Source organism: Acomys russatus, chromosome 25, assembly GCF_903995435.1.
Source record: "Acomys russatus chromosome 25, mAcoRus1.1, whole genome shotgun sequence".
In the NCBI taxonomy this organism is placed as follows: domain Eukaryota; kingdom Metazoa; phylum Chordata; class Mammalia; order Rodentia; family Muridae; genus Acomys; species Acomys russatus.
This window is the reverse complement of record NC_067161.1, coordinates 51,600,330-51,662,775: the sequence shown is the minus strand read 5'-3', so window position 1 is coordinate 51,662,775 and position 62,446 is coordinate 51,600,330. Positions and strand designations below refer to the sequence as shown.

Sequence of the window (62,446 nt, the reverse complement as noted above, 5' to 3'; positions counted from 1 at the left end):
ACCCTAGCATCATATTCAAGGGGAGGAGGTCCCCATCAATCACAGTCATAGGGAAGGGGAATGGGGTGAAGGCAGGAGGGAGGGAGGAATGGGAGGATGCATGAGATGGGATAGCAATTGAGATGTAATATGAATGATTTTATTTTTCAATAAAAAAAACAAGCTGGGTAGGTTAGTGGGAGAAAGCCAGTCAGCAGCATTCTTCTGTGGTCTCTGCTTTGTTTCCCAACTCCCAATTCCTGTCCTGGCTTTCCTGAATCATAGACTGTAACCTATAAACCAAATGAACACTTTCCTCCCCCTGAGCCTCTTTTGGTTAGTGTTTTGTCACAGCAACAGAAACTAAAGTAGTGGAAAAGGAGAAACTGTATTGGAAATCCCAGGCGGGCTTCTCTGAGGTCTGCAGGGGAAGCAGAAGTTGGCCAGGCAGAACTGGGGACAGCAGCCCAGGCAAAGGCAGTGTTGGGGAAACTCTGTAACAGAAAAGGGCTGGAGTTCTGAAAGACCAAAAGACTTCACCTCAGGATCCTTCAGTGGCATTCTGTACCTGTAAAGGTGCCGTCCCTTCTTCCCTAGATTTTCATGAAGCTAGGAAGGCTCCAAACTACAGTCCTGGGGGCCCATGTCCTCCTGCAAGCAGCCCCTTCAAGCTGTTTCTACGCTGTTCCATCTACCTCCCCAACACAAGGCCACAAACAGTTTCAAGAGAAACACTTCCCAGGGGTTGATAGCTAGCACCTACCATATTCTTAGAGAACCACTGTCTCTTGTGACAGTGCCCTCCGGTTCTTCTTTCTGAAAAGTTCAGGAAGCCTGTGCCCTAGAGTTTGACTCTGCCAGGTTTTCTACTTCAGCTATCAAAGCTACAGCAGCAGTTGGGCAGGATGTGGCAATGAAAAAGCCTGCTTTGAGCAACTGCGGTAGCTGGCACTGGCCCTGACTTTGACATGGATTTGGAGGGAGGGGTTAAAAAGTTGTCTTCTATGGTGGAAAATATGGTACTTCAGGCTTTCAGTCTTGGTTGGGTTATTTGAGGCAAGGTCTAAGGAAATAGATACATTCTGGATTGAGTATTATCTAGATATGGGTTCTATGACTGGAAATCACAACAAATCTTACTCCTAATGATGGTAGTTTTGATTAACGGATTAAGATTAATCCATTGATGAATTAACATCGAATGCATATTTAACAGGTAAGGCCTGTTGGAGGAAGTATCTCACTGTACACATGTCTCTGAAGGGTATATCTTCATACAGAACCCTTCCTTTCATAATATGTCTGACTTTTGCTTATGATGAGGTGAGCAGCTGCCCTCTGCCATGCCATTCCCACTCCATCATGGTGTCTGCCTTACCTCAATCACATAGAGAGGGGGAAAGTTGATCAGTGATGAAACCAAGAGCCAAATAAACCTTTCATCCCTTAAGTTGGTTTGCTCATGTATTTTTCAAAACATCAAGATGCTAAGCGGCACAACACCATGTCCCCACACTTACACCCCAGGGTCAGCTGCCTCTCTCTACTGAATAGTAGCATGTGTTTAAACTAGTGTTGTGAGTGTGAAAGGAGTCTGAGCCCTTTCCCATGAAAATGGAAGAAACACACGTGTCTCTGAAAGGATATATCACACACATATAATGCAGCCCATTCGAAGAGCTAGATTTATAATAGGTCTTTAAAAATAGGGTCCCCAAAGTGACAGCCTACAGACTGGGAAAATATCTTCACCAACCCTACAGCTGACAATGGTCTAATATCCAAAATATATAAAGGACTCAAGAAATTAAACACCACCAAACCAAATAGCCCAATTGTGAAATGGGGCTTGGAACTAAACAGAGAGTTCTCAACGGAGGAATATCAAATGGCTGAGAAACACTTAAGGAATGCTCAACCTCCTTAGTCATCAAGGAAATGCAAATCAAAACAACTCTGAGATTCCATCTTACACCCATCAGAATGGCTAAAATCAAAAATTCAAGTGACACCACATGCTGGTGAGGATGGGGAGAGAGAGGAACACTCCTTCATTGCTGGTGGGAATGCAAACTAGTACAACCACTTTGGAAATCTATCTGGCACTTTCTCAGAAAACTGGGAATAGGACTTCCTCAAGACCCAGCTACTCCACTCCTTTGAATACACCCAGAAAATGCTCCACCACGCAACAGGGACATATGCTCAACCATGTTTACAGCTGCCTTATTCATAATAGCCAGAACATGGAAACAGCCTAAGTGTCCCTCAGTAGAAGAATGGATAAAGAAACTGTGGTACATTTACACTATGGAATACTACTCAGCTATTAAAAACAAGGAATCCCCGAAATTTGTGAACAAATGGATTGAACTAGAAATGATAATAATGAGTGAGTTAACTCAGAAGCAGAAAGAGTCAAATGGTATATACTCACTTATATCTGGACACTAGCCCAGGGGCATGTCCCATGAAAGTCTTCACTTACCAGGAAAGTGGATCAGAGGGGGGGACATCCTATTGGGACTTTAGGTGAAAGAAGCATGGGAGAATGGGGAAATAGAAGGATCCAGAGGGTCCTAGAAACCTACAAGAAGAACATTATGATGCACAGATCTGGGTCTAGGGGCCCTGCTCAAACAATGGCACCAGCCAAGAACAGACAATACAGGCCATAAACTTTAAACCCCTACCCAGATCTAGCCGATAGACAGGACATTCTCCACCGTTGAGTAGAGAGCGAGGTCTGACTTTCATGCGAACTCTGGTGCCCCATTTTTGACCACGTCCCCTTGATGGGGAGGCCTGGTGACACTCAGAGGAAGGATAGCAGGTTGCCAAGAAGAGACTTGATACCCTATGAGCATATACAGGAGGAGGAGGTCCCCCTCAGCCACAGTCATAAGGGAGGGGAGTAGGAGGAAAGTAGAAGGAGGGAGGAATGGGAGGATACAAGGGATGGGATAACAATTTAGATGTAATATGAATAAATTAACAAAAAATAAAAATAAGTGGTTCCCATGCTATGAAACCCAGTCGTACAATACATATTCAGAATCCATTCAGGTCTGCTGAAGAAAGCCTGGATACATGCTCTTTTGGTACTATATTAGTTTTCCATCAGCGTGATGAAATAAGTGTTCTAAATCCAATTAAGTCAGCAATAAAGATTAACCATTATATCTCCCTGTCAAATTTTCCACATTGTAGCAAGTAAAATAACATAAAGTATTGCCTATGGTTGAAACTTCCCCTGTGACTAGCTACAGAGTTTTAGTGTATGAAATAGAGTGGAAGATGGTAATATAATCATCAGTTTACTTCAGAGTGGCAGCTCTGACCTTAGAAAATGATTGGGTGAATTTTAATTTCCTCTAAGTGATAGAAGGAACACATGGAGGAAGAGGAATAATAGGTTGAAAATTGGGATGATTAAGATAATGTTTATAGAGTTCAAAAAGAAGATAATATCCCGCTCAAACTAAGGCACCAGGCAAGGACAATACAGGAGGTAAACTTTAAACCCCTTCCCAGATCTAGCCAATGGTCAGAACATTCTCCACAGTTGAGTGGAGAGTGGGATATGACTTTCTCACGTACTCTGGTGCCTCACATTTGACCATGTCCCCTGGAGGGGGAGACCTGGTGGCACTCAGAGGAAGGACAGCAGGTAGCCAAGAAGAGACTTGATACCCTATGAGAATATACAGCGGGAGATAATCCCCCTCAGGAACAGCCATAGGGGAGGGGAATAATGGGAAAATGGGAGGGAGGGAAGAATGAGAGGACACAAGGGATGGGATAACCATTGAGATGTAACAAGAATAAATTAATAAAAAAAAATTTTTAAAGAGAATAATAAAGATCAGTAATGTAATGCTGTGATGGGAAGGGTGTAGAAGAATGAGAGAATCATCTTGTTCTGAGAGAATTTCATGTCTTCTGTTAGATTATTGGCCACACAGGTGAATCGGTTAAGCTTTACATGAGAGACAAGAAGCATGATAAAAATGAAGCAGACCAACAAGCCCTGTTGAGGAAGGTGTATTGTCAATATTTTTTTTTGGTGTCAGGAAATAGCCCAAAGAAGTTATGTAGCTTCAAATAGGTGGTGCAGCCACACTTTAAACTCCAATGGGTGTGTTATCCAGCTCTTCACATTGTAACAAAATAACTGAAAAACAAGGCAACATAAAAAATGGGTTTATTTTTGGTTCCTGGTCTTGGAGCTTTTAACACAGGTCAGATGCCTCCATCCCTTTGGATTAGGCGAGAGCCCAAGACGTCTGGCTAGGGACACACAGCAGTGGGCCCTGTAGAAGGGCAGGGTAAGTAGTGGGACCAACAGAGTCCACCAAACCATTTGAGTTGTGGGGATGTAAGTATTTCCTTGACTCCACTAAGACACACTGTGGAAGACATAGGGTCTGAAAGCCAGGGTCCAGGGCTCCAGGCTCTGCTTGGAGAATCTGCAGGCCAGGTCTGGTGGGTGGTAAGTTGACGGATTCACTTGTTTGTGCCATGTGCCTGCATCTGTCATAGCCTATCCTAACTGAGTCTGTTGTCTGATCTGAACCTTCAGGATTAAGGCTTCTGAATGGAATGTATCAAGTAGGAGGACTGAGGATGAGAGATAAAGAAGACAAAAGCAGTAGCTGGAACCAGGAGGATTTGCGTAAGATGATGACTTATCAAATTTATTTTAAAACAAGTTATGGAATTTGAGGCCATCAGGAAAATACCACAGACTCAATCCAATTATAATTAAATACGTTTATGGTTATTGTCAGCAGGACAACAGCCTTGAAGCCAAGTCTAAGGCTTGCTGCCCAGAAGTGGTTTAGGGAAGGGATCTTACAGGCAAAAATCAAAAGGATACCTTGAATATTTGCACAAGCAAGCAAAGAGCTTGTTCATATTACCAAAATTAAGCAGTTAGAATGACTGAAAAATAATCCTTGACTATGTAAGCAAGTTATAGATGCCAAAAAGTGGTTAGTCATATTTTTTTTGGTTTTTTGAGACAGAGTCTCTTTGTATAGCCTTGACTGTCCTGGACTAACTCTGTAGACCAGGCTGGCCTTGAACTCACAGCGATCCGCCTGCCTCTGCCTCCCGAGTGCTGGGGTTAAAGGTGTGCGCCACCACCGCCCGGCTTAGTCATATTCTTATAACATAGATGATGGTCACAACTTCTGGTTCCTGGGTGGGTGTCACTAAATCAGGGGGTTTTTGGTGGGACCTCTTCTTCCAAGAATTTGAATCGGGGACAAACAAGTTATCAGGTACTAAGATGGAGTGCCAGCCCAAGACAAAGTTTCTCTGGCCATCACAGAAGTATGGTATCTTATGTATTATTTTCAGGGGGTAAATGTGCAAGGTTAGGAGATAACTCAGACAAATTTGGCAAAAAGAATATGGGCTACCTAAGACACAGCTACCTCAATAATTATAACTATAGCCAAGGGAGAAGAGTTGTGACCCCAGGAAACACAACTTCCACTCCTCCAAAGCACTGGCTCCAGTATCAGACTGGCCTGGCCAAATCCATTCCTGAGCTTGGAAAGACCATTCTGACACTAGAGCTAAAATTATCATTGTCCTTTCATCAGGACCTCTGGAAAAGTCTTCAGCCAGTCTGGCTTGTCACATGTGTCCATGTGGCACTCTGGTTTCCCCTAGATAATTTGCCCTTCCAGCTTATTTGGCTCTGTATTGTTCCACTGTATGAAGCCCAAGGATAGGAGACCTCTAAAGATTCTGTCAAAGTGACTAGCCTGAACTCAAACTGAGCTCTTGAGTCCCCTCTATCCAGCATCTCCCTACCTCATCCTCTGTCACAGTAATGGCTGAAGTATTGGTCTCCTTAGAGTGGAGCAAAGAAAAGGAAGAAGATAAGTAACATGAAATAGTGTCATGCGCGTTCCATCACTCATCCTCGATCCCTCTTCCTACATTCTCATCCTTCTGTCCCTGTAATCCCAACACTTCTTACTTCCATCCCCCAACCTCTTACCTCTTCACTCCTTCCTCTCCATCACTTTCATTGGCTACACTGAGTCAAGTCTTTGCTGCTGCAGCTCTCCAAAGTTAAAGAGGATTAGATCTACGGTCTACTACTAGTGTGCAAACTGTGACCTCCTCCAGGAACATTGCTGCTTCCATACCAATGAACCCAAGCTAGTTGGAGAGGGCCCAAACACTTAAGGACCAGACAAAATAAAATTCCATGAAAACTCTATTCCTAAGGACAAGCTTTTGGTTCCCTCTGACTCTGGCTCCTTCCCTTGATCCCTCCCTCATGTTTGCCTTGTTCTTCAACAGTTTTACGTAAGTTCCTCCTGTATCAAACCACGGCCATCACTAGGTCTTCATCAGGACAGTAGCTGCCCTGGCTAGGAGCTTCCGGTAGCCTCCTATCTTCAGTCTCATCTTTCTCACTACAGACCTCATCTAATTGTTTCCAAAAGTTGATCCAGGAGAGAATGACAGCAATCACATGATCAATCCCACACAGCAGATCAAATTAAAATGATTTTCCTGCTACAGGAAGTAAACCCAAGCTATACTCCCTTAGATCCTAAAGACAGAGCCTAGCCCCACCCTGAAGGAAACAGTGAATGAGAGAATAAACCTCTCCCTTTCTTTTATCTGTCCTCAGGGTTGAATAAATGACCTTAATGACCTCACAGAAGAAAACTTAGTCAAGCTGAGAACAGCCCCCCAAATTATCATAAGGAGCACTCCTGCCTGACAGGAACAAGAACGTCCACCAGCACCATTTGGCTGTGAAACTATAAAAACACATCCACTAATAGACTTCATTCCCCCAGAACTCCCTCTTCTGCCCAAGCCCCTTGCACCTGAGCACTGGGCACACAGTACCCACTCCCCAGGAGAGACGGAGTCCTTCGGCTGTTCTGATCAAAGGACAATCACTTTCTGTAGAGTGTGCTCTGCTCATTTATTTCCAGGTCTCTTCCATCAGTTCTCATCAAAGCCCATTCCCTGAGCAGAAATGTCTGGCAGAAACAAGAATTCACTGACCTACTGCTTGGAGCAACAAAAGGAGACATGAAGCAGTACCAGCTTGAATTACACAGCCAAACATTATCTAAGGGCTCTACCATCATGGAAGCAGTTCAGTCAGAGAAGACAAGTGGCTCAGAGGAAGCTCAACATAAGGACCAACAGGCCTTGGACCCCACTTACCACACAAGGAAACAGATGAACCTGGAGCCCCTGCAGCCCATCGCCCAGGCAAAGAAGGATTTGATTCTAAGTAAGTACACCAAGGACCCCACCAACCACTCTGTTACCCCCATCAGCACCACTGAGCCCTCTTGCCAGAGTTTCTATGCAGACTAACCTCCTTTCAAAAGAGTTCTCAGGCTCCAGGAGAGGCTGGAACAAAAACGCTTGTAGAAGCCCGTAACTGAACCCTAGAGCCAAACACCCTCTTCTACAGTAGTGCATTCTCAGGCCTCCATGTGGTCCTTGGAGTCCCTAAGAAGGAGCACTCAGAAGGTGTAGTGGCAAGAGGCTGGCTTTTAGAAAGACTTTGAGAGATGTGAGCACAGTGGTTCAAGCCAGCTTCCAAAAGGAGAGCTTGGTGACACTAGTTTTTTTAAGCGTCACTTTGGAGCTGGGCAGAGGCAAACATCACTCCTGGCTCTATCACCATGGACAAGTCACTTTGCAGCCTTCGACCTCCATGTCTCCATCTGGGAAGTGAGAGGGTAAACCCCTGTCTTTGGGCTGTTTGTGGGGTAAACGAAGACCCCAGTCTTGCTATCACCATCGTGTACTGCTGGCTGTCTGAGGAGCCCAGGGCCACTTTCTCCTTCCCATAGCCCATTCTTCCTCATTTCAGGATCCATAAGTGCATGCAACACGGAGTCCCCCAGCCACCCCAGTATACCTGAGCTACAGAGTTTAGGCCATGAATCTTGGAAATACTCTCACGTGTTAAAGAAGATACTTGCTAAATGGAAACTTAAAATGCCTGGATGTGAAAGGAAAGGTAAGCTGGGGTGAGAGCTGTAGATGGGACTTTGAGTCCCAGTAGATGGTGGTTCTTCATAGGTGCGTCTCCACCTATATATGGGGGCCTGAGAAGGAAACTTAAATGGAAGCCAGAGGATCCACGGTTGGGTGTTAGGAGTTACAGGCTATAAATGATCCCTCTAGGATCCTTCAAGTGCTGAAGTTGAATTTGTCACGTGGGGAAACTTGAACACATGTTGGTCAGCAGTGAGTCTAACCTAACTGGCACCCACAGCTCAGCTCAGAATCTGAAGATCCTGGGGGCGGGGGTCTGGGAGGGTCTGGGAGGTCCTGAGAGAGGTACCAAGAATAGGGTAGCCTCCTGCCTCAACTTAAGTCAGTTTCTCCTACTGTCTTTCCTTATTTCAGTCTCACTTATCTGAGCTACATCTTTACCTTTTCCTCTTCTCAAATGTCAAAGTAGCTAGCTCTCCCCAGTTCTCAAGATCTAGAGAGATAGGTTTGTTGGGGTGACTTTCTTTTTTTTTTTATTTTTATTAATTTATTCTTGTTACTTCTCAGTGTTTATCCCATCCCTTGTATCCTCCCATTCTTCCCTCCACCCCCCTCCATTTTCCCATTATTCCCCTACCCTATGACTGTTCCTGAGGGAGATTACCTCCCCCTGTATATGCTCATAGGGTATCAAGTCTCTTCTTGGCAACCTGCTGTCCTTCCTTTCATATTGCGTGAAGGTATATCTCTGTATTCTTAGTAATTATTTCTCTACCAGCTAAGTAATTGTTTCTTTGGTACTGTCATTTCTATGGCCCATCACCAGCATTATTATTTTTAAATACTTGGCCTTCTACATCTGCTTATGAAGAAGTGTTAGATTCTGTCAAAGGCTTTTTACAATGTGTACTGAGATAACCATGTAATTTTTTCCTTTAAGCCCATTTATAAGATTTATTATCTTAATTAGCTTATATATGTTTGTTGAAGCATCCCTGCATCTCAGAATAAAACCAGCTTGATCAAAGTGGATAGTTTTATATATGGTATTGAGTGTATGAGCATTTTATTAAGGATGTTTGCATCTACATTCATCAGGGAAATTGGCTGGTAATTTTGAGAGACTTTTGTTGTGTGTCTGTGTCTATGTGGGGGGTGGGTGTGTGGATGGGTGTGCCTCTGTGTGTGGAGGGGGCTGGGTATTAGAGTTAAACTGGCTTCATAGGAAGGGTTTGGAAATGCTTCTGTTTCTGTGGGGGTGGTTTTGTTTGTTTGTTTGTTTGTTTTGAATAACTTAAAAAGGGAATTGTATGTCTTATTTGAGAATCTGGTAGAATTTTGTTGTAAATTCTTCTCTGCCTGGCTGATTTTAGTCAGAAAGCTTTTATTACTGCCTCAATCTTCTTATTTATTATTATTTGTCTATTTAACTTGTGGATTTCTTCTTGGTTTAACTTTTGGAGCTTGGATGAATCCAAATTTTCATCTGTTTCTTTTAGATTTTTTCCAATTCAATGGAATACAGGTTTTCAAAGTATTTCCTTCTGCTATTTTGAGTCTCTTTGGTGTCTATTGTAATGTTTCCCTTTCATTTTTGAGTCTGTTCTTTTGGGTTCTCTCTTTATTTCTTTTTGTTAGTTGTGCCAAAGAACATGATCTTAAATTATTGATTTTTTGTATTGTTTGCTCCATTTCTATTTTTATTAACTTCTGTATTGTTTTTCTTGCCATCAATAGGGTTTAAGGTTTGTTTTACTTGTTTTTTCAAGTTCCTCAGTGTCCTCATTAAGTCATTTATCTATGTTCTTTCTGATATTTAGTCTATGTACTTGTACCTATAAATTTCCCTTGTCAGACTACTTTTAACCTATCCCAGAGGTTTTTTTGTGTTATGTTTTCATTTTGACTTAGTTACAGAATTTTTCTTATATCTTTCCTGATTTCTTCACTGACTAATTCATTATTCAATAATGAGTAGTTTAATCTATGTGAGTTTGTATATTTACTACACTTTTTTGCTATAAATTTTAAGTTTTATTACATTATAGTAAGTCAGTAAACACTGAGACATTCAAATAAATTCAGGACTCCTGGCAATAAGGTGTGGAGTAGCCAGCACTGAAGCTGTGTGCGGGAGTGCAGGTCTACCATAACTTTTACTTATTTGTTGAAAAGTTTACATCTTTTCTTTAAATTTATTCAGATTACATCTCAATTGTTATCCCATCACTTGCATCCTCCTGTTCCTCCCTCCCTCCCACTTTCACCCTATTCCCCTGAAAAGTTTATATCTTTATATATTGTAGCTTGATCAATATCTCCCCCCAACTCCCCTCTTCTCATTCCCACAGGACAGCGCCTCAACACACCCACTTCCATTTTTTATGCTCTCTCCCTTTTTTCATTTTGTTCTTGTTGCTGATTTGTTTGTTGATGTTGATGATTTTTAAATCTCTCAGTCCTATTAGTGCTGCCTTATAGAATAATGAGAAATATCATACACATCTTACTATGGCTGTGGTGAGATTATCAGAACAACAGCCATGTGATTCTCAGAAACACACATCTCACAGCATTCCTTCCTGTCCTATAGCTCTTTTATTCTTTCTCCCACCTCTGTGCAGTGTTTCCAGAGCCTTGGCGACCTAACTCAGATATCTGACTTAAGGCCAAGCACACAACAGGCACTTAATCATCATTTTGACTGTGAGACTCTACATTAATTGCTGACTGTTTCAGAGAGAAGCTTCTCTAGTGAAGGTTGAGAGAAGCAGGAACCAATATGCATAAACATAAATATTCAGAAGTCAATTTTAAGGTGTGTCCATTCAGTGAAACAATAGAGCTGTTGACCCCTGAGCCAACGGCTTTAGACAATGTTTACAGTACCAGGCATGAATTTCCCCCTGTGGAATTCAAATATAATAAGAACCCCCCAAATCTAATCATAAACAGTTGGTTACCCCATAACCTTCATGCCACTATTGCACCAGAGAGCACATCTTGCCTGGAAGGCGTTGTAGGATTCAGAGTCACCTGAGTGATATTGAAGGCTCTTGTCCTCCAGTGATCTCATAGTGCCTCCTAGTACTATTAATGCTATGCAAGACGGAAGACATTTCATATGTGCTCCAACTTGGTTTCTCTACATCCTGTAGCAAAAGTATGTTGTGCCTTCAGCAATAGGGTCTTAACTCTCACTGGTAGGCCGCCAAGAACAATGGCAATGGGTTTTGTTGCTTTGAGAGTCCCTGATTCTTCCCCAATACTTAAGAAGGTACTTCGTGCTTGCTACTGGGATTTGCCTTTATTAACTCATGTCTTCTGAGGAAAGCACTGTACAACCATTACTCAGTAGTCTATGTTTATTTAAGTCATATTTTGATTAGCTTACTGTCTTAGTTAGGGTAATTGTTGCTGTGACAAACATCATGACCAGAGCAACTTGGAGAGGAAAGGCTTATTAGTCATCATCAAAGGAAATCAAGTCAAGAACTCAAACAGGGCAGGAGGCAGAGGCTGATGCAGAAGCTTGCCTTCTAATCTTATGCTGGCTCCACTCTACTGCTGTTGCTGCCATTTCTGGCCATCCCATGTTACTCTCATCTCCAAAATGCTGGGATCTTCTGCTGCTACTGGGCTGCATTTTCACCAATAGCCTCCCATAGGCTCTCCTTATTTCACAAAGCCTTAATTTCTCTGCATGACCCCTTCAATTCTGTGCATACAACTGCCACTGAAGCTGCACCTTCACCGAAGGCTTCTCTTGGCCTCTCACAGTGCCAAGCTTCAGCTTCTTTCTATGACTCCTTCGTGCCTTTAAAACAAGACCACCTGGTGACCCTTGCGCTACCAAGTTCAGCTGCCAGTGTGAGGTACAACCTTGGCCACCACTGAACACACCTTCTGTGTGCTCTCAAAAACCGCTTTCCAGAAGATTTCATCTTCAGCAATACTGGTCTCTTCTTAATCACTTTTATCTCTCAGCTCCAGCTAACCAGCAGTGAAAAGGTCTCACTTTAGTGATTCTGGTCTCTTGTTAATCATAGTTGATTTTTCATCCCCAGATAACCAGAAGCTTTACTCAAAATAGCAAATGGCCCCAATAGTGTTTAATCTTGTCTCTGAACTTCACAAGAAAGGCCTCCGTCTTCTGCATTACCCTCAACACTCTCATCCTCCATGCTCCCACAAAACAGCTCCTCAATAATTAAACACTCAATAACATTTCTTGCACAAAGGTCTGAAGCCCTTCAACAATCCTCCCCAAAATAACATGGTCAATTCTGTCACAGCAATACCCCACAATTACGTAATCAACTTGTCTTAGTTTTGGTTTCTATTGCTACAATGAAACACAAAACAAGTTGGGGAGGAAAGAATTTCTTTGACTTACACTTCCTTATTGTAGTCCATCATTGAAGGGAGCCAGTACAGAAAATCAAGCAGGGTAGGAGCCTAGAAGCAGGAACTTATGCAGAGGCCATGAAGGGATGTTGCGTATTGGTAGTTATATAAGACCTGTTCAACCTGCTTTCTTATAGATGGCACAGGATGGCCAGCTGAGGAATGCCACCACCTACAATGAATAAACTTCCCCCTCATTAATAAACAATTAAAATGCCCTATAAGCTTGCCTACATCCCAGTCTTGTGGAAACATTTTCTTAATTGAGGTTGGATGCTTTTAGTTTATGTCAAGTTGGCATAAAACCATCCAGCACACTTACAAAGCAGTGTTTCTGTCAGGATCCTTCATGCATTGTTAGATTTGGTTAACCCATCCCTCTCCCCCTCACATATTCAATATCTTCATCTAAACTTTGAACCCCATTTTCATATTACAAGTGTTCTGCTCTGTCCACACCACTTAAGACCTGTTTCTCTAGCCCTCTCTTGGGCACATCATAGCTTTATGTCCTCTACAGACTCTAATAAGCCTTATATGGTCTCACCTCTAGATGAAAAGCTACAGGAAATTAATGGTTGCTGAGAGAGGGAGAATCAGTCTTTTCTAGAGATAAGACCCTTATAGGTTATCCAGTCCCAAGTGGTCAGCATTACACACATAGACATAATGGCAGCATTAAATGGACTCAGCACAATGTATGTGTGTGTATGTATGTATGTATGTAACAATCATTAAAGAAGAAAGCATTAACTTGGGAGGGAAGGAGAGAACACAAAAGAAATTGTAAGGAAGACAGAGACCTGTGTCACCTTTCTGAGCCTGAAACTACAGAGTCCACAATGCAAACACAGTATGCACAGGGGCTCTTGGAACCCAAACTTTAGTCAGTGTTTTTTGCTCCAAGCTCTTTAACTGCTGATCCATCTTGCCACCTCAGATGCTTTTGAAGTGTAACAAATCTGAAGAGGATTTAGATATGTAACATGGTAACAGATATATTCCAACTGGAAGGCCTTGGAGAAAACAGCCTGGAGTAAGCTGGGCCATCTCTAGGAACCTTGAGCAAACATGGCCTGAGCTAGGTAGACCTTGGTCACACGCATGAGTGGCCAGCTTGCTGTACTTGGGAGATGTTAGAGGTCTTCCTATAGAAGATAAGAGCAGAAGTATACAGCCTAATTTCAGAGGCAAGTTGGCTGCTGAAGCCAGGCCCTCCAGAGATAATTATGTGGTCTGGTGCTGTACTCAGTGCTCTCACCAATTTTTTTCTAGCACCTTGCTAGGCAGGATGGACAACTGCTTTGTACTTTGGGAAACTGACAGGTTTGGGGAATGAACTTGGATTCTGGTCCGTGTAGCATCCTCCTCTCTGTCTTCTCTTGAGTTTCTTCCAAAGAAAATGCTGAGATGAGATTGATGTTCAGGTCCAAAACTGGAATGATAACACCTCATATTCACTAGTTAGGGGGAAGGGAAGTAAGCAGGAGAGGTGAATCCCAGCAAAGTGTGCAGTGGCAAACTGTGGAACAGGTTACATCAAGAGCAATTGTCTTAGTTTGTTTTCCATTGCTGGACAGAAAAACAGAGTCTGGATAACTTTTATTATTTTGATTGATTGATTGATTGATTGATTGATTGTGGAAAAGGTGGCCCTACGCTCTAATGCTTGTACCTCTTTCTATTGAGTGGTGAATTTTAAGAGTATATCACCATGCTCAATGACTTCTTTAAAACGCATATTTGATTATAGTTCTTGAGGTTAAAAATCCAAGATTGTGACTATGGCTGCTCAGCTTTAAATAAAAGAAGTGTACAACAGCTTGCCCATTCCCAGAAAAACATTAATCAGTTATTTAAGGGAGCCGCCCCACGACTCCAAACATTCACACTAAACCTGCTATATTAGCAACTAAGTTTCAGCATGTGTTTCAATGGTGATAAAATATATCCAAACAGTACCCACAAACAAGGGTTGTTTTTACCAACGATATCTGTAAGGCAGTACAAAATATGCCTGGGGTTGCCAGATCTGGGGACAGGGGACCAAACCTATGTCCTGAAACATGAATTCTACATTATCCCACCAGACCCACAGTCTCAAGACTTCAAAATGATGCTGTCAAGACTGCAATGGTAGGGGTCAATGGGATCTGTCCGGAGCAAAAGCCTGCTCAATTGTCTATAATCTCCTCCACTACCCCACAGCCTCATACTGGAAGAGACCACAGTCCCCAGACTGAAGATGGAAAAGCTGAGCTCAGTGGAGCTACTGAATCATCCGGTAGACTGAGCAAAAATTATATCTGTGACTTCTCAGCCTCAAGAACAGGTCTGACACAGGGTAACACATTGATAAATATGTGAGGTGTGAGTGAGTGTCACACAGCATTTTTATTAGCTAGTCAAGTAACTTGAACTAGAATCTTCTGCTTTAAAGTTCATGTTCTTTACACTACATTGTTGTTAATATAACAATGCCCATACCCTGTCAGTTATACAAATTAAACAGATGCCTAAATTCATCCAGTTGATGAAAAATGGAAGAAAGGAAGGAAGGGAGGAAGGGAGGAAGGAGGGAAGATTGAGTCAACAATCTACTATGTGTATTTATTCTCCATCTTTCTCTCCCCTTTTTAGGAATGATTCCAGAAATGTATCAGAATGAAGAAAAAGAGAATATTCATCCTACATCGGCCTCGAAAATGGAGGATTTGCCCCAAAATTTCATACAGCTACTACTCCTACAAAAACCTTGCCCCAGAGGCTCAGAGAATTTGGCCAAGAAAAGCTGGTATCAATATGGTTCAGAGGAGAGAGGACATCTGATTGAGATCCAAGACTTACTTGCTCCAAGCCTGGGTACCCAGGAAGAGCCTCGGTTAGTTGTACTACAGGGGGCTGCTGGGATTGGGAAGTCAGCACTGGCCAGGCAGGTGAGGAGAGCCTGGGAGGAAGGCCAGCTCTACAGGGATCGCTTCCAGCATGTCTTCTTCTTCAGCTGCAGAGAGCTGGCCCAGTGTGAGCGGCTAAGTCTGGCTGAGCTCATAGCACAAGGCCAGGCTGTGTCCACAGCTCCCATCAGGCCGATCCTGTCTCACCCTGAGAAGCTGCTCTTCATCCTGGATGGCATAGATGAGCCAGCATGGGTCTTGGAGGATCAGAATCCTGAGCTCTGTCTGCACTGGAGCCAGCCACGGCCTGTGCACACACTGCTGGGCAGTTTGCTGGGGAAATCCATCCTCCCGGGGGCTTCCTTCCTGCTCACAGCTCGGACCTCAGCTCTACATAGCTTCATTCCTTCACTGGGGCAGCCACGTTGGGTGGAAGTCCTGGGCTTCTCTGAGTCAGGACGGAAGGAATACTTCTACAAATATTTTGCAAAAGAAACTGATGCATTTGCAGCTTTTCGTTTAGTTGTCTCAAAGCCAGTGCTCTTCACCCTGTGTGAGGTTCCCTGGGTGTCCTGGCTGGTCTGCACTTGCCTGTCACAGCAGATGGAGAAGTGGGAAGTCCTCTCACTGACCTCACAGACCACCACAGCCCTCTGCCTGAAATACCTTTCCCAGAAAATCCCAAGTCAGCTCTGGGGGACTCAGCTTAGAGCTCTCTGCTCACTGGCTGCTGAGGGTATCTGCAGAAGAAGGAGCCTGTTTGGTGAAAGCGATCTCCATAAGCAAGGGTTGCCAGATGATGTCATTGCCACTCTCCTGAAGATTGGTATCCTTCAAAGGCAGCCCAGATCTCTGAGCTACAGCTTTGCCCATTTGTGTCTCCAGGAGTTCCTTGCAGCGATGTTCTGCATCTTGGGGAACAATGAGGAGAACCGTGGTGATATAGAGAACTACAGAATTGTGGAAACATTGATAGAAGTGTATGGGCAGCAAGGCCTGTTTGAGGCACCCATTATGCACTTTATATTTGGCCTTTTGAGTGAAGAGGGATTGAGAGAGATGAAGACCATCTTCAACCGCCAGTTTCCTCTGCATACACCATGGCAACTTCTGGAGAAAGCCAGGTCATTGCCCCAGCCTCAGCATCTGTATTCTCTGGGGTTGTTTCATTGCCTCTATGAGATTCAGAATGAGGAATTCCTGACACAGGTGATGCACAATCTTCAAAGAAAAAGGGTGCGTGATCAGACAGATATGATGCACACAGTGGTGCAAAGAAATGTGAGGCATCTGGTGGTCCAGACAGATGTGGAGCTCATGCTGGTTACTTTCTGCATTAAGTTCTGCCACCATGTGAAGAGGCTTCAGCTGAATGGGGAAGGACAGAAGGAAACAATGCTGGTGGCTCCAAGGACGGTCCTGTGAGTATCAAGACACAGCCCTCTCTCCAGATTCCCTGTGGATCCCATGGTCCCTCATGGTCCCTCATGGTCTGAGCATCAGCATCACTCTTGTCTGGTTCCAGGGTACAGGCCACCAGCAGCATCTAACTGTTGAATCTGACCAACCTTCTCTATTCTCTTCTGTGTGCTTAACCATGGGATGGGACTGTGAACTTCTGTCTCTCCCTATGCCTTGGTAAGAACCAGCCAGCTTCTCTGATTCAAATAATCTTCATCCTTCTCAGGGTTCAGACGTCCCACAGTTACTGATCCTCTCTCTAAGAAACTGCCCATTCCTGCAGGTTCCATCACCTACCCCCATGGCAGAGACCTTGACCATGCGATCTTCTTTCATCACCTCAGAATGCCTATATATGGCAGCCTCTATGTTTTCCCTGCTTAGATGACTTTCTGTGTGTGTCCGTGAAGTTAGTCTGCCTTGGCACTCACCTGAAAGGCTTCCTAACTTTCTGCCAATCTCATCAGCATGATAAACTTCCCTTCTCATGATCCCCTGCAGTAGTGGTCACTCAGTATGTGTCTCTCTCCCCTCTAGATGATTCACTCTATAAATACTTATTAACACTGACTTTATGACAGGTCTTACCAATCAATCAGATGAGGAAAAATAGAGTTGCTGCCAGAGGCCCTCAAAAGCTGATAAAGAGAGCCTAGTACTCTAATTATATAGAGCAAGACACTTACAATGATCAGGAACGCCGGGAAGGAATTGTTCACTCGAGTGAAGCATAAAAGGTGAAATTCTCTGGAGGAAACTGATTTTATTTGAGTCTCCTGTTTTTACAAGTCTTTTTCTCCAGATGAGCTGAGCTGGGTTTGCTGGCATAAGCTTGAAATCCCATCATTCAGGAAGCTAAAGCAGAGAGATTTCTTGAGTTCAGGACTTTGACAGCAATCTGGGCAAATCTGCAAAATCCCACATAAAGAATGAAGGACTTAAAAGTAGTAGAGTGACTATTAGAGGACAGGAATGGAACAAGAAGAAAAGGGTAAACAGCACAAATGTGGCCAAGTAGGAAGTTGTCTCAATGACTTATTTTATATGACCAGGATGGACTAGTAAATACACGTTTGTTGTAGAAAAGTGAGGAAATATCAACTACCAAAAAACAAAAACTTATTATCAACCAGAGGGTCCAAGGTTGGAGCTGGGAGCCACAGTGCCCTGAAAGTACCCAGTGTGTGGCTCTGAGAGTGGATGTCTGAGATGGGAACTGTGAAACTCCAGAAGGCATCCGCAGATGGTGAGAGTGGGCGTGTGGCCTGAGGCTGAGGCCTCACTGGTGGGAACCTGGGAGTTTTTCACATGTTTAGCCAGGTGACCTGATATTGGACCCAAAAGTTTCCCTCACCATAGGCTCTCCTCTCACCTGAAAAACCCAGACATTGGGGTTTTGGGCTCCACAGCATGGCCTGTTGATAGCTCTGCTCTCACTGTTGTCCTGCTGTTCAGATACTATGTGCACTCTAAGCCAGCATTTTGGTTTCTCCTCAACTCTGATAGACCCTGTTTTTTCATCCATTCTGTTAGCCTGTGTTTTTTTGGGGGGGGAGGGAGGGTTTTATTTCATCTTACAGGATACAGTTCAATATTGACGGAAGCCTGGACAAGAGGAGCTAGAAGCCAAAACCACTGAGGAATGCCATTTGCTGGCTCATAGCCTGTGTATTTTAATTGGGAATTGAGTCCATTAATTATGAGAGATAGTAAAGACCAATGGTCATTAATTCTTGTTATTTTATGTTGGGGGTGTTAGAGTTTGTGTGTGTGTGAGAGAGAGAGAGAGAGGGGAGAGAGAGAGAGAGAGAGAGAGAGAGAGAGAGAGAGAGAGAGAGAGAGAGAGAGAGAGAGACTTTTCTTGGGTGTACTGAACCTTCTTGCATTGGAGTTTTCCTTCTAGTATCTCTGTAGGGCTAGACTCATGGATAGACATTGTTTAAATTTGGTTTTGTTGTGGAATATCCTGTTTACTCCACTTATGATGATTAAGAGTTTTGCTGGGTATAGTAGTCTGATCTGGCATCTGTGGTCTCTTCAGGATACCTGCCCAGGCCCTTTTGGTTTTTAAAGTCTCTGTTGAGAAGTCTGGTGTATTTCTGATAGATCTCTTTTATATGTTATTGGACCTTTTTCCTTTGTGTCTTTTAATGTTCTTTGTTCTGTACATTTACTGTTGTGGTGGGAGGATTTTCTTTTTCTGATAAAATCTATTTAGTGTTCTGTAATCTTTTTTTAATCACTTTACAGCCTGATCCCAGGCCCTCCCCTCTTCTCTTCCCAGTCCCTCTCTCATGTCCCCTCTCCCCACTTCCCTCTCCTTATTGATAAAGAAGGGGAGGCCCCTAAGGGGTACCAACCTACCTTGATACTTCAAGTCACAGCAGGACTAAGCGCATCTTCTGCCGCTGAGGCCAGACAAGGCAGCCCAGCTAAGGGAAAAGGATCCCAAAGCAGACAACACAGTAGCAGATGAGCAACATGGTCTTCATGTAGGGCCCATAACAGTGGGAGCAGGGGCTATCTCTGTAATCTTTCTATACATTTATAGGCATCTCCTTCTTTATGTTAGGAAATTTTTCTTCTATGATTTTGTTGAAAATATTTTCTGGGCCTCTGAGCTGGGAATCTTCTCCTTCTTCTATTCCTGATATTCTTAGGTTTTGTCATTTCATTATATCCCATATTTCCTTGATGTTTTGTGTCAGAAACTTTTGAGATTTAACATTTTCTTTGACAGATGTCTCAGTTTCTTCTGTCACGTCTTCTACATCTGAGATTCTCTCTTCCATCTCTTGTGTTCTGTTGGCAATGCTTGCATCTGTAGTTTCTGTTCTCTTACTTAGGTTTTTCCACTTCTAGGTTTCCTTTACTTTGTGTTTTCTTTTTGCTTCTATTTCTGTTTTCAAGTCTTAAGCAGTTTTATTCATTTCTTTTGCCTGTTTGATTATACTTTCCTGTATTTCCTTAAGGGATTTACTCATTTATTATTTAAAGGCCTTTATCATCTTCATAAGATTGGATTTGATGTCATTTTCTTGTTCTTCATCTGTGTTAGGATATCCAGGACTTACAGTAAGATAGATGGGGTCTGGTAATGGCATATTACCATGGCTCTTGTTAGTTGTGTTCTTATGCTGGCCTTTAGCCATTTGATTGTCCTTGGTGTTGGAAGGCCTGGTAGTCACTGATGGCACCAGGCCTCTGGTAGTCCCTGATTGCAGCAGGCCTCTGAGAATGTATGTAGAGCTTGCAGTGTCTTTTTTTCTATGCACTTTTACATGGGAATACTGAGCAACACTGTCTATTTTCTTATACTCACATTTATTTTCTTATTGAATCAAGGCTGTCTTCTCCAGGTACTAAAAGTCTAATATAATGCTATTTTGAATAGCATTATAACATTCTCTAGGAATTCTCAAGAGAGGAATATCGAATGGCTGAGAAAAAATGCTCAACCTCCTTAGTCATCAAGGAAATGCTATCAAAACAACTCTGAGATTCCATCTTACACCCATCAGAATGGCTAAGATCAAAAATTCAAGTGACACCACATGCTGGTGAGGATGGGGAGAGAGAGGAACACTCCTTCACTGCTGGTGGGAATGCAAACTAGTACAGCCACTTTGGAAATCTATCTGGCACTTTCCCAGAAAACTGGGAATAGGGCTTCCTCAAGACCCAGCTATTCCACTCCTTGGAATATACCCAGAAGATGCTCCAGCACACAACAAGAAACTTTGCTCAACCATGTTCATAGCAGCCTTATTCATAATATCCAGAACATGGAAACAGCCTACGTGTCCCTCAGTAGAAGAATAGATAAAGAAACTGTGGTACATATACACTGTGGAATACTACTCAGCTATTAAAAACAAGGAATTCCCAAAATTTGTGGACAAATGGATTGAACTAAAAATGATCATAATGAGTGAGTTAACCCAGAAGCAGAAAGAACCAAATGGTGTATACTCACTTATATCTGCACACTAGCCCATGTCCCATGAAAGTCTTCACTTACCAGGAAAGTGGGACAGAGGGGAGGACACCCTATTGGGACTTTAGGTGAAAGAAGCACGGGAGAATGGGGAAATAGAAGGATCCAAAGGGTCCTAGAAACCTACAAGAAGAACATTATGACAGGCGGATCTGGGCCCAGGGGTCCTGCTCAAACTAGGGCACCAGCCAAGGACAAAACAGGCGGTAAACTTTGAACCTCTACCCAGATCTAGCCAATGGACAGGACATTCTCCATAGTTGAGTGGAGAGTGGGGTATGACTTTCACACAAACTCTGGTGCCCCATACTTGACCATGTCCCCTGGATGGGGAGTCCTGGTGGCACACAGAGGAAGGATAGCAGGCTACCAAGAAGAGACTTGATACCCCATGAGCATATACAGGGGGAGGAGGTCCCCCTCAGTCACAGTCAAAGGGGAGGGGACTAAGGGGAAACTGGGAGGGAGGGAGGAATGGGAGGATATAAGGGATGGGATAACATTTGAGATGTAATATGAATGAATTAAAAAGTATATTAAAGATTGAAAGAAGACATTCTCTAGGGAGAATACCTTGCTCAATTGGACCAATTTCATGTTCCTGGCCATTTTAGCTTTTTCCTAAGTGTCTTGGTTATAAACAAGTCATGCTTGAAGGGCCTTGATACAGATGTTGCAAATAGAAGTGTTATGATGTGAAGCTTCATAATAATTCTGAGTATGTACAGAGACAGAGGACATAGAGGACAAGAGAAACTAGGAACACAAGCCTATTTGAAAAGTACAGTGGCCTTAGGAGCCTGGGACAACCCCATAGGAGAGTGAGCGGCTTTAGCTTCTAGTGATAACGGAAAGCTGAGAGCAAATGTCAGATATACAAGACAGAGGATAAGCAGGAGGCCATTTCACATGCACACGTGCTTGTTTGGGCACATAAACATACACAGAGGGGGGAGGGATGGAGTTCAGAGGCAGAATTGGCAAAAGACAAGGGAAAAGAAAGGATCATCCCATGAAATTATGGCATCAAGCCTGGCAGGGTGAGCAGTTTCTCTGTGCATCTCGTGCTTTTGAATAACATACTCTGAAGTTCCATGTTCATTCAGTGCATGCATCGTAACTGCCATCCTACGAGGGCTGGGGAAGTGGCTCACCCACTAATACACTTGCTGCTCTTTCAGATGATGTGGATTTGTTCCCAGAACCCACCACCTTTGTAAAATTATAGTAAAGCATCCTACCCATTTTATTTAAAATTGAACCATGTTTTAATTGTGCTTTGGGAGTTGTGTGGGGGTTTTTTAATTCTTTTTTCTTTTTCTTTTGTGTGTGTGTGTGTGTGTGTGTGTGTGTGTGTGTGTGTGTGTGTGTTGTCTATAGTGCTGGAGATCAAATGTTACATAGACCAGGCACAGAGCTATTCCAAGTCCCTTGGTGTTTGTAGCTTAGGCTAGCCTAAAACTCACTGTTCTCCTACTTTTGTATGGTTGGTTTCTGAAACTAAAGGCATGCACTACCACTCCAGGCTCTCTTCTTTCTCCATTCTCTGTGCTCAATTCATTCTTGTAAGGGTATAGGAGCCACATAAACCAGAACAATTACAGTGCAGTGTTGTGATGATGTCCAACACCCCTCCAGTCATTCTCAGCCATCTCTCCGAAGCTCTCTTCCCACACCCTATTTCCAGTTTTCCTTTCTGGGAATCCACAATTCTTTTGAAAATGGAAGCAAGTCATTCACATCAAAATAAAGAAGGCTTTCTGGGTTGCCAAGGCCCTCCTTTGTGCCTGGACCTGTGCTAGACACTGTAGATAAAAAGGAAAAGATGCAATGCAACTGTTGATCCACAGTGGAACATCTGGACTCAGAAATAGTGAAAAAACTGAGCACACAACATGCTATGCTAAAATATGTTGACAAGGAACCACATACACAAGAGGACCCAGATGTTGGCCCAAAGGAACATGTAGAAAGCTGGTGAATTATGGGGATGGTATTTTGAGGCCTGGTGCTCAGGTAGATGAAATTTGATTAAGTGGGGCTGTGCACCTCAGACCATGCACAAACAAGTCATATTCCTTATTTCTTATGTCCATCTCTCTCTCTTTCCCTCAGGTCCAGGTGGACTCCAATCACTAATGCCAGTTGGAATATTCTCTTCTCCACTCTTAACTACTCCAAAAGCCTGGAGGAGCTGGACCTGAGTGGAAATCCCCTGAGCTACTCTGCAGTGCAGAGTCTTTGTTGCACCCTGAAACACCCTGGCTGCCACCTAAAGACACTGTGGTGAGTCTGGCCTGGGTTCTCCCCTGGAACAGAAATGGATGGCAGGAGACTAAATGCAATAGTTGAGTCCTAGTGTGAGTCTTGGTATTCATCAAATATTCACTGGACTCTTTTGACCACACCTGTAACACATGCCAGACTTGCCATGATAAACAAATGGGATTCTATTATTATGGGTCATGAGATACTGGCATTCGTCAAGGAAACACACTAGCTAATGATAACATGAGGTTCACAGGGGATCAAGTGGAATAACGTCCTGAGGAAGCGGTTGGAACTATAACTAAAAACAAATAGAGAGGAAGAGGCTAAATGAGACACAGAGGCAGACAGCTCCAGGGGATGGAATATCCCACATTTCCTCCTGCCCTCTGGCCTCATCATCAACTTTCTACTTTATTTCTTTTTTATGGACTCCATCCTTATTAAGATTTCACATGATGAGTAAGATCATGCCCTATTCAATGCCTGGCAAATTTCACATTGCAAAGCTCTTGAAATACACCAGTGAGCTGCCATGGACCTCATGGCACTCTGCCATGGCCAGTGGCAGCAGAGCAGTGGTCCCAACTTGTACTTCCTTGCTCCTGCAGCTTAGCTGTTCTAAGTATGGAATTATACAGAGAGACCAAAAATCAGTCAATCAAAACAAACAAACAAACAAAAACACTCTAGAGAGCTAAGCACTGCCATCCCAGAGCTCCAGGGCTCACAATAGGAGACCTAAGCTCAGTTCTCAGTTGCTCTGAGCCCTGAAGAAACTGACAGTGAGCATCTCCCATGCAGGCTTGTCAACTGTGGCCTCACATGCAGCCACTGCCTGCACCTGGCCTCAATGCTCAGTGCCCGCTCCAGCCTAGCTGAGCTAGACCTGCGGCTGAATGACCTGGGCAACTATGGTGTGAGGCTGCTGTGTAAGGGACTCAGGAAACCTGCCTGCAACCTCAGCATCCTGCGGTAAGTAAAACCTTGAGAAGTAATATACGTGGACATGAAAATAAGAGGGAAGATAATACATAGTCGGCCTGGTTCCTGACCAGTGTTGCCATTACACCCTGTACCTAAGCAAGTCAACGTTACCTCTAAGATTGAGTTTTTCTCATCTATTAAATGGTACTGTCATTCTGAACTCATGTAATGACATAAAATATACATTTGTAAAAACAAAGATGATACCAGGTAGGTAGCTGAGAACTGTGGAATCATATTTGCTAACCAGTCTATGTACTCTAAGGGACTCCAACGTTTGCCTTACTCCAGGCAAATCATTTACTCCAATCATTTATTCTTTCACTAATGCATGCATGCATTCATATCAGGGCCTCTATGTGGCAAGCACTGGTACAAGCTCAAGGGATACAATTACAACACATATGGTTCTGTCCTCCTTGGGTGGAAAGAGATAGGCATAAATCATCTGTCAGCCTGTGACTCTGTATTCACAAGCTCTGGTGAATGCTGAAGAGTCAGCAGTATTGTGATAATGTAATGCTATGAGAGGGGCTACTTTATTGAATGTCCCAGGAGGGCTTCTATGAGGCCTGAGAGAGATATAGGCCTTGGTTGGACCAACGAGGACCAGCAGCCCAGGCAAAGGTTAGGGTTAGGGTTAGGTGAAGAAGGCTCTGAACAGAAAGCTGATGGAGTCTTGGAAATGCATGGATTTTCCTTACAATAAATAGCCTGAGATAGTGCCCTGTCTGAGAAAGTGTGCTATTCCCCTGCTCTTGATTATAATGCAAGCTAGGAAAGCTCAAATTACAGCCTTAAAGGAAATCATGTGGGAGGGAAGAATGGCATCAAGGCTCTTTCCTTAAAGGTAAATCTTTATGAAGCCTCACATTCCAGAACTATGTGTTCACTTTGAAGAGCTTCCCAGAATCCTTTTGGGGAAATGGCCTTGACCTCCAGCCACTCTGAATACTGATAGCTACAGAGGTGCCCTTTGCCAACAAGAGTGCCCTCATCTAGGGCCATGTTCTCCTTCTTGGGAAAGTCTGCTTCCAATGACTGACCTTTGAGGAGAGGGTATAAGGAGACAGCCCTTCATCAGCTCTGGAATGTTTCAAAAGTCCATTTTATGATTAAAATTGGGGCAGTAAGATAAGAAGATATAATAAGGTAATAAGGCACCAGGTGCCAGATATTATGTTGTAGAGGAGTTTATTAAATGAGCATGGGGGGAGAAGGAAAGGTGGAAGGTACCCCCAGAGAGAGACAGAGACAGAGACCGGAAAAGTAAAAGAGTAGCGAAAGACTTGTAGAGGGTCTGTTTCTTTATATAGCCCTGGGCAGGGCCATGTCCCCATGGCATGTAAGCAGTGACATCACAGGTAGGCAGACTGAAGCAGAGCCCTAACAATCCACATTCTGGGTTCAGATCTCCCTGCACACTGATCCCCACTGAGACTGCCTCATGGACACAACACTCTTCTCTAAGCTTGCTACTCTCTCCTTTGTCTTGATCTTTGAATAAGCCAGAATAAGCCTCCTCACTGGCCCCATCAATTGGTATCAGAGTCCACGATCCTGGATCCCCGAGGTTGCAAGATCCTATAGTGGATTCCAGAAGAAACAGCCCCCTCTTGTGCTTGCAGGCTGGACCAGGCCCATCTCAATGACCAGGTGATTGCAGAGCTCAGGGCTCTGGAGGCAGAGAAGCCTCAGCTGCTCATCTCCAGCACGTGGTAAGTGGGTGGACACAGAACTCCCTGTGGCCAACACAAGCCCTATGTGGCTGCTACTGAGCTGAGAGGTGAGAAAATAGTTCTGAGGTGGTGAGGAAAGACAACCAGAATCAGGAAAAAAATTAGGAAACCACAGAAACCAAAGTAAGGTAGGTCTGCGGGGTTTGAGGTGGTTGTGATTTGCTTTTTGGTTCTTGTTTTTAGGAAAAACAGAATTACATAATATACCTACTTAAGTATGAAAAAGGTGAGTTAGTGGGGAGTCCTCTGGCACAGCAAGTGTGATGATCGTTAACAGCAGTAAACCCAGACCACTGAAACAATAAGTAGTCAGGAAAGAAAGGCACAGACAAAGACTCTTAAGAAAATAAAACACTGTATGTATCACTCTCTATTTCAGTATTCACACACACACACACACACACACACACACACACACACTGTCCTATGGAATTAAGAGATGCTTCGGGACAGGAAAGTCATCTTCTACCCCCACACACTGTGCAGAAGCCCATGTCCTCCCAGTTGGGCACATTTCAGTTCATGACCATGAATTCCATCTGATCTCAATTTCCTAAGTTGCTGTGCTTCAGGTGAAATGGAGGATCCTCTAGACTTAGGAGGGTTATCCATTCATTGAAGAAGAAGAAAAACAGTCTTGCAGATGCACTATGCAGATACACTATTTGGGGATCTGAGGGAACATCAGCAAACAAAACATGGACCAACATTCATTATCTCATTATGGCAGGAAGGGGACATTTGTTCCGTCACAGTCCACAGACTTATACCTGGGAACATCTGAGTGCAGTGGTGATCTGTCTGACCTCATTGAAAACTGCGGTGAACTGAAATAAGCTCTCAAAGATGGGAAGTGTGGGATGAAGCGAAGAGGAGAAAATCCTAGGCTGAGGTACAGGTTCTAAGGAAGCAAAACTAGCAGCTCCTTCGAGGAATGGGAAACCATGTGTGAAGACCATCAGCTCTGCCTCAGTATCACCTGGGAGATCCACAGAAATGCAGGTCCTCAGGCCCCACTCTGTCCCTGCTGACTCAGAATGTCTGGTGGGGCAGCTTCCTTCAGTGAGATTTCTGATTTTGCAGGCCATGCAGGTGACCTTTGGGCACAGTGATTTGAGAGCCACTGGTCTAGAAGTCAGAGGTCTAGAACAGAAAAGCATGACATAGGAAGGCCTTGAGGGGAGCAGGGGCCATGTCAAAAATAGTGGACCATGCTGAGAACTTACTGTTCTCCTCAGAGGCAATGAGAGGCATTCCAGGGCCTCAGTCATAAAGGTACATCTCTGCCCATATTGTACAGTCAGCTCCTATGTATGAAATGTGCTAGAAGGGACCAGATGAGAAACAGGGATACCTGTCAGAGGATGTGGCAGTAGTTCAGGACACTGTTCACTCCATCCTGGGACTGGAATGAAAGCTTTGGTGGTGGAGAGTAGGAACAGAAAGGAGAGGGGCTTAGGAGGTATTGTCAGGTGATCAGCATTCAGAGTGAGGGATTATCAGCTTGTTTCCTGCAGCTACAACACAATGTCTGACACTGGGAACTGACTGTAAAGACTAGAGATTATTTCTTACAGTTCTGGATACAGGAAGGGCAAGGACATGGGCCCCGCATCCAGAAAAATTCCTTCTTGCTCATCCATCTGATTGCACAACAGGGATGGTTAAGAGCAACAGGCCAAGCTGGCCTTTGTGACAAGTCTGATTGAGCCACAGGAAAGTATTCCTGTGATGATGGCATTTACCCATCATCATGAAGGCAGATACCTCAATGATATTGTGTCTTGCCTTCCATCCTCCTAGCACTGTGGCACCATAGATTATCTTTCCAATGAATGAACACTTGGGGAAGCATTTAAATTAGAGTAAAGGAGGGGTGGGGGATGATCCCAGTTCAGGAAGCATGAACTCTCAAAAGGATGTGCTCCTTCATAGAGTTATGGCCCAGAGAAGAAGCACGGGACTAAGTTCAGATTCAGATGAGTTGGGTTTTATGTGGGGAGATCATGTGCACAGCCCTGGTTTCCCTGGTTTCTACTGACATATGAGAGAAAGAACTTGTCTGTGTGCAGGAAACCACATGTGATGGACCCTACTAAGAACACAGATGGAGAAGGACTGGGTGATGGCCAAATCTCATTCAAGCGACAGAGACTACAGTCAGGTATGTGAAAGGGTCAGATCCAGAGCATCATGTTTGCCAGGTGAGGGTGCACCTGTAAGGTGAAGTCATCATTTCTTTCTTTTTCAAATTTTAAAAATTGTATACACAGGTACTATATTTACATTATTTCCATCCCATAACTTACCCATACCTACTCTTCCTATATCCCACCCACAAATTTGCTCTCAAATTCATGACCTCTTCTTAAATATTATTATTAAATATATGAGTGATATATGCACACGTGCATACATATGTATATAGAAATACAACCTGATGAGCCCATTTAGTATTAGTCGTGTATGTATGTTCCAGGCTGACCACTTGGGATTGGATAACCTATTAGGGAGCTCTTTCAGAGGAAGACTAGTTTTATCCCTCTCTTAGAAGATATTAATTATCAATAGCTCTTCATCTGGGGGAGGGGTCTTGTGAGATTTCCCCTATCCACTTTAGCATGTCATTGTGCTGAAGTTGAGGCAGTGATATTGTTGAGATTTCATGGGTAATACTTCCCTGCCTGATATCATATCACATAAAAGATATGATCTTGCAACAACTGTCCTGGAAGCTTTCATCACTTCTACCCTGCCTATCTCTGACAGAACAGTACCAGCTCTCCACAAACAAGAGACCCCACATCTAGATACCTTCCACATCTAGAACCAAGAGGGAGAGTTGCTTCCTTTTCTCCTAGCCTCAGAGGCTGCTGCTGTCCTCTCTTGAGACTTTGGCTTGCATCGGGCTCTGAGCAAGGGCTCCCTCTCTCTTTCTGAGCTGCCATTATATGGGAATTACCTCCCCACCCCTGATCATCTTTTGAGTTAGGTTCTTTTCTCAACATACCCGCTGGAGACATGTTAGGAAAGGCAACATTCCTGGACCAGTAGAAATGAAAACACAAAGGCTAGTTAGGAGTGTGAATTAGGGTGGCAGGGTTTCTCAGAAGGCAAGCAGTATAAATGAAACAAAGCACAATATATAAATAAAAAATATGCAGGTAGCCTCAGCAATACCAATAGAGACTGTAGACACACTTTCTGCTAAGGGTGTCTTAATCCAGTACTGGAGAAGGTTAGGGAAATTAAACTGGACAACACAGAGTGACCACTGTCTGGGCTCTTTTAGAGGAGGAGTCCTCACAACCTGCATCGCTTGAGCTCTTTCCTTCATCTCCTCCTTCCTCCCCGAGAGACAAGCAAGTGGAAACGCTGGGGATGGATGATGACTTCTGGGGCCCTACAGGACCTGTAGCTACTGAAGTGGTTGACAGAAAGAGGAGCTTGTACCGGTGAGTGAGCTCTGCCTGGAACAGGCTGGGTTTCCCCAGTTCACTTTCCATAAGGGATTCCCACAAATAGTACTAACCTAGTCTCTACTGTGTCTCCTCCTCCTTTCACCTACATAGGAGGCAAGGCCAGACTCTAACAAGAAGTGTGGTGGTTATGGAAATTGGGTCTTTATCATAAAATTTTTCAAACATTTACAAAACTGGTGGCCACAAGGATTTTCTGTCTAATTTCTCAGCCCCTATGGCCATTTTTTGACTATTCACATCCCTCCTTTGTCGTCACTGTCACAGTATTTTAAGTGTAAGATACCAGACGATTTAGTCACCAAATATTTTACTATGAATCTCCTCATGGTTAAGATAGGACCTTATCTTCCATAACCAGTACACACATCAATAGAGCTGACATGAGTCATTTATTTCATTGAAACAATCTATGTTCAACTTTGTTCAATTATCAGAAATGTGGTCTTTGTGCTAATTATTTTATTGATGGTGTAAAAATTATCCTCCCCTCATTGTATTTAGGCTCTCTTTTCTCTTAGATTTCCCTTAAGTCCATGTAGTCTCTCCTTTCTTGTTTTACTAACAACCACTGGGTAACAAGTCCCCACTAGAAACTGAGAACATGAGGATGAATACAACGGCCTTCTTCTTCAAGAGTCCTGTGATTAGTGAGTGACTCTGTCCACAATTATAGTGCCTTCCCTTACCTGTTTCTCTCCTCCAACATGGTCACAGTCACTGTCTCAGCTAGAAAAACTGTCAGTCTTAACTTCTTCCCACAGAAACTGACACTTGGCCACTCATCAGTAACCAAATGGAAATCCTTTGAGACAATCACTAAACATCGTGGTAAAGCATTGTTTCAGGGCCAAGAATTTATCACTAATATTAGCAACAAGGCTCTTATTATTGGGAAATATATGTATTAATGCCATAAACACTTAGAACTGAAGAACTAAGTGTGGCAGAGCCCTTGCCTTGTATGAACAAGGTTCTATTTGATCCCCAGAACTACACACACACACACACACACACACACACACACACACACACACACACACACACACACACAATCTATTTCAGCATTCTCATCATCAACAGCAATAGCTTACAGCTTCCTGGCATGCTTTACCTAGAGGTTTTTTCTAGATCATTCAGCACTGACAGTTGCATAAGATGCTGTTGTCATCATCCTTATGTACAAATGAGGAAATAGATTTTGGGGGCAACTTAGTCAGGGTCCCACATAAAGACAGCAGAGGAATCAGAACTCAGAGCCAATGGCTGAAGTCTGTTGTTTCTCTACCTATGCACTGTATTTGCACACAGCAGATGAGCAGAGCAGGTGTTAACTTATGTCTGCCTCTCCCTCTTCTAGAGTTAAGTTCCCTGGTGCTGGTTCTTACCACAGTCCCAACACAGGACTCCACTTTGTGGTGACAAGGGCAGTGACAATCGAGATTGGATTCTGTTCCTGGAGCCAATTCCTGGACAGGACTCCCTTGCCACACAGTTACATGGTGGCTGGGCCTCTGTTTGACATCAAGGCTGAGCAGGAAGCTGTGGCTGCTGTGCACCTCCCTCATTTTGTGTCTCTCCAAGGTAACCAAGGGAGGCATAAGGAGGAGGGTGGTGATAATGGGTGGACTGACTTGCCAGGTCATACGGTAACTGTAGGGTGGTGAAAATGGGTGGACTTGCCAGGTCATATGGTAACTGTAGGGTGGTGATAATGGGTGGACTTGCCAGGTCATACAGTAACTGTAGGGTGGTGATAATGGGTGGACTTGCCAGGTCATATGGTAACTGTAGGGTGGTGATAATGGGTGGACTTGCCAGGTCATATGGTAACTGTAGGGTGGTGATAATGGGTGGACTTGCCAGGTCATATGGTAACTGTAGGGTGGTGATAATGGGTGGACTTGCCAGGTCATACGGTAACTGTAGGGTGGTGATAATGGGTGGACTTGCCAGGTCATACGGTAACTGTAGGGTGGTGATAATGGGTGGACTTGCCAGGTCATATGGTAACTGTAGGGTGGTGATAATGGGTGGACTTGCCAGGTCATATGGTAACTGTAGGGTGGTGATAATGGGTGGACTTGCCAGGTCATATGGTAACTGTAGGATGGTAGGTGATGAGGAAATATAGATTCCTTAGCAAGGCAGAGCAGGTTATGAAAACTGAGATGTTTTCTCAGTTCCTCTTCTTTGATGTATCTTATTTGAAGCAAATGTATCAGAGACTTATGATTATATTTCTGTTTTACCTGAAGTAGCCCCTAAGTGGAAAGGGATTTACTCAACTGCAATATTAACTATCATTTATTAAATGCACTTCACATATCATATTCCTCACACCCATGGCAGGAAATAGAGAATATATTTAGATTTTGAAGAGATTTTTGCAAACTAAAGCTAAGGAAACTAATGAGAAACATTTAGTACCCAGTGTCTACCAACACTGTAAGCCAATGCACTCCTACAGGCAGGAAGACAATTATGTCACCAAATTCCATTTGATAATTGGAGCCACAGAAGAGAGGTTTCCCTAAGAGAAGAAGAGAGCTCACGAGGTGTCTCTACTTCAGTCACCTGCAAAGATTGCTTCAGAAGATATTCTAACAAATGGGAGGTTCTCAATGAAAGATCTCATAAAGAAAGGCATTACTATGTGACTATGATCCTAGCTTTCCAAAGGCTGAAGCAGGATTGTTTAGAATTCAAGATCAGCCTAGTTTACACAACCAGCCTCTTGCTAAAAGGAGAAAAAGGAGCAAAAACAAAAACAAGGGAACAAAGTATTTTACAACTAGCTAGTGAGGCCAACTCTCTCTCCTACTTCAAGGAACACAGCCATGGGCCCCCCACAGGGGACTCAGATCACTGCAGATGAATCCGGTGTGTCTTCATGGTGATAAAGATGATGAGTCATTCCAAGATGGGCCTTTAGAGAGTGGAAACTGACAGCTGAGGAATTCATAAAAAATAAGACAGAAACACAAGCTGCTTCAGATGATAGAACCATGAATAGAAAACAAATTAAGTGTCCCTAAATTTTAAAAATATACATATTTAATGTCAATCCCAAAAATAAGAAAACAAATAAAGGTGAAGAAGGATTCAGTTGAAAAGAACTCACAAAGCAAATTTAAAAAATAGTTACACTAGTAAACACATGAGGCCATGACCGCAAAACCTTGCCATGAAGTACTCCTACCCAGATGATGCCTCCAAGTGTGTCCAGTGCAGCCAGTCAAGTGGCTCCACACAAAGTTCATGGTCTCTCCAACAACAGTGCTTGTCCCAGTCACCACTCAAGTCTCTTCTCTTCAAGCCACCATCTTCCCTGCTGCTCTGATCAGACAATTACACTATTGAAAGAAGGTAACTTCTGCTACAGAGTGCAGAAGCAACAATACATGTAAGAAAGACAATCACAGGGCCAGATTGTGTCACATACCTATGATTCCAGAGTTTAGGATGTTAAAACAGAAGAATTGTGACTTCTAGCCAATGATAGAATGTGAATCACTGTATTAAAATATCCAAAGAAGAAAAGCAATGGAAAAATAAAACTTACCAAGTTATCTTAGATGCCTCATGAAATTTCTGGTCTTAATCAAAGTCCAGCACTCCATGAGCCCCTAAAGTCCTGGGAAAGTCCTGGCTAGCATTTACCATAGCAAGAAGAGAAGTTGGACCAGTAGATCATCTTCCAGGATTTGGCCAAAATTAGCACAGCAAAAAGAAGATTGGGTAAGTGCCAGGATCTGGTGCTGAGACTGAGGCTAAATTGGAGAAGGCTAGGGTCTCAAGGCCCTGAATGGGCAATTAAAGGATGTTTTACTGCTGTAGAGTGAGAAGTAAAACTACTAGCCAGAGTCACTAATGCAAATTCCAAGATGTTTCACTTCCTAGAATAGCAAGTTCATTGTCCCACCCTCGGTGTTTATTGATTCCAAAGCAATTTCTGAAGATAAACAGAAGTGCTCTCTGCTAAAAGACGTACACTGCAATACTGTTTGTTGTGGTACAAAGTTGGAAGCAAACTCAGTGCTGAAAGGACTGGCAAATGTTGAGGTGCAGTGTTCTGTATCCATTAGTGTGGATCACATCAAGTTCACAACTGAGATTCATCATCATCAAGAGTCTACCCATTCTCAACTTGACACCCAAGCACATCACTTTAAATCATAACTTTCTACCTCCTATTTCCAAAGTTTCAGCTTAGTCTCATAATACAAGCTATAATCCAATTTAAAAGGTCCCTACAATCCTTAATAATTCCAGAAGTATAAAAGCTCACAAGACCACCTCTCATCTGAGAATAAAAACAAGTTACATATTTCCCATACACAATGGCACAAAATAAACATTTCCATTCCAAAATGGAAGAATGGGGCCACACCAGGTAATAATCAGACTATAGCAAGACAGAACTCTGTCAGCATCAATGCCAACTTCTGCAGCTGCGTGTCCAGCTACGAAACTCATAACTTCACTCCCTAGAATCCGCCCCTCCAGTTCTACCACATGAAGCACACATAGCCTCTCTCTCGGGACATCTCTCTACTCCTTACCTACACTTTTCTTACTTTTTCTATCACTCTTTGTTTGAGGTTTTTTGGTTTTTGTTTTGTTTTGTTTTTTTGCTTTGTTTTGATTGAGACAGGCATTCTGTGTAACCCTGGCCTCAATTTAGAGGTTCACCAGCCGCTGCCCCCCAAAGGATTAAAGGCATGTTGCCACACTACCTACAATACCAGAAACAAAATGTGTTTCTGGAGTCTCCAATATCCTAGGATTTCCATTCCAACTTAGGTTTCACTTTCAAAGATTCATAGAATGACCTCTCAAGAACTCCTCACTGGAACTTTGACCCACACATAAATAGACAGACAGCCTGGCCTCAGCTGCTAGCCAATCTATGCATCATGACACAAAGACTCATCAATGTAGCATATTTCATGCCTTAAAAATGGTAAGAATAAAATATATAAAGAACTCAAGGAATTAAACACCACCAAACCAAATAACCCAATCAAGAAATGGGGCTCAGAACTAAACAGAGAATTCTCAACAGAGGAATATCAAATGGCTGAGAAACACTTAAAGAAATGTTCAGCATCATTAGTCATCAGAGAAATGCAAATCAAAACAACTTTGAGATTCCATCTTACAACCACCAGAATGGTTAAGATCAAAAATTCAAGTGACACCACATGCTGGTGAGGATATGGAGAAAGAGGAACACTCCTTCATTGCTGGTGGGAATGCAAACTAGTACAACCACTTTGGAAATCTGACACTTTCTCAGAAAAAAAAAATGGCAATGGGGCTTCCTCAAGACCCAGCTATTCCACTCCTTGGAATATACCCAGAAAATGCTCCACCACACAATAGGGACATATGCTCAATCATGTTCATAGCAGCCTTATTTATAATAGCCAGAAACAGCCTAAGTGTCTCTCAGTAGAAGAATGGATAAAGAAACTGGGGTACATTTACACTATGGAATACGATTCAGCTATTAAAAACAAGGAATTCCCAAAATTTGTGGACAAATGGATTGAACTAGAAATGATCATAATGAATGAGTTAACTCAGAAGCAGAAAGACTCAAATGGTATATACTCACTTATATCTGCATACTAGCCCAAGGGGCATGTCCCACGAAAGCCTTCACTTACCAGGAAACTGAGACAGAGGGGAGGACATCCTATTGAGACTTTAGGTGAGAGAAGCAGGGGAGAATGTGGAAATAGATGGATCCAGAGGGTCCTAGAAACCTACAAGAAGAACATTATGACAGGCGGATCTGGGCCCAGGGATCCTGCTCAAACTATGACACCAGCCAAGAACAATACAAGAAGTAAACTTTAAACCCCTACCCAGACCTAGCCAATGGACAGAACATTCTCCACAGTTGAGTGGAGAGTGGGGACTGACTTTCACACAAACTCTGGTGCCCCATATTTGACCATGTCCCCTTGATGGGGAGGCCTGGTGGCACTCAGAGGAAGGGTAGCAGGCTACCAAGAAGAGACTTGATACCCCATGAGCATATACAGGGGGAGAAGGTCCCCCTCAGTCACAGTCATAGAGGAGGAGAGTAAGGGGGAAACTGGGAGGGAGGGAGGGATGGGAGGATACAAGGGATGGGATAACAATTGAGATGTAATATGAATAAATTAATAAAATATTTTTTAAAATAGTAAAGCTAGAAAAAAATTAAAAAGAAAAAAATGGTAAGAATGACACTTCCAGATTCTGCTGCTAGCTTGAGATGTAGTCTGGTCCTCCACTAGAGCACAGCTGTGTCATCTGCTGAACCAAGGAAACAATTTCTTGGGCATTTGTATTTGTGGAACAGAAAACTACATCAGTTAAAGCTTTCAGCCTTTAAATGAATTTGGATCATCACAAGATAAGGCCCATGAAAGCTGAAGTTTTCCCCCATTGAATCCTTTTTCTGTTGTCACAGTACAGTGCAGCTTTCCCTTCAATGACGCTCCTCTCTTTAACAACCACATCTGATTTCTTTAGAATCAGGATGAATGTTTTCTCTTTTGAAATATCTCCTGCCATATTAGTCCCTTATTTTTCAATTCAACTTCACTCAAATTCCGGGAATTTACACAATGACACTCGATTCTCGGCCAACCAGCAACATGAGGGCATCCTTTTGCAGTCCCCAACAGAAACCTTGCTACTCTCTGAAACTATCACAAACAGGCTTCCAGTGCCTCGCTCAGCTTTCCCATCTTCCCTCCTTCTACAAGAATGTGCCTGTAAGCTCTTCTCTCTGCACAGCAGGACCTTTCTAGACCTATGTAACAAACTCTTCCACATGCCAGCCACAAAATAGTTCCAGTACCAAAGGCCTATGAACCATAAGATCAGACATGTTCCAGCAACAACCCAACATCTGGTCTCGATTTTCTGCCCAGGTAACTCTCTTTGTTGCTGACATAAAATAACTGATCAAACAAACCTAAGAGAAAAAGAATTTATTTTGTCTGACAGTTCAAAGGAACAGCTCATCGTGACCTGGAAGTCTGAGGTCATGACAGACTGGCATCAGCAGATAGGGAGCAGAGGAAGGCGAGTGCTGTGCTCATGTGACCATCTCCATCTCACACAGTCCTGCATCCTAGTCAGGGAATGCTGCTGCACACAGTGGGTAGATCTCCCCAAATAAATTGACCCAATCAATGTAATTTTCTATTTTCCTATGAGGCCTATATCCAAAGTGATTCTAGATCTTACCAAGTGCATTTTTTACACTAACCATTTCAGGGATCCATCCAGCTTTGTCCTTATTTGGGCAAAGGTACCCTTGGGTCTCTTTCATAACAGCAAAATTTGCATCCTGCAAGAAAGACTTTAGTGAACACTGAAATCCCAAAACACTAAGGCTGGTAAGAGCACCACCCCCAGAGAACCTGTTCATTGTCAAGTTTCTGCCAGTAGCTTCTGAGGCTGTATTTTTTATAGCATCCATGAATAACACCATCATGAACATCCCCTCTACTGTGAGTACTCACCCAGCAGCTACCCAGGGACAAAGCCAAGGCTGCTTCAAATGAAAGGCAGTCTACATAAGTCACCACTGGCAGCAGGTCACATCCTCCCTCCATGGCATGGTGAACTGATGGTGAGAAAAGGGTTAATCGATCTTCTGTGTTCTCACTGGGCATTAATTAATTACTAACAGCTATGATTTCTGGTCACAGTTTATCTCGTAAACATTAAAGAATAAATAAACCTAAGAAGACATCATGACCAAGGAAACTTAGAGAAGAAATATTTTGGGAGTACTTAAACATTCTTAGGGTGAATCCGTGAACACCATGACAGGGCAAATAGCAGCAGACAGGCAGACGTGGCACTGAAGTAGTAGCTGAGAGAGAGAGAAAGGGAACTAGAAATAGCATGGCCTTTAACCTCAGCATCCCAGTGACACACTTCCTCCAACAAGGCCTACATCTCCTAGTTCTTCCCAAAGAGTTCCACCAACTATACAAGCTGTTCTCATTCAAACCACCACAGTCATTTTAAATCCCAGGATGCTATTTTTAAGCCAAACATAGATCAATGGAAACACTAAATCTGTATCTTTAAATCTGTTCTCTCACAGAGCGAAAAGTGGACATCTCCTGGTTCCGCATGGCCCACTTTCAAGAACATGGGATGGTCCTAGAAACTCCAGCCAGGGTGGAACAACACTATGCAGTCCTGGAAAACCCAAGCTTTTCCTCAATGGGAGTTTTGCTGGGACCATTGCCTGATATCAGCCACAGCATCCCCATCAGTTCCATCACATTGATCTACCATCACCGCAATCTCGAGGATGTCACCTTTCACCTCTACCTGATCCCCAATGACTGTACTATTCGGAAGGTGACTTTGAGGAAGGCAAAAGTAGGACCAGGGTGGGATGAAGGAAATATTGAGATGCAGCTAGTGGATGCATCAAGTGGAAACTGGGATCCATTTTTATAAAGGTAACCCTGGTATGCATGATTCTGCCATCTTCTTGGCTCCCTTACACCAGAATCTACAACAACTGCCTTTAACGCCCCTTTGCTAATCCCTGGACACCCTTCCATAGTCCCTTTCCAACCATCAGAAGGATGGGAATCATCCATGTCTAACCTGTATAGCAAATCCCCTTCTTCTCTGGCTCTGTTCCCACAGTGAGCATGACAGGGTTCAATATTTCAACAGTCTGTGTGGCAGAACACAAGGTAAAAGGGTGCCCAGGAGGTGTCGCCATCAATATCCCACACAAGTGTACTGATCTACCATCTCACCTCATTCAGATCAGATGCTGTAGCCCAGAAATTTAGCTAAATCACCCTCTGTAATGTCCCCTAGGCAGTTGATGATGAAGAGATGGTGTTCAGTTTTGTGCGAATAAACAAGCCACCCCCAGTAGACTCTCTCTACATCGGCTCCCGCTACATTGTGTCTGGGTCTGAGACGCTCGAAATCATCCCTCAGGTGAGCATCCAGGTGTTCGCTACATGCCTATGTCTGATGCAAGGCTTCAGAACCATGTGGGGGCAGCTTACAAGGCTTTGCAAGAGGTTGAGATTGGGTAGAAAACAATTGAGATTTAGGATGAGCATGAATATATCAAAGTTAGGTGGAAGACACTTTAAAGGACCACACAGGAATGCAGATTAGCCCTGGAGAATTGAAGAGTTAGATTCAAAACAGCACAGAGAAGGTTCCATCTAAATGTGGAGAGTGCAAGCCCAGGCGGAGATCTCTCACTCATCTGTGGACATTGTATTTAAATCTTAAATGTCTCCTAAGTAGGTAAAGGTTTAAACACTAGGTCCCTACATAGTAGTAGTATTTTGGGAGTTTATAGGTACAAAAGATGTGGGGTCTGGCTATCAGAATCAGGGCATTAGCGGCAGGTCTTGAGGGTTATAGCCATGAGCTGCTACCTACCTCAGACTTGATGATTCCTGATCCTGTTATATATGACAAGCATTGCCACAACATCCTGCCCCCAAGAAAGGGGCCAAAGCTTCCATGTGCTCCACAACACAAAACTAAACAATAAAATAAGCCTTTTCTTAAGTTGTTTCACTGATGAGAAAGAAAACAGGGACCCCAGATGGGTCTCAATCCTCAGTGTAAAGATATGTGTTCAAAGGCTATGGGTTGCCTCAGTGAAAAGACAGCTTAATGTGGCGAGCATAAATTTAAAAGCATGCAGTTGGGAAAATCAATCCTTCACAGAATAAGCAGTTGGTTTTCACACAGCAACTCTCTCTCTCTTCAGGAACTGGAGCTGTGCTACCGAAGCCCAGAACAATGCCAGCTCTTCTCCGAGATCTCTGTTGTCCACATGGATTCAAGGATTAAGGTGCAAATCAGAGACAAGAAGGATAATAATCTCATATGGGAGACCTTGCTGAAACCAGGTAAAATTTGGTTTAAAGACAGAGACTTCCCCAAAGGTAGAAGAAAGCCTGTGAGTGTGGGAGGTGTATTATTGTTGGATCTTGGTGCCACAAAATATACAGATCAGTTATGTGACTTTTGTTCGATCCATAGCAGGTTATATGAGCACAGTTTAAACTGTGGTCCTGTGTTAGTCAGCTTTTCCCAACTGTGAGAAAACATGCGAGAAAATGAAAGGAGAAAGGATTAGAGGTCGTAGAGCCAAGTTTCAGTCTATGCCCAGCATTCTCCATCTCTTTGAGCCTGAGGTGAAAGAGTGTATCATGAAGTTGGAGCTTCCAAGTGAAAGAGGAGGCTGTTCACCTGTTATCTCCACAGCAGAGAGGAAGGAGGAAAAGAAAATAGATGGGGGAAGAAGAGGAGGCTGAGGCTAAGAGAAGAGAAGGAGAAAAGAGGAGAAGATGGATAGGACAGGAGGTAGAGGAGGAAGGAGGAATTCCATGCAAGTTATTGTCTTCCACGACTTGCCCCACTGACCAATTTCCTCCATCTGTACACTCTCACATTGGTTCTATTACAATTCTTACACTCACACAATTATGAGAGCATTAGTGAGTGAGTTCATTCATAAATTCACAGCCCACAGGACTAGTCACCTCAGAGTACTACTGGAGGACTAGTCCTTCAACACATGATAATTTTTCAGGAAACCCATTATATCCAAACAATCACATGCTATAAGCCCTATTTTCTGAGTCCTGTGCCCTGATATCCACCCCCACTGTCCTGGAAGTGACAGATTGAGATGCACAATGATCTGGCTCCAGTTCACATATTAGCTCAGATTTAAAGTGGAGGGAATTTGCAAACATGAGATGCTTGATCTTAAACATATCCATGCTTTGTATTAATAAATTCTGGGGGTTTTTTTTAACAATTTCAACATGCATACAATGCAGTCTAGTCACTCTACTCATATATAATTCTTATCTCTTTCCTCCAGCCTGCTCCTCTTTTTTTATTTACTTTACATGCCAATCATAGGCCCCTCCCTCATCTTTTCCTGGCCCCGCCTTTGCCCCCTCTTCCCCCTATTTCCCAGCCCATCAGGTCACGTCAGGACTGAGCACACCTGTGGCCTGGCAAGGCAGCCCCACAATGAGGAAGTGACCTAAAAGCAGGCAACAGAGTCCATGTCAGAGACAGGCCCACTCCCCTTACTAGGGGACCCACATGAAGACTGAGCTGCCCGTCTGGTACATATGTGTTGTTGTTGTTGTTGTTTTATTAGTATGGCCTAATAATGTTTATTTTCAGGCCTATACTTATTGCTATTACATCAGTATAACCTAATAGCAATAAATCAAGACACAAACACTTGTTATATTTTTAAATAGCCTTAGTTAACCTGAGGCAAGGTGGGCATTATTCCTTTAAACTACTTCCCGTGCCATCTGTTTTTAATAATTTCTATCAAGCTACCTCCCATTCATAATCCCAAATACTTGCTAACGTTCTTCATCTGGGATAAATCTCCATCCACACCAGCCATGTGCTTCTCCTCCACCTACTCCATGATGGTGCAACCTTTTTCTCCTCTCTTCTCCTCATATCTCTCTTCTTCCCAAGATTCTCTCTGTTCTCCTAGGCCTGGAAACCTTAGCCACACCTATCTCATTTGCCCTGGCCAGGCGTGATGGCTTTTTATTAATTAGCATCAAATATATAAGACCATCCTCCAACACATATGTGTAGGAGGCCTACTTCCAGTCCATGCATGGCCTTTGTTTGGTGCTTCAGTCTCCACAACACTCCCTAGGCTGTGGATCATTGGCTCTGTTTGTCTTCTTAGAGAACTCCTGTCCCTTCTATCCTGTCCTTTCTATCCATTCCACTACTCTTCCACAAGACTCACTGCCTCTGCCCAATGTTTAGCTGTGAGACTCTGCATCTGTTTTGATCTGCTGCTGGGTGGGGCCTCTCAGAGGACAGCTAAGACAGGCTTCCTTCTCCAAGCATAGCCGAGTGTCATAAATAGTGTCATGGGTTGGCTGTCTCCGATGGAGCAAGTCTCAGGTTGGACCAGGCACTGGCTAGACATTCCCTAAATATCTTCTCTATTTTTATCCCTGCACATCTTGTACACAGGGTAAATTTTGGGTTGAAGTTTTTGTGGTTGGGTTGGTGTTCCCCTCCCACTAAAAGTTCTGTCTAGTTAGAGAGTGACCTCTTCAGTCTCCATTACCAAAGTCCAAATCAAGACCAGGTTAACCGCCCAGCCGCAAGGCACTGGCCCTGCACTCCCCGAACGAGACAGCCCATCTGGGGATCCTGGCCTGAGCAAAGCAGGCACTCTCACATTATCGGGAGACGAGACGTGGGTGGGTCATGTTTGCAGTGTCTAATTGCTGACCTAGAGCGGTAGTGGAGCATCATAGCCCGGCGGGAAGATCTGAGTCCACGGGCAATTGCCAGAGCTCTGCAACCCTAGTGCTCCTAGCCTCCCAGCTGCAAGGCACTGGCCCTGCACTCCCCGAAGGAGAGAGCCTAGCTGGGGCTCCAGGCCCGAGCAAGGTAGGCACTCTCACATTATCGGGAGACGACACGTGGGTCTTGCTTGCAGTGTCTAATTGCTGACCAAGAGCGACCTTGGTCCCTCCAGGCATATAGTTCTGGGAGAGGTTGGACACCGCTACAGGGTATAGAGGCAGAGCTAAAAGACAGCTACTTCCCCAGATGATCTGAACTACCTGGGGTCTTGACTACAAAGCCACAGGAAGAACAGGCAGCTGGGATCAACCTACTCAACCAGAACGTTTGTGTGCAGACCTTATTCTAGGTCCCAAAACTGCTGATCTGAATTACAGCAGTAAAGTCCAAACAGATATCTACTTTGGCTGGCTCAGCCTGGAGCCCACGATGCAGAGGAAAACCACCAGAAGTGAAACCAGATCACCTACCTGTTCCACAGAAATACTCCCTGATCCCCACAGGCAAGAACACCTGACCTATAATCAGTCATCAATTAACCACTCTCAACCAGCGAAGGTCACTACAAAGTACCTTCCAACATCAGAGCCATCAAAATGACAAGAGGACAGCGAAAGAACACTAACAAAAACCAAAACAGTTTGACATCTCTGGATCCCAACATTCCCAATGAAAACAACCTGGAGAACCTAACAGCAATGGATAGTCAAGAAAATGACCTCAAGTCCTTAGTAAAGAAGATGATAATGGAAGAAACAAATAAAATCTGTAAACAAATGCAGGAGGAGGCAAACAAGAAGGCTGAAGAGTTAAAAGAGTGATATAAAGAGGCACTTGAAGAATTTCAGAAAAATATAAATAACCAGATTAAGGAAATCATTAAAACAGTCCAAGACATGAAGATAAAAATGGAAGCTATGATACAGGAACACACAGAAGAAAAATGTGATCAAGAGGCATAGAGAAGAAAGCAAGCATCTCAGAGGTGGCCTTATCTAAGAGACTGCAAGAAATGGAAGAACGAATATCGGGACTTGAAGATACAATCGCAGAACTGGAAACAACCATCCAGGGAAATGCTAAATCTGAAAAGTTCCTGACACAGAACATTCAAGAAATAAAAGACAACATGAAAAGACGAAACTTGAGAATAATAGGGATAGAGGAAAGAGAAGACAACCGACTCCACAGCCGAGAAAATATCTTTAATCGAATAATAGAAGAAAATGTCCCCAATTTGAAGAAGGAGATGCATACAAGCATACAAGAGGCCTACAGAACACCAAATAGAATAGACCTGAAAAGAAAATCTTCCCACCACATAATAATAACAACACAAAATATACAGAACAAGGAAAAAATATTAAAAGCGGCAAGAGAAAAAGGCCAAGTAACATATGAAGGCAAACCTATCAGAATTACTCCTGACTTCTCAGCAGAGACCATGAAAGCCAGAAGGGCCTGGACAGAGGTTCTGCAAACCCTAAGAGAACACAAATACCAGGCTAGACTACTATATCCAGCAAAATTATCAATAACCATTGACGGAGAAAACAAGATATTCCATGACAAAACCAAATTCAAACAGTACCTAGCCACAAATCTGGCTATACAGAAGTTACTAGAAGGAAAACTCTACCCCACCTGGTCAACCTACAACCAAAACTACATAGGAAATAGGTAACTATACCATTGCAAAATCATAACCTCACAAAATCTTGACTGTTACAAATACCAAAAATGAAGGGTCTTACCAATCACTGGTCATTAATATCTCTCAACGTCAATGGTCTCAATTCTCCAATAAAAAGACACAGACTAACGGAGTGGATGCATAAACATGACCCAACATTCTTCTGCATTCAAGAAACACACCTCAACCACAAGGACAGACATTGCCTCAGAGTAAAAGGTTGGGGAAAAATATTCCAAGCAAATGGTCACAGGAAACAAGCTGGGGTAGCCATTCTAATATCTAATAAAATAGACTTTCAACCAAAATTAATCAAAAGAGATGAGGATGGACACTTGGTACTCATCAAAGGTAAAGTCAACCAAGAAGACATCACGATTTTGAACATATATGCTCCGAATACAAGGGCTCCCACATTTGTAAAAGATCTATTAACAAAGCTTGCCCCACTCATCGATACCCACACGTTAATAGTGGGAGATTTCAACACCTCACTTTCACTAAAGAATAGTTCTTTGATTCAAAAACTAAGCCGGGAAATAACCTCATTAACCAATGTCATGAAGCAAATGGATCTAACAGATATCTACAGAACTTTCCACCCAAACGCTAAGGAGTATACCTTTTTCTCAGCACCCCATGGAACATTCTCTAAAATTGATCACATAGTTGATCATGAAGCAAACCTCAACAGATACAAGAAGATTGAAATAATACCTTATATCTTATCAGATCACCATGGTCTAAGGCTGGACTTCAACAGCAACAGAAATAACAAAAAGAATACTAACACGTGGAAACTGAACAACTTTCTACTTAATGACACATGGGTCACAGAAGAAATAAAGGAAGAAATAAAAGACTTCCTGAAATTCAATGAAAATGATGGAACAACATACCCAAATTTGTGGGACATGTTGAAAGCAGTGCTAAGAGGAAAATTCATAGCACTAAGTGCCTTTAAAAAGAAAATGGAATCATCCCACATAAACAACTTAACAACACATCTGGAAGCTCTAGAAAAAAAAGAAGCAGAAACACCCAAGAGGAGTAGACGCCTAGAAATAATCAAACTCAGGGCTGAAATCAATAAATTAGAAACAAAGAGAACAATCCAAAGAATCAACAAAACCAAGAGCTGGTTCTTTGAGAAAATTAACAAGATAGACAAACCATTAGCCAATCTAACTAAAAGACAGAGAAACACTATCCAAATTAACACAATCAGAAATGAAAAGGGAGACATAACAACAGACACCAAAGAAATACAAAGAATCGTAAGAACCTACTTTAAAGGCATTTATGCCACAAAATTCGAAAATTTAAGGGAAATGGACAAATTTCTCGACCGATTCCATTTGCCAAAATTGAACCAAGACCAGATAAACAAATTAAATAGCCCTATTTCGCCTATAGAAATAGAAGCAACCATTGATAGTCTCCCAACCAAAAAAAGCCCAGGGCCAGACGGTTTCAGCACAGAATTCTACCAGTCCTTCAAAGAGGAGCTAATACCGATACTATTCAAGCTATTCCAAAAGATAGAAATGGATGGAATATTACCAAATTCCTTCTATGAGGCCACAGTCACATTGATACCTAAACCTCACAAAGACCCAACAAAATAAGAGAATTTCAGACCAATTTCTCTTATGAACATTGACGCAAAACTACTCAACAAAATACTCGCAAAGCGAATACAACAGCATATCAAAGACATCATTCGCCATGACCAGGTAGGATTCATTCCAGGCATGCAGGGATGGTTTAACATACAGAAATCCATCAATGTAATCCATCATATAAACAAACTGAAAGAGAAAAACCACATGATCATCTCTTTAGACGCAGAAAAAGCATTTGACAAAATCCGACACCATTTATGTTTAAAGTTCTGGAGATATCGGGAATACAAGGCACTTATCTAAACATAATAAAGGCTATATACAGCAAACCAACAGCCAACATTAAATTAAATGGAAAAATACTCAAGGAAATCCCTCTAAAATCAGGAACCAGACAAGGCTGCCCTCTGTCCCCATATCTCTTCAATATAGTTCTTGAAGTTCTAGCCAGAGCAATAAGACATCAAAAGGAGATCAAAGGGATCCAAATGGGAAAGGAAGAAGTCAAATTATCCCTATTTGCAGATGATATGATAGTGTATATAAGTGACCCGCAAAATTCCACCAGAGAACTCCTACAGCTGATAAACACCTTCAGCAAGTTGGCAGGATATAAAATAAACTCAAAAAAGTCAGTAGCTTTCCTGTATACAAATGACAAACAGGCAGAGGAAGAAATTAGGAAAACTACTCCCTTCACGATAGCCACAAACAATATAAAATATCTAGGAGTGACTCTAACCAAGCAAGTGAAGGACTTATTTGAAAAAAACTTCAAACCTCTGAAGAAAGAGATTGAAGATGGCATGAGAAGATGGAGGGATTTACCTTGTTCATGGCTCGGGAGAATCAACATAGTAAAAATGGCCATCCTACCAAAAGCAATTTACATAGTCAACGCAATCCCTATCAAAATACCTACAAAATATTTTGAAGATATTGAAAGATCAATTCTCAAATTCATATGGAGAAATAAAAAACCCAGAATAGCAAAAACAATCCTATACAATAAAAGATCCTCCAGAGGAATCTCCATACCTGATCTCAAGCTGTACTACAGAGCAACAGTAATTAAAACAGCATGGTACTGGCAAAGCAATAGGCTGGTGGATCAATGGAATCGAATTGAAGACCCAGAGATGAATCCACACACATTTGCTCACTTGATTTTTGACAAAGAAGCCAAGTCTATTCAATGGAAAAATGATAGCATCTTCAACAAATGGTGCTGGTCTAACTGGATGTCTACATGTAGAAAAATGCAATTAGACCCTTATTTGTCACCATGCACAAAACTCAAGTCCAAGTGCATTAAAGACCTCAACTTAAAACCAGAGACATTAATTCAGTTAGAGGAAAAAGTGGGGAAGAGCCTGGGACACATAGGCACAGGAAACAACTTCCTGAACAGTACACCAACAGCCCAGGCCTTAATGTCAACAATTAATAAATGGGACCTCATGAGGCTGAGAAGCTTCTGTAAGGCAGGAGACACTGTCAAGAGAACAAAGCGACAGCCTACAGAATGGGAAAAGATCTTCACCAACCCTTCATCTGACAAAGGTTTAATATCCAAAATATATAAAGAACTCAAGAAATTAAACACCAAAAAACCAAACAACCCAATTGCAAAATGGGGCTTGGAACTTAACAGAGAATTCTCAACAGAGGAACATCAAATGGCCGAGAAACACTTAAAGAAATGCTCGTCCTCGTTAGTCATCAGAGAAATGCAAATCAAAACAACACTGAGATTCCATCTTACACCCATCAGAATGGCTAAGATCAAAAACTCAAATGACACCACATGTTGGCGAGGATGTGGAGAGAGAGGAACACTCCTTCATTGCTGGTGGGAATGCAAACTAATACAACCACTTTGGAAAGCTATCTGGTGCTTTCTCAGAAAAATGGGAATAGGGCTTCCTCAAGACCCAGCTATCCCATTCCTTGGAATATACCCAGAAAATGCCCTACCACACAACAGGGACATATGTTTTTGGCTCCTTCACCAAAGGCCAGGTAGTTGTAGTTGTGTGGTTTTCATCTAGATCCTCTATTCTATTCTATTGACCTGGGTGTCTGTTTGTGTTCATAGCATGCTGCTTTAATTACTACAATTTAGTATTAATTGGAGGTCAGATGTGCTGATGTTTCCCACAACATGGTGTTTGTTCAACATTAATTTGGCCGTCCTATGTCTCTCATGGTCTCATGTATATTTTGGGAATATTTTGTCCTAGTATTTGTTTAAAAAATGTCCCTCGAATTTTGAATTGGATTCCATGAATCTGTAGAGTTCTTTTAGTAAGATAACTATTTTCACATACTTATTCTTCTAAAAAAAAAAAAAAAGCATCTTCTAAGGTCTTCTTTGATTTATTTATTTGATGCATATCTTAAAGTTTTTGTTGTATGATTCCTTTATTTTTACTATTAGGTGTTATATCCAGCATTTTATTGTATTGTGTTTGTTTGCTTGGTATTTTAACTCATCCATTTTTTTTTCAAGATGACATAGGCAAGTGAAAACGGAGAACTTTCTTGAGTGCAGTAACAGTACAGTCTTAGTCCAGCACTCACAATGCCAAACCAAGCTCCTCTAGTCAGTATCTCTAGGGATGCCCAGCCTTGTCAGATGTCAAATAGTGGTAGTTCGTGCTCCTGAGATGCTACAAACAAGCTACATATGTGGTCAAAGACTAGCGTTGCTTCATCCTTGACAAATGGAGAACTAGCCTGGCCTGCAGCAGGCCAGGGTTTGAGTCTCACTCCAGAACTTATTCATTCAGTGATCTTGAAAAGTAATTTAACACATTTGAGCTTGACCTTCCTCACTTCTAAACTGATGATCAGAATGAGCAACTCATGGGATGCTTGGAAAGGTTAAATGCTGTTCGTAGACATCTCATAGCGTGATCTTTAGTTGATAGGAGCAGTGATGCTATCTTTCCTTTTAGTAAGCCCACCTCTATCACTTATTTTTCTTAATTCTGTCTTTTGGCACTCATTAAGATCTATTACCTTCCATGTGGGAAAGTATTCAAACATTGGAAAATTGTAATCATGGCCCACTTGTATCCCCAATTATACACCTGGGTTTTTTTTAATTTCATAGTCACAGCTGGACGTGGTGGCGCACGCCTGTAATCCCAGCACTTGGGAGGCAAAGGCAGGTGGATCGCTGTGAGTTCAAGGCCAGCCTGGTCTACAAAGTGAGCCCAGGACAGCCAGGCCTAACACAGAAAGACCTTGTCTCAAAAAACAAAAAAAACAAAAAAAAATTCATAGTCACTCGGGTACTTTCTTCATAAGATGGTGTAGTTTATCTACAACTCAGGATGCACCAAGATGATCCAGCTAGCATGGAACATAAGCGATATCATCCCTCCATCATATAAATGGAACCAGGATTTCCAATACTACAAACTGGGTCCTTGGGCTGACTTCCCTGTTAGAGCACAGTGAACGTAGGGTCTTCACAAACACTTGAGGCTTATTTGTGAGCTGCAGCCTATAAATCTCAATTATTGCTAAAAGTAACTCACTATTTGTTCACTCTTGATTCATCTTGGTTCTGCCATCAAATCCAGAATGCACACTTGTGGCACCTGAGTATATAAAGTAGAAAAAACCCAACACCTTACCCACAAGTAGATGTCATATGATCTAATACATGTAGCAAGGGACTTGGTTACTTCTCTTCAGGGAATTGAATCTAAGATAAAATTGAGGCTGTGATCGTGTGGGAGAAATGTCTGTTGCTCACTCACAGGCTTTCTATCTCTATGATGAGACTCATGGACTAAGATGCCCTGTGTAACTGAGGCAGTCCTCACCTTTCAGATTATATCTGAATTTCTGTGGTTCATTCTCACAGTCTCAGGCATGGGTAGAGGGTTCACAGAGTGCACTGAGTGTTGGCACTGAGTGTGGGAATCATGACAGATGATTCATCTCTCCTTTCTTCAAGGGGACCTCAGACCTTCACTGCCCAGGATCGCTCCAGTTCTCAAAGGTTAGTAAAAAGTGTAAGAGGCTGAAGAAGCCAATAATATCCTGTTGGTAGATCATCTGATCCTTGAGAGAAAGGCAGTGAAAAAGGACAGAGCCTCACATCGAAAACCTCACCTGCAAAAAAAAAAGAAAGAAAGAAAACCTCACCTGCACAGATCAGAGAGGTGCATACCCAGGGCAGACTTCCTCTCATGCCCCTTGGTGCTTCCCATGGTGACGATAACTCCACCCACCCGCTCTCACCCTGAACACCCCACCATGAGCCCCTCCCCCTGTGAGGCAAAATGTCAGACTAATAAATGGCCCCCAAGAAAGGTAAAGATATTTTTCAAATGACCTTTAGAGGAAAGAGGGAGCCAGGGGTACAGATGAGATACATGGAAGGACCAAGGAGTGAGTATCCAGTGGGAGACTCTGAACAAGCAATTCTTTGCTCAATGAGAGTCTCATCTTTACCGCTAGATGTCCCTGCCTTGCTGCACTTTGTGGACCAGCATCGGGAGCAACTGGTGGCACGAGTGACATCAGTGGACCCTGTCCTGGACAAGCTGTATGGTCTGATGCTGAGTGAAGAGGAGTATCAGGCAGTGCGGGCTGAGGTCACCAACCCGGACAAGATGCGGAAGCTCTTCAGTTTCAGCCGGTCTTGGAGGAAGGACAACAAAGACCAACTCTACCAAGCTCTAAAGGAAACCCATCCTCACCTGATCATGGACCTCTTTGAGAAGTCCAGCGGGGTCTCTGTGGGATCCTGACATCTTCACGGCTGAGGGGTGAGCACTCTCCTTAGGGTCCTGGCTCTCCCTGAGCTTCCTTTGGTCCTCAGTTTCTCCATTTATAACCAATCTCTGTGCAGTTCAAACTGAGGATGGAGTAATTTCTTCCTCTGACCCCACCTGCCTGGCCACAGTGTGTCAGCAGGACTTCCGATGATGCCTTGGTAGCTCAGCTAAGTCCTCTACAGTGTTCATATTTGGTGACACTGCACAGCCTCATGCAGCTCCCATTTGCAGGACCATGTGGCTACTGATTTGTCTGCCTGGAAAGAACAGGGCCCAAAGCACTATCCCTCTTGGTTTCAGGGCTTCAGGCATATTTTTGCTGCCTGCTGCTAGCAAAGCAGTCACTAATTTACTCATCAGGGCAGGCCCTTGCTTCTGTCTGGCATGGAATCCACACAGCTCTTCATGTTTTTCTGCCATCTCCTGCCACCCTGCCAGGACGCAAAACAAAGGCCCAACTCTGCCTGGCCCCTCTCTCAGGGCACCAGCTAGCAGCAGGGGTACCAAGCCTGCTAAGAGCTATGGAGCACTGCCAGCCCTTCCCAGGGTCAAAGCATCAATAGCAATGGTGACTGTTCCACCCAAACAGGGTCTTTCCCATAGACGACTGTCCACCTCACCCACAGCACAGCTCTGGCGGAATTCCGGAGACTGTAGGGTGTCAGAAGCTCTCAAAAATCTCGACTGCCTCCTCCATCCCCCTCCATCATCCTGAGGTCAGTTTGGGGGTCAAAGTCGCCAGGAGCACTTCCACCAACTCCAAGAGCCCAATTGGGGAAGGTGGCTTCGGGAGATGGTACAGCATCACGTGTGACCCCCGATCGCTGAGTATCACAGCCACCAGCAGCTGTGCTCACTAACTCTTCTGGCTAAGGGAGTCAGATATCTGTCACTGCACTCTCCCCCTTTCCACATAAAGACCAGCTAATACTTTCCCTATCCTCTCTGGGATGCAGGATAGATCCTCAAAAAATACAGTTTATCCCACCCGTGGAGTTTTTAAAATAGAAATTCCTCTCACAGGCCCTCTTAAACCTTGCTTCCCCTCAGAATGACTGGGTAGCCCAACTGACAATGCTTCAGACCTTGAACTGAAAGGTCTAAGGTGCAAATCTCTGCTAAACTCTCTTTTCCTTTTGAGCATCTTGCTGCCCCTATCAGCCCCAATTAGCCAGGCTATCAGCCTGATATAGTTTCCTGAGCCATTCCCAGTGGTCCCAAATAGCCAGGCTACCTGCCTGAACGTTTTTGATCTAAGAGAGAGAAATGCTGCCCTGGAAAGTATAATGTTTCTAACCTAAAATTGCTTACAGATTACAGCCAATGGCAATACTAACACCTTGCATCCAGTGAACTACATTAACAACTATTAAAGCCAGTCTATTTTTCACAGACAAGCCTTTCCTGTCTATTCCGAATATATAATAGACATGTTTCCTTCCTAGGCTACCCTAAGCAGGTATGATCCCAGCCTTTCTTCCTGCTTTCCTAACTCCAGCACAGGTGATTCCAAACTTAAAGGATGACAAACCAGACTTGAGGTTTCTCTAACACCTACCCCTTGCTTTCTGCAGTGCATACAAATGCTTCCATAATAACTCCAGCCAGAAGAAATTACACCGGCCCAGATTCCCAGAAAAATTCCCTTTTCATTTTAACCAAACAGTTGCCTTTGTTAGACCCTCTGCCTTCCCCTTTGTTCCAGGCCTGCACAGTGCATTGCCAATCAGACGGCTGTTAGAATAACCTGTGCATCTCTTGAATACCCTCCCACATTACATACCCAGCTGCCAGGGATCTTCACCCCTTGCAATTACTTCACAGGTTTTTTTTCTACAAGGAGGAAGAAACTACCCACGGACCAAATGGAGACCAGAAGTTCACTTTGGATCTGCCTGGACCATAGAGCAGCCAGCAGCCATGGGCACCTGACTGGGAACCTCTGACACCAGCTTAACTAGAGAGCACCTCCATACCCAACAGCCTTGCATCCCTCCAGAAACAGACAAACTCTCTTTCCGGATCATGCTCCAAAGCAGGGGAGCTAGACCTAATGAAAGCCACATATGTGGAAACTTACATAGTACTGCAATATACTTTCTCTATATAGATGTATCACGTTATTTTGAGGTCAGTGTTAATGCCCTCAAGGGTTTTATACAAACTTGCTTTTGAAATGTCAGCCTCCTAAGCAGTTGGTTCAGTAACCTCTTATGTTCCTGAACCCTACCCTTTACTAGCTACCTGATAATGCTTTCACCCTGCCCTCATCCAATTTTTAAAATGCCAAGTGACAATATTGCTAAGTTCACTACCAGCTGGGTCCTGGTTCAAAACCAAACAGTCTCCAGCTTAGAAACCCAATGGTGACACCTCCTTTAAAAATAAAAATAAAGACAAGTGAACTGTGAAGCATTACTGGAAAATGTCAAAGTCCAACCCCTCTGGTTAGCCATTCCAAAGACCTCTGAAAAAGGGGTGAGTCCTTTTTGATCCCAGCAGGCCCCTAAATCCCATCTGCTGAGAGGTGTCACAGATTGGATCCTGCTCTGCTAAAAACTTCAGAACCACTTCTGGATTACCAAGGGCTGTTTTCCCTCTCAAGACAAGGCTCTAGAGATATTTACTATAAACAGAAGCCATATCCTGCGATCTCCCTCTTTTACAATTCCCAGGGCTTCAAGAGTGTGACTTGCCTTTGTCCTTCCTTCTCATGCTGCCTTTTTGAGTCTTTGTGGTACATTTTCACCCTTCCTGTCCATCCATTTGGTCCCTTTTTCCCCTTTTTGTCTTTTAGGCTTTGGCTTAGCTTAGACTCCTCTTCTACACTGAATGCACAAGGCTTAGAATGCACTATAAAGCTTAGCTCCTGGCTTTCCTGACTGTCTCTTTTCAGCTCCTGGCTTTCCTGGCTGCCTCTGGTGTTTTCCAATACTATCCGAACTTCCCTCCCTGTTTGAGAGAAGCAACCAGGCCTCCCCACTCAACCCTCCAAGAGGCCTGAGAACCTGGATCCTCTCTGCTTGAGAGCAGGAATACAGAAAAATGTCTGCCCTCACTCCAGAAGAGCCACTTCTATGCTCCATTAGAGTCCTGTGGGTTGGTAGTGGAGCTGTTCACCTAGAAAACTCCTCCAGATCTTTGTTCACCTAGAAAACTCCTCCAGATCTTGGAGAAGTTGAGGATGACACAGAAGGAGAGGAGAAGATCTACAGTCAGTCCAATACAAAAGAATATATCTTCTTCTCTGCCTCTCATGGGAGTTTTCCAAAATTGACACAAAGCAAGATTTGACAAATAGAAGAAAATGAAAATAACTCCCTGCATCCTATCAGACCACAGATTAATAACAGAACATTGACAAACTCATCAAAACTAAACAACTCTTTGTTGAATAAAAAGAGGGTCAAGACAGAAATAAAGAGATAAAATGAAAGAATTTCTAGAAATCAATGATAATGAATATACAATATACTCAAGCTCAAATTAATGGAAAATAAGAAAAGCTGTTCTAAGAGGCAAGTTCATAGCATTAAGCGCCAACATTAAAATTTTTTAAAGTACCTGTAGAGATCTCATAGTAGCAACTTAACAGCACAAGCACAACTGAAAAACTCTAGAGTAAAAAATAAGGAATCAGATTCAAGAGGAGTTGATAGCAAAATTCAGGGCTGAAGGCAAAAACAAAAACAAAAAACAAAAATAGAGAATAATACAGATAACCTACAAAACCAAGAGCCGGTTCTTTGAGAAAATCAACAAGATAGACAAACCCAGAATCAAACTAACTAAAAGGCAGAGGGAGAGAATATCCAAATTAATAAAATCAGGAATGAAAAGAGGGACATAGAAACTGACAAAACAGCAGCCTACAGAATGGGAAAAGATTTTTTGCTGACCCCCATATCTGAAATACATAAAGAATACCAGGAACTAGACACCAACAAAAACAAATAACACAGTTTAAAACTGGGGTACAGGATCTAAACAGAATTCTCAATGGAGTAAATCTCAAATGGTGGAGAAGTGCTCAAAGAAGCACATCAGGGAAATGCAAACCGAAATGGTTCTGCAGTTCCGTCTTATACCTGTTAGAACGGATGAGGCCAAGAGCACACACAACAGCTCATTGTGAACAGGGTGTGGAGCAAGCGGGACCGGAGATGGATTTTAATACAGCAGCGTGGCTACTCTATATGGAATACAGATATACCCTTAGCACACACATTGGAACAATGAAGGTAAAGTCGGTTTGTACAAGGAAGCACCCATGTTTTTAAACTGATGTCTAATTGAGAGGCAGTTTTATAGGGAGAGTCTTAAAGATACAGGTTGAGGAGAAAAAAGTTAGACACACATGAAAACAGAATGAGCTAGAAAAAGAGAAGTCAGAAAATTAGAACAGATTGCTAGAGTTAGTTTGAAGCCAAGCAGAGCAATTTAGTCTGAGGCTGAGAGATAAACCATATTGAATCAGCCAGCTTGGAGAGGAGTTTTAGCCAGGACAGCTGAAATGAACCAGCCAGCCAGAGCTCAGAAAGAACAAGAATGGATTAGCTTATTCAGCAGTAAGTTTCAGTGGCTGAAAACACTCTAAGCCTAGATAAGATTGTACACAGGGAGGAGCACAGATTTTCTCAGACAGCGGCAACAGCACCGGCGGCGGCGGCAGCTGCAGCGGCGGCGGCGATGGCAGCTGAGGTGTTTGCAGCTTGGAGCCCTCCGGCAGAGGCAATTGGTGTGGTGGCCAGTGGGAGTTGCTGTAGAAGAGGGGACTCTGGGCAGGATTTGGGCCATGCCGCATGGTTTGGGCTCCATGACCCAAGCTCAACTTGGCTTGCAGTTCAGCCCCAGAAACCCAAGCTCAGCTCAGCATGCAGTTCCACTGCAGAGACGCTGGCTCAGCACGCAGTTCTGCCGCAGAGACGCTGGCTCAGCTCAGCGCGCAGTTCTGGCACGGAGACACTAGCTTAGCTCAGCATGCAGTTCTTCTGCTGAGACGCAGGCTGAGTTCAGTGCGCAGTTCGGCCCCTGAGTCCCAAGCTCAGCTCAGCACGCAGTTCCACCATGGAGATGCTACCTCAGCTCATGAAGTTCCACAGCTGAGATGCAGGCTCAGCTCAGCACACAGTTCCGCTGCGGAGACACTAGCTCAGCTCAGCATGCAGTTCTGATGCTGTGATGCAGGCTGAGCTCAGTGCGCAGATTTGGCCCAGAGTCCCTAGCTGGACTTGGTGGGCAGATTGGTCCCAGAGACTCTAGCTGAACTTTGTGCGCATTGCGGCCCTGAGACTCTGGCTGGACTCTCCACGCAGTATAGGCCCAGAGTCCCAGGCTGAATTCAGCGCACAGTGTGGGTCCAGAGTCCCTGGCTAAGCTTGGTGTGCAACTCCACCCCTGAGACTCTGGCTGAGCTCAGTGTGCGGTTGGGGGCCAGAGTCCCTAACTGCACTTGGCTGGCAGATTGGGCCCAGAGACTCTAGCTGAGCTTGGCAGGCAGTTTGGCCCCAGAGAACCTACCTAAACTCAGAGCATGGGTTGAGCCCGGAGTCCCTGGCTGGTCTTGGTGGGCAGTCCCAGCCCTGTGACTCTGACTGGACTCGGCGAGCTCAGTGTGCACTTTGGGCTCAAGACCAAGGTGGGACTCAGCGCTAACTTGACTAAGTACGTTGAATAGGCCCTGAGACCCATTTGGGCCCAGAGACACGAACTAGACTCGGTGTGTGGATGGTTTGGGCCATGTGACACCAACCTGGACTCTGCAAGTAGTATGGGTCTTGAAACGCTACTAGGAAGCACAGACCAGCAGAGCACCAAAGCTCCAGGACTAAGGAATTATCAGGGAGACAGGGAGTACAGTGCCCATCAAACCACCTCCACCCAACCTGCTTCAGTCCCTGGAGAGCTCTGGTGCTACAAGGGGGCCCAGAAGGATGTGGACACTTTGGCCTGACCCAACACACATTCAGAGACCCAGAAGAATTGCAGGACCCACAGTACAGGGGACCTGAGGATCACTGGCTATGAGATTCCAAAACGACAGGGCTAGCCTCCTGCCATCCAGACCAGTGAAGCATCAGAGCTTCTGGCCTAGGGAAATTGTGAGAAAACAGGTGAATCTATCATCAGACTCCCTCCACCCAACTCTGGAAACTACCCAACAAAAACAGAGATCGCAAGATGTCTAAAGGACAGCGTAAAGGTATATGCAAAAAAAAACCAAAACAATGTGGTGTCTCCAGATTCCAGCTATCCCAAAGAAAACAACCCAGAGAATTCAAACACAATAGAAATACAAGAAAGTGACCTCAAATCCTTAATAATGAGGATGATAATGGAGGAAACAACTAAAATTCATAATCAAATGCAGGAAGACGCAGCCAAACAGGTGGAAGACATAAAAGAAGCCAGTAGAGAGGCACTGGAAATTTTTCAGGAAAATACAAACAACCAGATAAAGGAAATCAATAAAACAGTTCAAGCTCTGAAGGCTTATAAAGAGGCAATGGAAGACACTCAGGAATATACAAACAATCAGATGAAAGAAATCAAAAATTCGGCTCAAGATCTGAAGATGAAAATGGATTCAATGATAAACACACAGACAGAAGAAAAACGGGAACGTGAGACCTCAGAGAAGAAGGCAAGCAACACAGACATGAGCTTTTCTAACAGAATCCAAGAGATGGAGGAACGAATCTCAGGTCTAGAAGATACAATCATAGATCTTGAAGCAACCATTAAAGAAAATGCTAAATCTGGAAAAATCCTGGCACAAACCATCCAAGAAATCAAGAACACCATGAAAAGAAGAAATCTGAGAATAATAGGCATTGAAGAAAGAGAAGGCCCAAAAATTAGTCTCAACAAAATCATAGAAGAAAAATTCCCCAATCTAAAGAAAGAGATGCCTATAAACATACAAGAGGCCTACAGAACACCAAATAGAATAGACCAGAAAAGAAAAACTGCCCATCGCATAATAATCAAAACACAAAATATACAGACCAAAGAAAAAATATTAAAAGCTGCAAGGGAAAAAGGCCAAATAACATTTAATGGCAAACCTATCAGAATTACACCCGACTTCTCAGCAGAGACCATCAAAGCCAGAAGGGCCTGGACAGAGATCTTGCAAACCCTAAGAGACCACAGATGCCAGGCCAGGCTACTTTACCCAGCAAACCTATCAATAACTATTGATAGAGAAAACAAAGTATTCCATGACAAAAACAAATTCAAACAGTATCTATCCACAAATCCAGCTTTACGGAAGGTACTAGAAGGAAAACTCCATCCCAAAGGGACAAGTTACAACCAAAGCTACACAGGAAATAGATAACTATACCATGGCAAAAACACAACTACACAAATGCTCAACTGGAACCAACATCAATATTAAGACTAACAGTCACTGGTCATTAATATCTCTCAACATCAATGGTCTCAATTCTCCAATAAAAAGATACAAACTAACTGAATGGATGCATAAACAAGATCCAACATTCTTCTGCATGCAAGAAAGACATCTCACCTATAAAGATAGACATTACCTCAGGGTAAAAGGTTGGAAAAAATATTCCAAGCAAATGGTCACAAGAAGAAAGCAGGCATAGCCATTTTAATATCTAACAAAATAGACTTTCAACCAAAATTAATCAAAAGGGATGAGGAAGGACACTTTATACTCATCAAAGGTAAAGTCAACCAAGATGACATCACAATTCTGAATATCTATGCTCCCAATACAAGGGCACCCACATTTGTAAAAGCCCTACTAATGAAGCTTAAACCACATATCGATCCCCACACAATAATAGTGGGAGACTTCAACACCCTACTCTCACTGAAGGATAAGTCATTGAAACAGAAACTAAGCCGAGAAACAACATCATTAACCAATGCCATGAATCAAATGGATCTAACAGATATTTATTGAACCTTTCACCCAAACAAGAAGGAATATACCATCTTCTCTACACCCCATGGAACCTTCTCCAAAATTGATCACATCGTAGGTCACAAAGCAAGCCTCAACAGATACAAGAGGATTGAAATAATACCTTGTATCCTATCAAATCATCATGGTCTTAGGCTGCAATTCAACAACAACAGAAATAACAAAAAGCCTACACATATGTGGAAACTAAACAACTCTCTGCTAAATGACACCTGGGTCAGGGAAGAAATAAAGAAAGAAATTAAGGACTTCCTGAAATTCAATGAAAATGAAGGAACAACATACCCAACTTTGTGGGATACATTGAAAGCAGTGCTAAGAGGAAAATTCATAGCACTTTTAAAAGAAGTTAGAAACATCGCACATAAGCATCTTAATGACACAGCTGGAAGCCCTAGAAAAAAAAAGAAGCAGAAACCCCCAAAAGGAATAGACGTCTGGAAACAGTCAAACTCAGGGTTGAAATAAATAAATTAGAAACTAAGAAAACAGTCTAAAGAATCAACAAAACCAAGAGCTGGTTCTTTGAGAAAACCAACAAGATAGACAAACCATTAGCCAAACTAACTAAAAGGCAGAGAGACAGTATTGAAATCAACAAAATCAGAAATGAAAAGGCAGACATAACAACAGACACTGAAGAAATACAAAGAATCATAAGATCCTACTTTGAAGGCATATACGCCACAAAATTTGAAAATCTAAGGGAAATGGACAATTTTCTTGATCAATTTCACTTGGCAAAATTGAGTGAAGAACAGATAAACAACCTAAATAGTCCCATTTCCCCTACAGAAATAGAAGCAATCATTGATAGTCTCCCAACCAAAAGAAGCCCAGGGCCAGATGGTTTCAGTGCAGAATTCTACCAGACCTTCAAGGGCGAGCTAATACCGATACTCTTCAAGCTACTCCAAAAGATAGAAATGGATGGAACATTACCAAATTCGTTCTATGAGGCCATGGTCACATTGATACCTAAACCTCACAAAGATGCAACAAAGAAAGAGAATTTCAGACCAATTTCTCTTATGAACATCGATGCAAAAATACTCAATAAAATACTTGCAAAATGAATACAAGAATATATCAAAGATATCATTCACCATGACGAGGTAGGCTTCATTCCAGGCATGCAAGAATGGTTTAATTTACAGAAATCCATCAAAGTAATCCACCATATAAACAAACTGAAAATAAAAAATAAAAAAACACATGATCATCTCCTTAGAGGCAGAGAAAGCATTTGATAAAATCCAACACCCATTCATGTTTAAAGTTTTAGAGAGATTGGGGATACAGGCACTTTCCTCAACATAATAAAGGCTATATACAGCAAGCCAATAGCCAAAATCAAATTAAATGGTGAGATACTCAAGGAAATTCCTCTAAAATCGGGAACAAGGCAAGGCTGCCCACTCTCTCCATATCTCTTCAATATAGTACTCGAAGTTCTAGCCAGAGCAATAAGACAACAAAAGGAGATCAAGGGTATCCAAATGGAAAAAGGAGGAAGTCAAATTATCCCTATTTGCAGATGATATGATAGTGTACATAAGTGACCCTCAAAATTCCACCAGAGAACTCCTACCACTGATAAACACCCTCAGCAAATTGGCTGGATACAAAATTAACTCAAAAAAGTCTGTAGCCTTCCTATACACAAATGATAAGCTTGCAGAGGAAGAAATTAGGAAAGCCACACCCTTCACATTAGCCACAAGCAATATAAAATATTTAGGAGTTACTCTAACCAAGCAAGTGAAGGACTTGTTTGAAAAAAATTTCAAAACTCTGAAGAAAGAGATTGAAGAGAACATGAGAAGATGGAATGATCTTCCTTGCTCATGGAGCAGGAGAATTAACATAGTAAAAATGGCCATCCTACCAAAAGCAATCTACAGATTCAATGCAATCCCTATCAAAATACCTACACAATTTTTTAAAGACATTGAAAGTTCAATTCTCCACTTCATATGGAAAAACAAAAAACCCAGAATAGCTAAAACAATCTTGTACAATAAAAGATCTTCCAGAGGAATATCCATACCTGATCTCAAACTGTACTATAAAGCCACAGTAATTAAAACAGCATGGTACTCACACAGCAACAGGCTGGTTGATCAGTGGAATTGAATCAAAGACCCAGATATGAATCCACACACATATGGTCACTTGATTTTTGACAAAGAAGCCAAATACATTCAATGGAAAAAGGATAGTATCTTCAAACAAATGGTGCTGGTCTAACTGGAGGTCTATGTATAACAAAATGCAACTGGACCCATATTTGTCATCTTGCACAAAACTCAAATCCAAGTAGATGAAAGACCTCAACATAAAACCAGAGACACTAGGTCAGTTAGAAGAAAAAGTGGGGAAGAGCCTGGAACACATTGGCACAGGAGACAACTTCCTGAACAGAACACCAACAGCCCAGGCCTTAATGTCAACAATTAATAAATGGGACCTCATGTGGCTGAGAAGCTTCTGTAAGGCAGGAGACATTGTCAAGAGAACAAAGCAACAGTCTACAGACTGGGAAAAGATCTTCACCAACCCTACATCTGACAAAGGTCTAATATCCAAAATATATAAAGAACTCAAGAAGTTAAATACCACCAAACCAAATAATCCAATTGAGAAATGGGGCTTGGAATTAAACAAAGAATTCTCAACAGAGAAATGTCGAATGTCTGAAAAACACTTAAAGAAATGCTCAACCTCCTTAGTCATCAGGGAAATGCAAATCAAAACAACTCTGAGATTCCATCTTACACCCATCAGAATGGCGAAGATCAAAAATTCAAGCAACACCACATGCTGGCGAGGATGTGGAGAGAGGGGAACACTCCTTCATTGCTAGTGGGAATGCAAACTAGTACAGCCCCTTTGGAAATCTATCTGGTGCTATCTCAGAAAACTGGGAATAGGGCTTCCTCAAGACCCAGCTATTCCACTCCTTGGAATATACCCAGAAGATGCACTACCACACAACAGGGACATATGCTCAACCATGTTCATAGCAGCCTTATTCATAATAGCCAGAACATGGAAACAGCCTACATGCCCCTTAGTAGAAGAATGGATAAAGAAACTGTGGTACATATACACTATGGAATACTACTCAGCTATTAAAAACAAGGAATTCCCAAAATTTGTGGACAAATGGATTGAACTAGAAATGACCATAATGAGTGAGTTAACCCAGAAGCAGAAAGAGTTAAATGGTATATAATCACTTATATCTGCATACTAGCCCATGGGACATGTCCCATGAAAGTCTTCACTAACCAGGAAAGTGGGACAATGGGAGGACATCCTATTGGGACTCTAGATGAGAGAAGCATGGGAGAATGGCAAAGTTGAAGGATCCAGAGGATCCTAGAAACCTTCAAGTAGAACATTATGATAGGCAGATTTGGGCCCAGGAGTCCCACTCAAACTATGGCACCAGCCAAGGACAATACAGGCCATAAACTTCAAACCCTACCCAGATCTAGCTAATCGACAGAACATTCTCCACAGTTTAGTGGAGAGTGGGGTCTGACTTTCACAAGTACTCTGGTGCCTCATATTTGACCACGTCCCCTGAATGGGGAGACCTGGTGGCACTCAGAGGAAGGATAGCAGGCTACCAAGAAGAGACTTGATACCCTATGAGCATATACAGGGGGAGTAGGTCCCCCTCAGTCACAGACATAGGGTAGGGGACTAAGGGGAAACTGGGAGGAAGGGAGGAATGGGAGGATACAAGGGATGGGATAACCATTGAGATGTAATATGAATAAATTAATAAAATAAAATAAAGTATATATTCATCTAACACAGCCAGTGAGTTGGGAGGAATATAATTTATGCAGTGAAAAAAGTCTATTACCACATTCACACCTTTTGTGTGAATGATAATTAAATACAATTATAACAGTAAAGCTGCTACGGGAAGTATCCATTAATGAAGACTGTTTTGTATCAAGTTATCATCTGTGGCTTGCCAAGCTCCTGCCCATGATGGTCGTGGATCCAAACCAGGGGCCTCACATTACAGCCTTTTAATTTCATATGGTCCCATTTGTCAGTTTGTCCCATTTCCTTGGTGACCAAAGTCCTCTTCAGAAAGGCCTCACTTGTGCCTGCACCATGAAGCATTTCCCCACTTTCCCTCCAGCTGATCAAGGGTTTGAGTCTTGTCTTTGACTTGACTTCTCTTTGATTTAGAGTTCAAGTCTTGTGTTAATGTCTTTGGTGCATTTGGAGATAGTTGCTCTGCAGAGTGAGAGTCGGTCTCTACATGAAGTGTCCAATTCCTGCAGCAGCTCTTGTTCACAAGGCTTTCCCTTTGTCAATGAGTAATTTTGTTGCCAACAAGTATTTATTGCTGGGCATTTTACTTTGGAACAAAACCTCATTTTATTATCTAAAACATTTTGCATCCAAAGCATTTTTATTCAAGAATGTTTTGAGCCAGATATGTTTGATAAGCTATTCAAGAAAAACACTAAATTAATGTAAACTCTGTTATTATAGGATGAAAACATTGCCAGGATAGGTGGTTAATTTATCACAAAACGTCATTGTTAGATTTAGAAATCGTAGCCTCTTTGAGGTGTGGTTCCAGAAGTCTAAAGTCACACACGTGCCATGTGTGCTTTGTAGACTCATTTCTAGCTTCTCCTGGACTGTGTAGACTTGAGACAAGCAAAGAAACCATAAATAAAATTAAATTTCTCAAGCTTAAATATCTGATAAAATATTTTA

General features: G+C 42.9%; 1 protein-coding gene across 1 annotated transcript; it reads left to right on the top strand.

The window, feature by feature from the left end:
• The first annotated feature begins 15,029 nt into the window (after positions 1–15,029).
• Positions 15,030–50,354, top strand: LOC127208044 (NACHT, LRR and PYD domains-containing protein 1a-like). Its single transcript, XM_051167402.1, is given in 12 exon segments — positions 15,030–16,702; positions 22,855–23,025; positions 23,812–23,982; positions 25,623–25,712; positions 27,806–27,909; positions 29,101–29,188; positions 30,573–30,796; positions 37,338–37,600; positions 38,078–38,203; positions 39,000–39,141; positions 48,903–48,947; positions 49,409–50,354. Coding segments are annotated over 12 exon segments (3,390 nt in total). The 3' UTR covers positions 49,702–50,354.
• The last annotated feature ends 12,092 nt before the right edge of the window (positions 50,355–62,446 follow it).